At 38.2% G+C, this 72089-nt stretch overlaps 1 protein-coding gene across 1 annotated transcript; it reads right to left on the reverse strand.

Annotated features, from left to right (window-relative positions):
• Positions 1–6337: 6337 nt before the first annotated feature.
• vstm2a (V-set and transmembrane domain containing 2A) lies at positions 6338–43565 on the reverse strand. The gene is made up of 5 exons (XM_066683480.1): positions 43222–43565; positions 42136–42317; positions 17812–17862; positions 16964–17294; positions 6338–8990 (listed from the first exon to the last, which is right to left on the reverse strand). Exons 1-5 carry the CDS (start codon positions 43295–43297, stop codon positions 8914–8916), a joined length of 717 nt encoding a protein of 238 aa, XP_066539577.1. The 5' UTR covers positions 43298–43565; the 3' UTR covers positions 6338–8913.
• Between the last annotated feature and the right edge of the window lie 28524 nt (positions 43566–72089).

The raw sequence follows: 72089 nt of genomic DNA on the forward strand, positions 1-72089 counted from the left end.
TTTATGAGCAGCACTTTAAATCTTAACTCATCCCAAAAGTTAACTAAAAGGAAGGGCTCCCTCTAAATGGCTTCATAATGCCTTCGATAAGTCACACTCTGCAGAGAGCCATGAATGAGGCACAGACAATATATTACTCTTCTTCTTCATCCTTTCAACTGGAATGGCCTGCTCCCCCACCCCTCCCCCCAGCCCCTCCCTGCGGCTCTGTGGCTGACTCATGACATCTATAATAAGGCTGCGGACTGAAGTCGGAGGAATAAAAGGGAAAGTTCTTAACGTCAGCACTGATTGCTTTTGAATGACTGGCTGAAAAGTAAAGGGTGACGGGCAGCAGTCGGTGCGGTGCACTGTATATGTTCATGATAGCCCTGAGCGCTGCAGTCTGGGAAAGGCACCGTGGCAGTCAAGCATTTTTGCAGAGAAATGAGTTCAGATCCCACCTGCATCTCCATCTCCAGGGATCTGCACATCGCTGGAGTTCTAGATCTTTGAAGAGTTGGCAAGAAGTGCTTACTTCTGGGTTATTTTATTGATTGCATTATTTTTTAATATTAGTTTACCATCCTCATGCTTATTCCATCTGTTAACTCATGTGATATTTCTGATGGCCCTGTAGGCTTTATGCCAAATATGTGAACTGGTTTCAGAAAGTTAAGCTCCAGTCTTGCTTCAGGTCTGATCACTCCACTCATTTTGGCTCATGCTTTATTTGTGAGAAGATACCTCCACACTTAAATGTTGTATAGCTTTAATAGCTAGACCATCACTGATTAAAGGCAGTGTGCAGAAACTAGAAAATGTAGAAATCAAACAAACCTCAAATTTTCTCACAACAATGAGCTCTGGTTGTGAATGTGGTAGCTTTGCTTGTGCGAAGAATAGAGTGCAACCAACCTTTAAAACTGAACATTGGGTGTGTGGGGAAACCTCAGCTGTCATAATGTATATGAAAAATAAATAAATGAATACACTATTTAATTTTTGAACAGCTTTTGTGTTTATGAGAGTGTGTGGAAGTGTATGACACTCAACAGGTATTCATAGAAATAATTTTCCCTTAAATGTACTCAGTAATACTTGTCTATATGTGTAAGTTGTCTTTATCAGTCTGGTATTTTGGAGCAGATGTGTATAAATGTATGTAATCTAACACTGGAATTACAGTGTAGAATCTTGACTTACTGGCCTTCAAGTGTTGAAAACAAGCTTTTTCTTTCACTTCAGAAACTCTTTTTAACAAAGCCACACATTCATGCAGTGCACATTGCAGACTGGCGTGGAATTATGGGAGATAATGTCGTAGGAAGAGCCACGTTTGTGGTTATTGGCTGAAATTGATGTAACCGTCTTAACGAGAGTTAAAGTATTCAAAAAGTGTGACATTTACAAGGCTTAGTAATTTCAATGATAAATCCACCCTTATTGTATTTCCTGATGGATCATTGACAGTAGATGTTTCAGGGCTTGGCATGCACTTTAGAACAGTGTTTTTCAGCACGTTGTCATTTTCATTGTGGTGTCACTGCTAGTTTTAACGAGCAGAGGACCGGGCCTTTAATTCACCATCAATCATGCGTCTTATTAATCCTCTCAGCGCTCGCCCGCTCTCCCCTGCATTTCCTCTAAAGACACAGATATGTTTGGATGCTTTATCCCCACGTTGCAGAGTGCTTCTCCCATTTACCAAAGCCTCTGTATCTCTCTCTATTCAACTCTCTCGCTTGCTCTCCAACTGTGCGCTCCTTCACTCTCCCTCTATTCTCTCTATTCTCTTTCCTCTTCTCTCTCTTGCCTATTCACTCTCATGCTCGCTCTCTCTCTCTCTCCCCCTCTCTCGCTCGTAACTAACACCCACTCATGACTTGCAGCTGTTCCAATTCCCCGTCCTCCTCAGCACTGCGTCAGACACATAGGGACCAAAAAAAAAAAATTAATAAAACTGGGCTACTCTTGCTCTTGTGTGCGGCTCTTGCATAACATGGCAAGGCCACTTCTTTATCACTAAAAAAGACGGAAAACATTGCATAGATTCATGATGAAGATGCCTTTGGAGGAAAGACCAATGTTCTTTTGACTGCCCTTCTTCACCTCTCCTAGATTTCCCTCCAGCATGTTCTATGGTGAAGAAAACATTTCCATCACCAGCCATAGAGAGCCACAGTTCATTAATGCTAAGGATTTCTGAGGGTACCATTAGAGGACCCTACATCAGTGTCAGGTCCAATTGATTGTGCTTAACGAGAACAAATAAATAATTCAAGACTTTTCTTTATAAGCGTGTGTGTTTATGCCCATGCACAAAGGATCTGGAGAACCTTGATTTCCGTCAAAGGTATTGCATTTTGTATTACAGTTCACCTTAATGGGCCTGGATAATATCTCTGAACAGTGATTGTCATTAAAATGAATGATTAGGCATGAGTTAATTGCCTGATTTATCTCCCACGACGGTTGGTGTGCCTTTATGCCACAACATGTTCTCATCAAGGGGGATTTGAACATCCCTGTGGATACTGGGATAAAGAAAGTGATTTATCCCCGGTCCAATGCGTCAGGATTTCTAAAGTAAATAGAGATATTGTCAGAGGGGACATCATAAGTTTATGGAAGTCAGAGGGAAAATAAAGTTTAGAACCATCAAATCGGCTTCAAGCAGTTTGACGGTATAGAGGAGGATAAAATAACCAACAAAACGAAAAGGCATTTGGAATATAAAAGTATTCCCAGAATGACTGGCACCTAGGAGATTCGGGAAAGGAAAGTAAAATGTAATTTTATAGTAAGAAAAGTGCCGCTGCTCCAGAGGATCATTTTCTGTTGGTGTAGTGTTTTTATACTGAATTTATACCATACAGGAAACACACACATGAATGCTTAGGTTGACAGTGGTGCAATTGGAAGAGAATTGCATAGATTTCTAAATTGCTGTCTTATTGAATGATTGGGGATGTAAAAATGGCAATACACATGAGTGGTATTAAAACAATGTGTTCTACCGGTAATTTCACACTCTGGATTCTGTACAGTGGTGATGGGAACACACAAAAAATGTCTACAATTTGATTTACTATACCAAACCCCCAGAGAGCATTCACCTGTCTGTTGTTTATATATAATATTAAAGGTGGTAAAATGGTACATTTAGAGGACTGGGTATTGTTTGACTTGAATACTGCTTTGTTTTACAGTGATCTCCCTTAACCTCTCTGACATGAATTAAGAATGGAATGTTTTTAATGGAATTTTCTGCAAGCTTTTAAATGATTCTCATCACTGTGGTTAATGCCATTAAATGATATGAATTTGCGAAATAGTGAGGATATCTGTACCTTTGGACATAGAGTATTTTAATTGTTCCATTCCTCACTGAAATATTTGAATCATATTTTCAACATAAGGTCCCACTGACAAACAACAAACTATATTTGTAGCTAACCCTCCTTAACATTTTACCCATAATTCCCAGTGATTCTGGAGGACCCCTCTATAGCCGAGGTAATATCTCAGAGTCTAAACTGTGGAAATGTCATATATTCTACAACAGATTAATAAAGTTTTAAATCAAATCAATGAGCGCTCTCTTCTGATTTATTCATGCTGCAATATCCCGGCAGCTCATATCAGAGCTGGAGGAGGGCTGGAACCCCAGTGAAAGAGCCAGAGGAAAGGCTCTGCTCATTTCCACATAAATAAGCATGTGATGTTGACCAAATTAACAAACAGAGACCCCGGAAATCACTCTCCACTCCACCCCTGGCTCCCGTTTCACACTCCGCCAATCTTCCTTCGTCCTCATTTTCCCCCCATTGCGCTGATTACACAAACCTGATGATGTCGGCCCTCGCAAATATCAAATGTAAATTTCAGACACTCTTTCTGATCCCGATATTTATTTTTACCCCTGAACTTCCAGTGAATGCCAAGATCCCTCTCAAATGAACAGTATCCGAAGTGAAAAAAAGTCTGAGATTGAGTTTGTCTGGTGATGAATGGAGGCTGCTTCCAAAGACCTCTGAATAGTGCAGCCTTCAGTAGTTTGCCCCTCTCGCCTGTATTTGACACTCTAGATCTAGGAATATTTTGCTTCTACAGCAACTTGTGGCAAACTGTTTTCCAAACTAGAGATTTTGTCCTGTGTGTATTTTTATACAGCGTTACTGCAGTTTCTGAACTACATCGTCTAACAGTCAAAATACACTCTCTCTCTCTCTTTTTCTTTCTCTCTCTCTCTCCCTCTCTCTCACACTCACTCACACACACACTGCATGATATAACATATCTTACACAGTACTGTTATATATTCACTACCAACATCTATGTTTATGTGAAGACTATCCAGTATTCACCAGTGTTCATTTACATGGAGCAGTTGTTATATATTTGGCTCCTTAACGTCATGCAGAGGATACAGCCTTGTTCAGGAAATGAGTGTACAGCAAAAAGCATCAGGTTTGCAACACTTTTTTTTTTTACCACCAGGTATGATGGCCGCAATTTACAAAAACACCATTTAGAAAATAAGCTAAGGACCAGAGTTCATAATGTAGGCATGGTGCCAGCTCAAAATGACAGTAAAGCTTCAGATATCTGTTGTTCTTTCCACTGGAAAGTATTTTTTTAATGTCATTTAATTTCCAAAGTCTTTGGCAGACACAGGCATTAAAAATACATTATGTGGTCAGTTGGAATTGCCTTGGTATACAGATTCTTATTTATTTTGACACATGTATTAGTCTTTTTGTGCGTGTGTGTGTGTGTGAGAGAGAGAGATAAGGAGAGCGTGAGCACTCATACGTGGGGATAAGCTAAATTCATTTCAAATAATTAAGATGGAAATTAGTGCTGGGTCACAGGTTACATTGGATACCTGATGAAAGCCTGTAGATGTTTCTTTAAATTGACAAAAATTCTGGACCCAGTGTTCATTTAAATAGTCATTAACATAAGAGCATAAGCATTACACAATCTGTATTATCTAATGATATCCGGAGTCAAAATATTGTTAATTATATTAAAATATTAAGAAGGTGACTGGAAGGAAACAGTGTTTCTGTGTTAGGTTTTCTGCTAATGCTCCAAATCCTCCAGGTCTGTCTCTTCACTTGGATAATTGGAAAGAGGGGTTTGTCAACGCGACATGAGCTCTTTGGTGTTCACCAGGTGAAGTTATTAATATCCGCCGCCAGTGATCGGCAAATCATCTCCGCATGCAGAAATGTCAAGTGGAGTCCTCGTGGACAAGATCATCTCAGCAATATTTGATTATCTCTCCCTGACTTCAGAAGCTGTTTATTTAGGAATTTAGAGCCTAAAGATTCAACACTTGTAGACACATCTTGAAATGTAATACATGACTCAAATTAGTCAGCAAAGGAGCTGTAGATTGTCATCTGTTCACAATGCCCTTAGCTCACACTGACTAACACTTCTTTTTCTTTATTGTGCTTTTGTGCCTGACATCTCCTGCAAAATATGCAAATTCCTTTAGCTAGACTAAAAAGCCCTTGAGATGTCGAAGTGTAGGTGTTAGAACAACAGTGAAGATGCCAATGCAAAGCAATTTAATTACATAGCACATAGTTCTGTAATCAAAGGGAAGAATTTTTTTTTGAGCAATTTATACAGGAATGCTTTTGATTCCAAATGTCTGTTGATAAAAATCTTTCCTTTTGACATAATCATTTTAATGTTTAGAAATGGCATCCCATACATTCCAACACTGTCAGTAATATTAATAATAAAAAATATGTGTGCGTGTTGCTGAATACTTGTTGAAACTCCGCATTGTACAGAGCTGTAACTGGTCAACCAGGACATATGATTATTTATGCATTGTATTTTATTGACTCTGTAGTACAAACTGTCACATTGCACCACAAAGTGTCAATGAAAACCCTTATGAAATGTTCACAGTCAGTTATGACTCGCAGCAAAATATTCCCAACTCAGTAGAGGATCTGCAGGAGAATTAAATTCATGTTTTTCATACTTTTGTTTTTCATTTCTTTTTTTAAAGGAATAATATCCATGAGATTTCAGGATGAGATATTGTTTGTAATGTGTTAGATTCTGGAGTTAGTGGGATGCTGAGTTCATGTCTCAGGCTGATTGTGGTCCGATCTGGTGTTGCCTTAAATCCAGCAGGAGTCTCCTGTTGTGTAATCCATGGTATTCCCAATGCTCAGGTGGTAATGTGCATTTGTCTTTCTGGAAAATAGTGTGGTTGGGGTGTTGCCAAAAAGTGAAATCCCAAAGATTATGGAGATGATGTGAAGTCTCTGCAGCAAACATATCCATAAACCACTGACAACACAGGAGCAAAGAGGTTTTAGTGTTTTTCTTTTTTTTTTTTTTTTTGGAGACACAAAAAGAACATCATGCTGCTTGCTGCATTAAGGAGGACTTTTACACAAACCGTGCACAGATGTAGGCGTTCAAGTCTGAATCACATTCAAAATACCCCACTTCTATATGCATTTAAGAGACTTGGTGTGTTTACCAGTGAGCTTGTTCTTCATTACAATGGAACTCAGCTATTTCAAAAGAGAATGATGCAACACATCCAATGCTCAGTGGATCTTGATGGTTTCAGTGTGTGTACTGTGTTTATTTACAGGGTACGTAACAAACATGGCTTGGAGTGCTGCTGATGACTAACCTAGACAGATCTCAGCTTCTTCGTCAGATGAAAGACTCTGGTACTGCGTGGATAGACTCACTGCATAATAATGATGGCTGCTGGAAAGGTCACGTTCAGATGTGATTACGAAGTTTATTCAGAGGCGTCAGTTGGTCTTAATGATTTGTTTACGATGAGTTAATTTATGATTGCATACTACAAATATGACCTCCACCCGAACTCTTACTCTAGTATGCAGACTCCACTTAAACTTTCGTCATGTGGAAATAGCTTTAATATTCCAAGGAGCATCACGGTTGAGTGTGCACTCTAAAATATGTCAAACAGGGTGTCTGGAGCAAGAGAAGATGCATTGACCCTCAGAAATGCACTTAATGATCATTTTAGTGGATGTTTTTAATCATTTGAACTCAAACTTTTTGTCTTAGTCAAGATACTTTTAAATTCTGTGGTATTTGTGACTAGTCATAATAACTATTGATATCAAAGTAATGTGTGTAGAGGTGGGCTCTGTCTTGTATCTTGAAGATATGGTAGGTGTTGAGCTACTTTTAACACAAAGACTAAATTTGTCCTCATGTGTTGCATTCTGATCTGTCAGGGGGGAAAATGGCGCTTGACTTGAAACGTAGATATCTGCTGTTTTCATGTTCCACATAAAAAAAAGGTGCCCAATAGTGCTGCGTGATACATAGCAGCATGCAGTCTTTGAAATGGTGCCATGGTGACAGCATCACTGGAGAAAATGATGATTATCAAAGAAGAGCTTTTTCTTGTCCTTTTGTGTTTTTGAATAATGCTGTGCCTGGAATACAACAATGAGACATTCAGCATCCATAGCTCCTTGCAAAAAAAAAAACAAAAAAAAAAAACACACATCTGGAGTTACATTCTTGATTCCTCTTGCACGTTGGAGGTGCACATCACTGTTCTTTTCAGGGTTTCAGACCAGGTTTAATCTTTTTGGTGTCCACTTTGGGTCTTAAGTGCTTTCTCTGATGAAATGGTGGCAGGGTATACATTTTGTAAATCCAGCAGGGAAGGGGGGAAAAAAGAGTGAAAACAATCTAACTGAATTCGGCTAGAGAGTGAAAACTAAGTGAGCAAATATAATGCATTCTCAAGCAGGAGGTCGCATTTGTCCAAACTTTGTGAAAATGAATATGCTCAGAAGAGCATAAAAAAACCAAAGAAAAAAAAAACAGCACCAGACCATACCCAAGATGGTGGAAAATGACAAGATAACAAGGCTCGGTGTGCTTCAGAGTCTCTAGCCTGGTGCGATTGTAAGGGCCATGAAAGCTGACTTGAGGATTTTCAATTACATCTTCTCTCCGCACTGAACAAATCACCTCCCATGGAATAAAGGAAGAGGTCTGTATTTATTGAGTCCTTAAATGGCATTGCTGTGTGCAATTTAGTGCTCAGCAGGCTAATTAGTACATGTCCCAGCATTGTTTGGTAGACATGCTAAGTAGGCACGGTTATGGCACATGATGAGTGGAAACAGTTTTGTTTTCCTTGAATACACAACAAGACTAACAGAGTGAGAACAGAAAGCAGCTCACATTTATTATGCAAAACTAGAACTCAAATCAAAAAACCCTACAACAACAAAGAATGGCATGTGCATTTTAGCAAGAAGGACAATCTGCATCAAATAAAGTCAGGAAACCTCAAAGCAGATTAAACAGCTTAGAACATCACACAGTTAAGCAGAACTCCATTACTTATCCAGCAACAATATTTACTTTTAATGCCAGTGCTGTTATGTTCACTTTTTCTTCAGTGTCCTTGCACACATAGTATTCCAGAATGAATGCAAGCTGTACAGAGTCCAAGAAGGTTTAAAATCAAATCCTTATATATGCATCTGTATGTATATATTTATATATTACACAAATATAAATTCTTCCCGAACTTTAGAGCATGTCATATTAAATTCACAGCTGGATATAAACAGAAAAAAAAATTGAAAACAAACAATAAAATTAATAGTAGTATATGGGTGAAAGTTAGCCCATAATTCTTTGCGTCCATGTTGTTTTTCATCATCTGGAGCACAGAGCACATGTCCAAGATGACAGTCTGATCCTCCAAGGCTTCTGAAAAAACGTGATTCTGGTGAAGATAATTATAACATTTTGGGTGCAAATACTTGTTTTATGTAAGGGAAAACTGTGCCATCCACTCCATGGAAATAGCAGTGATTATTTTTTTTTCTTCTTCTCTTGGCTTTAAGAATGGTGAAACTGGAAAAAAGTCACCAACTATAGTAAAGCTCCCCTCACGCAGCCGCTAGCAAAAATCAGGAAAGCGAGTCCATGGCTCGTAGCTATCCTGGTACCTGGGGAAGAAATTACAGCCACATCAATATCTTAAAGCTGACAGAGGTAAACAGCAAACAGTGAATCAGGGGTATCAATTACATGCAAGCTAGCACTCGTCACTTATCATAGACAACATGGAGGTTTGCCAGTTTTGGGTCTTGTAACAGCTACTGCAATAAATTCAACACAATAAATAAACATCATCTGGGATCCCAGGCAGAGCTCAATAGTCATAAATATTTTACTTATGCTATACACAATGAAATACAGGTGGTCTCACTTAGGACACACTGAGCAATGTCATAGCAGAAACCTAAAAAACCATGTTTGAAAATCATGTGAAGTTTCACGTAATGTAAAGGCTGTATACCAGGTTAAACGGAACCTATAATTTTAGTTTGACTCTGAAATAAAACAATCCAATCAGCTTTTTGTGATTTACTTAAGTCTGAGTACATGGGATAAAATGTGCAATTCTGATTTTGTGTTGCATCCTACGCAGAATGCAGACATGTTAGTTGTCCCATATCCTAGTCTGAGTATCTCCAATCACAAGGCTGGACCCTTGTTTGAGAGTCAGTGAAGATGAAGTTAACATAGAGCAAAACAAACGAAGAACATTAAAATATGGTGAAATAGGAATGGAGAAGCCCCCAAAAAAGGTTAAAATCCAGAGCTCCATATATATGGGAGTGAGTGAGTACTATGCACAATTCAGAAACACTGCTGTTGTTTAATTTTAAATCAAAATAACCAAGTGCAGCTAACATAGTTCAGGAGGGTTTGCAGAAGAGGTTTAATACAAGATATTCTGCCAGCAACAGTGCTTTCTAAACTGGACAATTAATATAAGATATTTTGAAAAATAATGGAACTCCTGTGTAAGATCTGGTCCAGCACCAAAATCAAAGTCAGGTAAACACTGTTGATAAAAATAGACCTGAAAACATAAGTTTCTGTCCATTCCTATGCATTCTTCCACTGTGGGGTACAGCTGAGCAATTTGAGGAAAACAAAAATTTGGTGTTCTTAGTAAAAATTGATTATGAGGAGCAAAAAAACTTCTATCAAAGTATAAGACTGAGCTTTGAAATAAATGTCCTTACTATGGTTGGGTGATCTAAAATCTAAATCTAGATCTAAGCGAGATCCCTCGCATGCCAATGTTTTTAGTTCCCTCATTAAAAAGGAAAAGGTGATGCAGACATGTGAATACACACAGGCATATGAACACTGGACATGCTGACACACACATAGCTATAATACTGTATTTGTTTTTGTGAAATTTGCCATTTCTATAGCTTTGTTCACTTCTGACTCAAAATGCTACTCAGGTAAGGCATCTCAATTCTTGCATAAAGTATAGCGTTTGTAAATGTGATGAAAAGCTGTGAAGCTTCTGGGAGATAATGTCCACACAACATCAAAACATAGTGAGGACTTGCGTTCCTTTAATTTCATAACAAATGCATTAAAACATGACCTTGTGCGCACACGATCATAAATATGACCACAGAGGTAACACAGTGGCAAGCGTAGAATAACTATGGAACACTCCTTTACATCTAGTGTGATGTCAGTGTTATCACATTAAATCTTAACACTAGATGAGCTGCACATCTTTCATCTGCTGATACCTAGATGTGCTGACAGCCGGTCATTTTACTCGGAGCACTGTGATGGTTTCACCTACATACAGAGCTACTTGATTTTGTTTGCACATTTTAACATTAATGAAGTATGAAGTTAGAAACAAAATTAATCATTTGTTTGTTAATGCTCACTTGTGTTCATATGCATCTGTTCCCATGTACGTATAGCCATCTTTATAAGGGAACGTAAAGTATTTGGGAGGAAACAAAATATATTTGTGTGGAAAAGACTAAGGGTGAAAATGGAGATGCAGAGCTACAGAGACATGCTGTCCCTGCTCACTTCAAATAATCCTGTAGCTTGATGGTGTGAAAAGAAGGAAGTGCTGCCAATGTCAAACCTTGCATGCAAGTATATGGGAGTATAGGCATCTTCTGCAGCATCAGAGCACATTTTCTCCACAGCGGGTGACAACAGTCAGGAGAGAGCTAGCATTTTACCTTAGAGAAGGCTGACATGCTGAAATTTCTTAAAAAGAACTCTTAAAAACTGAACTGCAACTAGAAATATATTCAGGGAAGAAAAAGTAGTTTAAGGAAAAGTAATGCTGATATGTTTTTGTTCTTTATGAAGCAGAACCATTAAACCCATTTATGGGGTTTAACATGGCAGTATGAGATGGAGATTACTCATGATGGCCGATGTGTATATATGTGAATAATATACAATTTCTTGCATCTTTTGTCACAATTAGAAAAATATTGATTGAAAATATTGTTACTGTGTTGAATATTTTCAAATGATACACAGACCTAGTAATTTCAGGCCATTTTCCTTTGCTTTTTTTTTTTATTAAACAAAATGAAGAAATTAATCAATAGTGGTTTTTCTAGATGAAACCCACCCATCTGGATGAAGTGGAGTGGCCTGAGTTTTGCTTAGTATTGCATTTGTCCAAATATTTTATGTATAGGTAATCCTAGAGATAAACGACGGAAATACACCTAAGGTAAAAAAAAAAGTGTCAATCCAAATAAATGTAAAAGCCTTTCACTCGTCCCAGAAAGCCTTGCAATGCAAAAATCAAACTGCCATTTAACTGTCAAGAATAGGGATTTATGTAAATGCCTAGAAGAGACCCGACATGTCAAGTCGCTGTCTTTACCCTCAGTGCCTTCTGAATCTATTCACTGCATCCTACATGCGCAGAAAGCTGGCAGTCAGCACCAGGGTTAGGATCTCATCTGTCTGCCCATCTAACGGCGCTGATAGTGCTGCAGTGGAGGGGCTTTATCTGACCCCTGAGAAAATCATGCAGAATCTCTTTTGGTTCTTTATTTATTTATTTATATTTTTTTTATAAGGTGTTCTACAAGCTTAGTTTATGGCAACTTCAAACCCACAACCTTTCTGCATAATCTCACACTCTATTTGAATTGTTGCACCGGTTTTGTAAAGAGAACTGACACTTGTTTCATGAAGCAGGTTAGTGAATGGAACACCCTTTCATTTTCTGTCAGCTTAGCCAAGCCAATTTCCCTTACTTTCCAACAGAAAATTGCACTTATGTTTTGCATTCCTTTTTTTATTGTCTGTAATATTGCTTGGCTGTCATGATGTGCAATATAATATATAAATTTTCCAAGAGCCTCTATTTGGACCATGCATGTTTGCAAGGGTGATAACTGAATACACAATGGCTACGTTACATCCTAGCTTGCAAATACAAAGGCAGGAGGGCATTTAGATTTGTTTAGACTGAGTAATTGTTCTGGGGAAGCATACATAAGCTGTTTTGTCTTCAGCATGTTAGATAAAGATATGATTTATGAAAGATCTTGGAAATGTTACAAAGAAGACTGAAGCAATGGTGTTTTTTTAAGGATTCATAAACTGGAGCAACCAGCCATGAATTTGCATTGGCGAAATCATCACATGAAGTATAGGCAATTAAATTCCTGCATTTATTAAGCTGGAAAGCTTGTTGACTGAGAACGAGGCCGCCATCTCACTGAGCAATGGGCACTTTATTTTGATCTTTGTTTTCTTTTTCAAGTTACTTCCATGCCATTTCTGCCTATTTTTTTAAACAGTGGGATTTAAATAGGTGGCCTAAAAACATCAAAGGATATCTTGCAAATTTTATGTACCTGAATTTATAAAAATAAAAATAAAAAAAGGAAAAAAGATAGCTATAGAAGAGGGAGTGAGAGCTTGAGGAGATGGAGTGGGAGAGAGTCTCAGAGTGAGAGGGAGCGTGAGGAGGCTGTATATTTAGCCATAAAACCCCTAATAACAAGGCAACATTGAGGAAATGGAAAATGAAATTTTCAGTAAATCACTGTGACATTTACGGGATTCTTCCCTCAGACCAGGCGCAGCAGTTCTTTGAGAGGAGGGGTGCCTGGGGAGTCTCTCTCTCAGCCAAGTTCAATATCGGGAACGATAGGAGGAGAGGAGGTAGGAATAAGAGAGTGAGAGATGGAGGCTTACGAACCTCTGCTCCTCTTTGCCAGATTTCATTTAGCCCGCAGTGATCAAGCGAGCAGGGGCATCATGCAGGAGAAGCAATCACACTGGGCTCCAGCGTTGCTGCGTCTCCTCCTCCTCCTCCTTCTTTCTCTTTGTAGAGAATAATTAATCATTCCTGTGGGCTGTTTTTACTCAGGGCTCAAATGCTCTCAAAGCCCCCGATTACACATTGCATCTATACATTTATAACCAGCTCTGTCCAATTAGCTATAAGGAGAGCCTGGAGTGGTGTCAGGATGTCATGATCTGTAATTAGAGCCCACTGATCTTGCAGATGGCTTTAGCATGGAGGTGTTGTTAGGTAAGAGTGCTTAGGGCACTTCAGCTCAAGAAACTAGAGTGAGTGGTAATTATGAATGTAATCTGTTTGTGTTAGATTTATTATTGTTGTCATCTTTAATTTTAACCAAGCTTTCCCTCATGGATGGTGTTTACAGTGGACTATGCTTTGGTTTAAATACACAGATCTGTCTATACTCTGTCTAGACAAAACAATAATTTAACCATCTTTGGGATGGTTGTTTTCAGTGCCCTTATTTAGGAACATGATTTATTTTTTTTCTTTTGTTCATATTCCATTGCATTGGTATGTGTTAGATTACACTGAAGGCTAGGCTTTATCATTGTCCGTTTAGATTTTATAGAATTATTTATTTACAGAGTACATCTTGGGGTAAACATTTAGTGAACATATATGGACCTATACACTACATTTAATTTTTTAAATGTATTATTTATTTATTTATTTTTAAATTAAGACCTGCCATGAATAGGTTTTTAAATAATCTATTTAAAAATGTCTAAAAGGTCACAGACACAATACATTTTAATAGTTTCCAGTATTCTTACATTTAAATTGTGTATATGTCTCTCGCTGTCCCTCTCTCTCTTGCTCACTCTTTCTCTTTCTCTCTCTCTCCTCCCTTCTGCTCCGTGTTTGAAAGTGTGTGCATGAGTGAGACAGCATAAGGCACGTCTGCCATTCCCCCATGGGAGAGCCTGGGCTATCAGCTATTCTGTCAATGCAGAACTTCTGACCGTGTTAGAATACAGTTCCAGCTGCCCAGCCATGCTTGAGAACATACAAATCACCCCAGCTCCTTGGCTTATAGCCTCCACCTGACACACACCACTGCAACGCACAACATTTCAATCTAAAATGCTATGTCAGTTCAGATGTGGATCAAGCCGATGCTTTTGTTTGGTTTCTAGGGTTCATTTTAGGCCATCGACTCTGACAGCTTCCCTCTAATCACATCCTAATGCACCGCAAGGTTCATACAGTCATTATTATTTAAAAGACTGTCAAATGTTGCCTAATAAAAACAGGCCTGCAGCAACTTACTTTTACATTAGTTTTCTTGTGGGAATCTGAACATTGAGGCCAACAAGTTTCTAAAAGATTGTAATAAATTTACTATTTAGAGCAGCATTATCAGCCTTACGCAATGCTGACTTTATTGAATTGATGAGCAGAGTTATGGCTTTTACTGGCAGCTGAAACGGCCCTGTAAAGTCCTTTACTGGCCCTCCTATAAATTCCATTATGAGTTCTGCTGCAGTTCATATAAAGCTTATTACAAAGCCTATTAAATTTCAAAAGTTACTTTCAGAATTTGACTTCTAAATCTTGTAACTAATGCAGTATGTCATGGTGGCTCCAGTTGAAAGCTTCCATGGTGAAATCACTAGTATTGTGTTAACTGCTGTTCAGTGTTTACATATTCACTCTTGGCATGTATGAACTGCAGCTACTGGATAGGGTGGGGTGGGTGTGGAAAAAATGCTTGAAATGCTTGAAAACATCTACAAAAAGTAGTAGATATACTGGTGTCGAACTAAAGCCAAGCTATCCAAGATGGCAGTCATAAAGAACATCTTTAAGAACATGTGCAATGTTCTGTGGTCAACAACTCACTACTTTTCTACTTATATATATACTGGCTATGAACTTGTGGAGCCTGTTGTGATCTTGTAAGAGAGACCAACTGATCATGGCTAACACTGCATCGCTCCATGAGACTATATTATTGGTATTTAATTCAAATAAATTAATGTCCAATTAGAGGATTTCCTCAAGCCAAACTCTGGAATATCATAATGCATAACTTGCATTGTGATCAGTGCCATATCCTGAATATTGAAGTAGTCTGGTGTTATTTCAACATTTTGTGGTTAACAATTGAATGTCAAAACAAATTACAATGACACTAACAATTCAATACCTATTTCAACAAAATTTGTCAGCTTTTACCCAGAATTAGATGGATTATAAATAACATTCTCTAAATGTTCTTTTTCTCCTTTCAAGTTAAATTGAATTATAATTATTTAGAAAAAAAATCCTTATATCCTTTTATCCTTTGCAGTTTGCTGCTTTTCCTAATTAGTTAATATAATTGACCCTCCTCTGTCATCAACCTGATTGGCTCTTTTTTTCCCTTTTTGTTCTTTTTTGTTTCTTCCTTTATTTTTTCCTGAAGTTGGACTTTATTCATAAACAGCCTCCATATTAAACATTGAGCACTCCCATTCTCATTTTAAGGAGTGATCAGTTTCCTTATTTGGAACACTTCATTTTACCACACAACACTGTCGTCACAAGTGTCAGAAGACACTTTAAGCTCATCTTGGGGACTCCTGGTTTTATTGGCCCCAGGACAACAGTGTCTGGAGCCCTGTCCTGTGTGACATTCAACTGAGTCACTGCTCATCTTAATGCATAGGCCTGATTGGAGGAGTAGCTTGTGAGTTTCCTGGGCTGCTAAACATGTACAGTATATTCTACATAATGTACACCAATTAAACTTGTCAATCTGTTGAAATGAAAAATTTCTCAATAGTTTATCAGTTATAGATCCAGGTCCTGTTAGGACATCTGGGTTCAGATCAGGAAAGAGGCCCACCTATTAGTGATCCCTGGTTTCCATCCCCTACTTATGCAGCCACACTATTCTATAACATATATTTGGCTATAGCGGTATCTAAATTTAAAGTCTAAATCTCTCTAGATAAAAGCATCTGCCAAATGCCATAACCGTCAAATGTAACAAGAATGTGTGTCCTGGGGACAACCCATTTATCTTTTGCTGCTGGATTGTGGGAAGAAAAAAAAAATCACCCCAAATTCTGGTAGTCCAAGGGTATCAGATTTTATCTACAAAGGGCTGATGTGGTTTCAGATTTTCATTTCAAACCAGTAACAGCAGACCTGATTGCTTTTTATCAGTTAGCCCAATCTTCAACAGTTAATCATGTGTGATTCTGCCTTGTTGGAAGGAAAACTATCACACCAGCACCTTGTGGATAAGACGGGACCACCCCTGTTCCAGACCATGTTCTTTTAATGCCTGGAGTACAAATGAGAATTGATTGCAAATCTGATAGCTCACATTTTCCTCAACCTAGCTTCCAGTTCTGTGTCATATATTCTTCAGCCTTATTATTACAGTTGTGAGAATCAGGGGCCGCTTGGAGCCACTGTTAACCATCATCTAAAGCTGAACTATTGTTTTCTTTAACTGAACTGTTGTTCTCTCTCAGGTCAGTTTTAATTTTACCTCATTCAATGTGTTCTACACATACACATCATACACAGTGCGTTAATTAGTGGACCGTTCAGTTGTTACCTTATGTACAATGGGTTTGTTATATCAGGCACTGTTGACAAGTGCCGTCAAACAATACTCTCCTCCACCCTGAAGAGGCATTGTAGTGGTTTTTAAATTAATTTTTGTCTGATCTATACTCCTACCCACATTTATCCCAGTAATTCTCATGGATGTCACCAAACGGTCTGGTTACAAGATCACATCTCTCCTCATGAGACTCTTAAATGAAAAGCAGACATAGAAGCCACTCTTACCTGACCCTGCGCTATGTTTGACTGTTTTTGACTGTGAAGAGTGGGAGGTAGAGGTGGACTGGGAGCGCTGGTCTGAACTCATGCCGTTGCTGTCTTGTCCCATAGCCGAGTTGCTTTTCCGGGGCTTCTTATCCGTCAAGTGCAGGGGCGAGGTCTTCTTGAGTCCTCTGCGGACTGTGGCATTGACCTTCAGGTAGGCTTGGGCTTTGTACTCCTTCAGTTCTCCATAGTTGGCGTCTGTGACTCTGCATTCATACAGCCCTTCGTCACTCTTGCTTACTCGTGAGATTTGGAGTTTGTGGGAAATGTCGTTGCCTTGGACCTTGACTGTCTGTGGATTAAATGGAGGACAAGGCTTGAGTATCAGTTACACAAATATTTCTAGACTCTCAGTGCACATAGACATGAGAGGAAAAACAAAAAAGCAACTGGACATCTGGCAGCCTGTAAGCGGATATCACTGCAAACACCTTGGATCATGTTAAAGGAACATTTTACAGCTTCAAAGTCATGTTGATACACCACTGACCTGTAATAGAGATAAGAGCCTGTGGGTTTTTTACCCTGGGTTCAACACTGCAGAAACTGCACTATATAACTTCTGCACTATATAACACACTCCCCACTAATTTCAGTACAGTAACATTAATTACACTAGGGGGAGCTTCAGGAGCAAAAACCCCAAATCTTACATAATGTTCCTTTTAAATAGAGGAATTATGTTTTCTATAAAAAAAAAATAAAAATTCTTTTGACCTCAGACTATGTCCAAATATGTCTGTACATAAAAATGACATGAAATTTTAAATGATTATATGTTAAATATCTAAAAGTTTGAGCATACTTACACTTATTTTAGTTCCTTCATCATCTGGATCTGGCTCTGGTATCAGCTCCATCTAGAATTCAAGAGAAGCATCAAAAACATGAAAGACTGCCTTCAGGTTTTTATCATTTTAAAAGTTCAGCCCCCTTCATCTCTGGATAACCAGTGTCTGTAGTCCTCACTTGCATACCAATGGAGCCTGTAAATATTTCAAATGCTCTGACTTATTTTTTATTGTTGTTTTTCAAGGGAGAGGACAATATTGCGCATGCTTTCTAAACCATTACTGACATAGCTAAGCAGAAGCTGCTTTATTAGAAACAAATAGTACCTCTCTCACTATTTTCTATTTTTTTATTTCAGGGAATTCTATATTTAAAAAAGCTTTTAAATACTGTCAAATCTCAGAATTCAAATGAATGGTGCTCCATAGGAGGACACCGTAGATGCTGACATCACACAGGAGATTGTAGGTTTAGGTTTAGATTGCTTTGATCAGAGAGGGACATTTTAAACTATTTATTTTATTGTTTTATTCATTCCACTTCACTTGAGCCCAAAAAATCCCAAACTTGCCTGAGCTATAAACCCGACATTGATTTAAGTAGACTTTGAAATGAATGCCACATGGATTGCTGCCCAGGCAATTCTTGCTGACTCCAAGCTTGAACCAAGTTATAGTGGATTTAGTGCCGGCGAATAAAATGGACACCTTTTCAAATACAGTGCTATCAGATGCTTCAGGTTTTAAAACAAGGGAATGAAAAAGGTAGAGAAGTGAAGTGCCTGACAGAACTGTGCTTAGCTTTTGAAGGGTGGAGCAAAAAAAGGAATCAAGAATAGAACAAGTACAACTAAGGAAATGTATATATAAATTTAGAAATCTATAATGCTACATCACATACTGCAAGAAAGAGGAAAAATCCCATGTCTAACTCGCTCCCACATCCTCTTACATGGTGTACTTTATCTCCATTAGCTCTGTGGATCCTCCCATCAAGTTGCATACTATAAAATGCCGCTCATTTAAAGCAGGCCTCCAATAGCTGCCCACTCTGTACAAATACAATTAACCTAATCTGGGTCTAATGAATTTCCAATTGCAATCCTGATTCCTGGCATTCAACTGAGAGTTCAACGCTCTTATTACCATCTATTGTGCAGGGTTTGGGGCAAGAAATAATCTTTGGTCCCCACAAAGCTCATCTGACTTGTTTGATTACATTGGTATGCCTTAGCTAATTGAATGATAGAATTTTAGTTGAGACACATATATCAACTACTTAAAGGAACACCAGGTAGTAATTTTAGCTTTTTACATTTTACCACTGCTTTAGAATCGTTGTGATGCCTCATTGATCTGTAATAAGAAGGATAAAGACTCTGTTGTTGCTACTCCAGTCTTAGCACTTCAGAAGCTGAACTACATTTGGAGGGGGTTAACAATCCACCCCCACTCCTTTCACCACACATCTTGATTTCAGGCCAGCGCTTTAAAGGTGAATTACACTCTGCCAAACAAGGGTGAGCCCAGTACAAAATTTTACCAGCCGAGGGATGGTTTTAAGACTTTGCTAATAACTGAACTAAACCACAAAACCTAAATAATGACACCAACTTTTGCCCACATGTGAACCACTCGCCCTCATTTACATTTAAATGTGTCACAAATCATGAAGCCAACAAACTTGAACTGAGTATTCTTGATGGAATGCTTCTGATCATTTCCTCCTAACAATAAACCCCTTCATTCAGAACACCCTGTCATTCCCTGTGCTCTCTGAAATTGACTTCTTTTAAAAGGTGCCCCTGCGATTATTTTGCATAATGCATGAGGCGCTGGGGTCTCGGCACTAAATTAATGTCAAGAAAGGAGAATGGAATCATTTATGATAAAATATAGACATAACTCTCATGAATGGCCACGGTCATGTAGCATATGCACTTCATTACCATGAAATTAAGCTTTTCATTCTACAGTATATACTCTATTCCTGATTATTTTTCCTTATTTTGGCAAGCACACAGAGCTTTTTTTTTTTTTTTTTTGTAAGCCAAACAAAGGCCACAACCAGGTGTAGTGATTGTACGTTGAGATATAGGCTGTGTATTGCACTCCCAGTATCTGGTGAATGTAACATTTCGAGCGTTCAAAGCTGGCTGGAGTTCAACGCATTCTTCTATTGCTGCTCTTTGGCCTGTGTATGAGGAGTAGAAGGCAGATGCATTATAATGGCAGTGCCAGGGGCTCAACCAAGCCAAGACCAGATGAAACGCAGCAGAAGCAGCACACAGCCGCTGCTGGAGTAGACATATGCTAAACATACACTTCTTCTCTCTTAACGACCTCAGGGCTCTGTGTAATAAAACAAATGTGTGTGCATCTGCAAAAATTCACAACACCACCTTAAAGTAATGCGAGGCAAGCGAGCTCCGGACTTGCACTTTGGAGACCAGGGAGATAATAGCTAATTAAGTTCTTTCACGCACTTAAGCAGTTTTCCAAGTAATCACACATCAAGACGTACGGTTAATGACAATTATCCAGGCTGATTGCACCATAATTATCACTTGTGATCAGCATTGTACTGCTGTGCCAGTTTGTCAATGCAGTGCTTACTTTAATATGTTTAGATTTGTTTTTGTTTAGATTCTTGTACCTTATTGGAGAATATTAACCCAGAAAAGCTACTAATTATATTCCAAAGGCGCTACATTGATCGCCTTTTTAAAACCATGGCCCATCTCACATTCAGTGTGTGCAAGCAACAAAGCCTCTGCACTTCGTCTTCACTTGTAAACGTGTTCGGGTTCATCCCGAATGATTCATGATTCAGAGATTTCATTCAAAGAGTAGGTACAACACCAAAGTATTCCACCTTTGTCAATATTTTATGCTTCCTTTCACCATCTGAGATCTCCCCAGTTGCACGCTTTCCAGTTTTTAGTAGGTCTTCAAACCCTCCTTTTTATCGCTGGTCCTTCATAATGCTGCCAAGACATCCATGGCAAAATGGAAGAATTATAACTCAGAGTATACCTCATCCTCTGAATGCAATGATTTTATTTATTTATTTATTTTTTTTAAAGAAGGCAGACATAGCCACATTATGGTCAGGAGGTACATTGTGTTCTACACGCAGCATTTCAGCGATATGCTAATGTATTTTTAAATGGTGTAAGGCTGTATACAAACTAACTCATTACATCCAGAAAGCTCAATGAGCCTTTCACGGATAGTTTTGGCTGGACATAAAAAAATATATACTGTGTGCATTATGAATTTGAAGTCTAGACCATGCTAAAGGAGGATGAGGTGCTGCACACACGAGCATATTGAAACAAAATGACTTGTTACTGCAGTGAGCTTGATATGAGACAGATGTGTTGCGGATTGATTTCATCTCAAGTACAGAACAAAGAAATACTTGTCACATATATACAATTTTATACTCCTCAATCAATTACGTCTACAAAATCAAGGCTTGCATTAGCCAGTTTTTGGCAGTTTGCAGCCGTATTACCCTGGAGCATTGCGGTAAAAAATGTAATTGCATTCAGCTACAAGAGCACTGAGGTTAGATACTACTGCTGTTGGATGAATATTTCTTGATCACAAGAGTTGAACTTAATGCTGAGACGTTAGACGGCAAAACGAATATCATGATTGATTTAACATTTTACCACACTAAAGATTGAAGTTACTGGATTGGGCAGAATCGTGTGACTACAATACGATTTTAAGGGAACTGTACATGAGCACACAGTGTGAGACAGAATTATACGAAAACTTGATTTAATCAATATATGTAACATTACGTTGATTAGAAGTTCTGAATGTCGGTTTTCAGTTAAATTTTTGATTAATTGCCCAGCCCTACCTCGAAGGCAATGAAATGTGCCCCATCATTCCAAAGAGCAGTTTCCCTTTCTCTAGCCAACACTTGACTTGACTAAATACAATTGGTGCATAAAATTGTCTTGACATACCTAACAATGTTGACATTAAAGTTTACTATTGCTTGCAAATCTGGATTTATGGTTCAGTTTTGCAGCTTTGATATCATGCAGACTAGAAGGCTTTGCTTTTAAGCACTTTTAGGCTGTTGTTAAAACTGTGTAATGTCATAATCCTAAAGTAGTCTAACAGTATTCTGCCTTAAAAATGAGTTATCTTTATTTATTTATTTTATTTTTACACGGGCTGTTCTGTGAAAGTGGGTTCTGCATTATTGAAAAGGTAGCCCTCACTTTTGGTTTGGTTTTAATGTAATCGACTCCCTCATAAACAATGGAGAGCTCACAGAGAAAGCAACAGGGAGAAGTGTGGATGTCTCTCCTCTGATTTCTAGGAAGACTAATAAGCTGCAGGAGAGATGCTGTAGAATCTTAATGAAGGAAAACTCACTGTTACGAGTAAAAGATTTTACTTGGATGCCCATGTACTATATCGAATCAGTGGGAAAATATGGCAGTGAATGCCGTTGAAAGGCAGCACTTATAATTATGTTTAAAGTCAGTCAGTCATTTTCATCTAATGTGTCTTCATGTCATGAAACAGCCATTATACTGACACCTAGTGGCCTGGATGTTTCAGATTCTGTACTAAACCCATTTTAACCATTGAGGAGCATAACCTTTTTTTCAGAGGCTGTTGTGAGTTGGTTTATTTTTAAAAATCACTTAATTTGCTACTTTCGGTGTTTAAAAATGACTTATCGCTCTTTCATACTACTTTGTTTTCAAAGATAATAATAATACATTGAGCACAACACAAGCTTGAATCTGTGAATAAAGGCATGTGTAGTGGGAGGGTGTGGGCTCTCCGAGGAGGCAGGAATGAATAAAATCAAGCACAAGTTGTGTGCCATGTGCTGCATGTAGATTAGTGGAAAATAAAGAAAAAGTGTAGGCAGCAGGGTGACACAGTGGACCTCTGCCAAAATTAAATTCACATTAAAGATGCTAAATTAACTTTCTAGCATATGAGACAGGATTATATTTTCAGTTCTATAAATCTTACAAAACCATCTGGCAAATACTTGTTTAGTTCTGTTAACTATCAGTTAATATGTTCAGTATTCTGATGACTTCGCTTTGCTGGTTAACCAGCAGGTGTTGGCACAAACAGCGTTGGGTACACTGTTAGTCGTACATGAGGTCATTTAGGATCAGCAGATGAGGCTTCGTATGGTGAGGGAGACACCCTCAAATGATTGATGGCTTCAGCCTTGAACTAGACGTCCTGTCTGCCCATGACTGACAGCCTGAAATGAATTATTTCACTCAGATTCTGAGTGGTTTCGGTCTACATCCTTCCCTCCAGCACATGGTCACTTTTTTCGTTCTCCTCTTCTTCTTCTTTTCCTTTTTTATTTTTGTGGGCAGTATATGTCTTCACTGATCCCTGACCTCACTGTCTGGTCTGAAAAACAAGTCAATATAATACAGAGTAGGGTTTCTCCTGGCCTATGTTAAATAAGCTCAATCCATTTTTCTCTTTTATTCTTAGTCCAAGTCTTGTAAAATGCAAAGTGTGATTTGCTGTTTCATCATTGTACGTTCACTTAAAAATAAACAAACACACACACACAAAAAAACTCGACATCAATCTTTTTGATATAATCTTTGTTTGATCAAACATTTTGATAAAATGTTACCTGTGTGGAAATGTTAAAGGCAATGCCAATAGTTGTGGAGAAATGCTGCTCTCTGGTGTGTTTACGTTCAGAAGCTCCACATTTTTTTGAGGTGGAACAGTATGTGTAATTTGTCTGAAGTTTTGAAGTTGTCTGAACTGTTTGAATTACCTCAGAAACTCATTTGTAACTTGAGTTGTTTAGTTTTGTAATTTTCGTGCATATTACATTCATGCAGCTAGTGCTCGCCCAAATTAATTCTGTTCCTTCTACAGCAAAAATAAGTCAATTTTGCCCACTTGGGAGCAGTAATATAGCAATATCCTTATGTTGCTTCATACTTTTGAATCTTTGGCGATATCTTTGTTGTCTAAACACTTTTGAAATGCTGTTTCCGAAAGACTAGCATACATTTTTTTAAACCCATTTATAGATACTGGGGTTTCGTAACCACATTAGACAGGTTTCAAGCATGCAAATGGTAAGGAAACATCCATCCATTCATCCATTATCTGTAACCGCTTATCCAATTTAGGGTCGCGGGGGGTCCAGAGCCTACCTGGAATCATCGGGCGCAAGGCGGGAATACACCCTGGAGGGGACGCCAGTCCTTCACAGGGCAACACAGACACACACACATTCACTCATACACTCACACCTACGGACACTTTTGAGTCGCCAATCCACCTGCAACGTGTGTTTTTGGACTGTGGGAGGAAACCGGAGCACCCGGAGGAAACCCACGCGGACACGGGGAGAACACGGTAAGGAAACATTCTCCCCGAATTTTACAGTAAGTATTTTTAATTAAAAATAACGAACATCACCTTTAATCTTGGTAATGTATAGCAATACAATATGCCAGCGCAATCAGTATCGCATTAGCTTATGATGATGGGAAATATGCACTTGTTACTAAGTGTAATACAAATAAATCAAAATGCAGTCTTTAACTAATTAGTGACAATATTGACGTTAGCTTTTTTATATATTTTTTATTTTTTTCTCTTATTCATATATCCAATTCCACAGTTGCAGAGTTAACAGAAAGGCTAGGAAACCAAAACAGCAAACAACATGTGCTGTGATTGGACAAATTAAACTCTCTCTCTGATTAGACTGGTCCTAGATTTACTAATGCCCTGTCATCAAATCAGGGTAAGAAATTTTGAGAAAGAAAATTCTCTACACTTTCTTTACTCTTTTTATTATTATTATTTTTATTATGGTAGGTTTTTGTATGTGTATAAACACAATAAAAAATGCCCTATCACCTGTAATGTACATGAAGTATTAGTTGGATATATGGAAATAATAAACCAAATGTGGCCTAATGTTTGCACAGGCTATCTTTTTCTATTTCCATATATTTAATTCAGTAAATAACCAGCAATTATGAATTGAAACTTTCAGATGTGGGCACGCATTCTTTCAAATAGAAATTCTAAAGAACAGGATCAGGTCCACCCAAACATTTCTAAATCTGGTTAAGTTAGAATAGCTACAAATTAAAAGCTGAGCTAGGTGTGACACAGCGGTAATGATGTGGCCCTGTGTGGGGTTGGTGTGTATGTGTTTTTAGTGTGTTTTGCTCTTCTGGAACCCTTTAAAAGAAAGACATGAGACTAATGAGACTAATTCATCAACTTTTTGGCATAACTAATATAGCCAATATTACATGAATTAATGTGTAATATTTGAGAACAAAGGTGAATAAGAACTTAGAAACATAGAAACACATTTGCCAAATATTAAAACACTTAGAGTAGGCATATGCATGAAGGAATGTGCAATTTAAAACGTACGATCACAGTATGTGGTCACAACACACTGGAAAGTGGATGCTTCATTTACTTAGGCTGCATCAAATCACAGAATTCTTGTAGGACCACTTAAACACTGCATGTGGTACAGCCCACAAACTGCATATTCAGGAACTACTGGTCTCTGAACAAAACATTATTTTTTCTTACCAAAACATGTTTTTCTTCTGTGGCTACAGACAAGTGACAATTGATAAGGAATTACATGGAGAGAGCCACAATCCACATTTAGCACCGGGTTGTCTCTCTCATTCACATCTGATTCTGAAAATTAAAATGTTATTCTAATAGCTTCTTTTTTTCCCCCAGCAAGGCTTGTCTCAGTCACACCATAATGTATTCTGACATTTGTTAAACAAAGCCTTCTAATAACAGACCTCTTAGTAACCCCTGAGATGCTAATTTCCTCCTGATTTTTTAAAAAGCAACTGGCAATATTTACCCAAGCCTCATCCTCCCACTTTCTGCACCTCCCTCAAATGCATATGCATGAGAGAGAAAAATGCATTTTGCATATTCCCATGCACATGACTCATGTTTAGGGTTGTGTGCTAGTGCCTTGCAGCAGCCTGCAAAAATAAGAGACCACCATTCATTTGCATTGCATTCATGTCATTTCCGCTCAAAACTTTAGGTACAAGTTATTCATGTTTCAGGAGACATTTGAGGATATGTCTGAGGATATGAGATACTCACGTGCACTCAGAGGAAAGTAAAAAAAAATAGTAGTTTAGAGTCATAAGATAATAGAATATATTAGAAGAAATAAAATAATTAAGATATAAATGCGAGGCCTGGTTAGACCCCCCCCCCCAGATCTGTAATCATCAAGCTCTATTCTTGCTTTAGAGTCCTTGAATATTTCTATCCATTCATCTACAGTGAGTAGATTATGGGTCTGAAAGGATGTGTAGCTCTCAAGTAATGGTTATGATCAAAGTAATGTGTCTGGAATTCCTTTGATCATAAAAAGCAGAAAATGCAATGAGCTTCCAAGAACATTGAAAAAATCCATGCAGATTTCATTTTAAGATTCTGACAATTCTGATGAAAAGAATGAAAACTGTTGGACACATTTGTGGACTTGGTTTGTTTTCAGATTTATTTGTTGAGAATTCTATTACATTCATTTTCCAATTCTTTAAGGATGAAGTCTGAGTTTGCAGAGTACGGAAGATATTCAGGCAGAATGGCTGCAACTTGTGCAAAAGCTTTCTACCCTGGCCCTCACTGTCCGTAAACAAACCTTTCATGGCCTTGTGATGCCATGAAGGGTTTGCGTCATGAAATGTCTGTTGTGTCCAGTGCCAATGATAAAGACATAAAGATCCTCTTTGTCAATAGAGAGAAACATGAACTGGCGGAACACTAGCTGCAGTTTCTCGGCGAATCTGTCAAGTGCTACATAATCGGAGGAGGAAAATGCATTGCGTTTTCAGTAGTGCCTCCAGAGTGTTTGTACGAGGGTCATCCTGACTGACAGCTGAGCCGTCAACATGAGTAAATGAATGCTGTTGGTAGGACAGCCTTCATATTTATTTTATTGAGCAGACATTGGTGTTATTTGTCATAAACAGAAGTGGAATGAGAGGATGTCTATTTAGCTGCTGGTATATTCCAATAGCTTGGCAAATATATATATATATTTTTTTTTTTCGTACATAATTTTCATCAGTGACATTTGTTCAGATCCAGATTGCGTGTCATGTATAGTGGTTATTTATGCATACACATCTGTATATAGCAATTTTACTCCTCCATATGGCGGATCAATCCATTTTCTTTTGTTCATGGCATTGAGGAATACTATATAAACATAGCACACAGAGCGTATCAATGATCAACACAGCTGTTTCAGAGCTGCAGAATACACAATGCATTTAATCAGCTCAACGGCTGCCACTCACTACAATAAGCTTTTCCTATCCTCGGTAAATGACTTTCACACAATGAGGCACAGTGGCACTTAGAGCTCCAGATCGACGTCCTTAATCAAAACAGTGTGGCAGTTCCATCCGAGCAGGATGTGTCAGCCCGAGCCCTCTTGAGTGACTGCATTTCATTTGGTGGCAGGAATAAAGGAGGTAGGTCTGTTGGCAGAGCAGAGGGCAGAAGGCTAAACCCAGAAGGGGGTCAAAGTCATCCCACACATCAAGCAGACCCGTCTGTATTTAATCTAATCTGCCACTTTTATGTGTGGGCACTCATCTCCTTTACGGCCCCCGGCAGCCGTCCACAGGCCTCTGTTCCAAAGAGTCACAACTGGCTCCTAATTCATCCCATTTATAGAAAAGGGCTGAGGGCTACTCCCCATCCAAAGCATGGGTTATGATGGAGAATAGATGTTCCCATTGTTCTGAAATATAGTCTTAACGTGCGAGGATGCTACAGTTTTTAATTGACTAACCCTGAAGCATTTCATATTTTGTAAAATGACTTTCAAAACCATTTATCAACTTCTGATAACTCTTTTTAAAAAAAATGCCTTTGGGATCATAGATGTTTAAAAGCTCTTTTTTTCTATTAAGCATGTCATAATTTATGAACGGAGGTCCTTCCTATCTCTCAAATGCATTTCCTCCTGTTTTCTTAAAATATTAATTTGAGTTAAGTAAACAGGGGAAAATCGCTAGCTAAGCTAATATGAGTTTTCCCAGATTCACTGAGAGTGCAGTTTGTCAGTCATGGCCTTGCTGGCCTCACTTCTGCACCTGCCTCCAGTGAGTGAATTAAGTAGGATGACAGGGAGGAAATGTATGCTGAAGTGGTTAATATTTATTGAACACACGCTGAGAACCCTAACATGCACAGAGATGAACCTAGAAACCCTAAAACCAAACCTGGACACTAGAACAACTGTGACAGTGAACAACAAAGCAATACGGCAAACATAATAACATAATAACATGACACAATAAGATGCACCTGTGAGCTCAGTCACATTATTGCTTAAAAACTATCAGGTACAGGATGTGACTTAGGGAAACGAGCCAATCCTGACACTAGCTCCTTGCTTTAATCCTATTCAGGAGCTACCATTCTGACTTTGAAACACTAGATATGATATTGTATAGCCGTTACAAAAACGAATGGTATTTTGTGCTTTTTCAATTTCCCAGTAAAATTAAAGCAAAGTTCCTTAGAGTACAATAGAGTGCTGAGGTTAGACTGGAGTTCTCTCCTTATAACATTAACATGAAATAAATAATTGTATTTTATTTATTAAATTGATTTATTTTTAAATCTTTAAGCTTAAAGTTTGCACAATAGGCAAAAAAGATTTTACTTCTCATTAGCTCTGCTGTACCGGATCAATAACACACAAGGAAAAAAACATATATTTTCCATAGCTTTATTATAGTTTGTTTTTCTTGGTTATAAAAATATATAAATGTCTAATTTCTGAATGTCTCTTCAAAGAGGCATTGCACCATGTAGCATTTCTTGTTATGATGCATTTCCCTGACCCTTCTTTTATAAAAAATGATATTTTCGTTCTGTGGAATTAAAAAGTAAGTTTTTAGTTTAAATAAAAGAGGTGGGATAATTATTTAATTATTTAATAGGAAAATAAAGGAGCTTGACCCAGGTGCACAATCACTGACCCATTTACAGTTCACACTGTCCAAGAAAATGTTCATCCCAGGTACATTTTCTTTTCACAGGAGGTACAAACTGGAAAAGCAGTGGTCTGAAAGTGGTCAGAATGGAAAGAAGCCCTTTTTTACCTGACATACCCCAATTATTTTTAAGTATATAATAACAAATAAATACACTTATAATAACAAACAAATGCACTTAAAACGGAAAATAGTATAATTATTTTCTTTCTTACAATCATTTTCTTTAGTGTACCACTCCAATTTCCCAGAGAGAGGACGTACCTTCCAAACAAGCTCCTTGTAATTCTTCAGTTGATTGATCCTAATTATTGCAAATTTAGAAACAGCATCATTTTGGATTTGAGTGATTTTATCTGGTCCTAATTTCAGAATCAGAGTCTGACAAACCAACAAATTATCCCACTGCTTCAATACATTCAACATTTGTACACGGTGGATTGGAACCTTGATTGGACATTTGCTGCAGTACAATCAACACAGTGGGGTCCTGAACTGTAGATTCACCATCTTGTCATGTTTCCATTGCTTAAAAATAAATAAATAAATAAATAATAATAATAATAATAATAATAATAAAAAATAAATAATACCTATCTGTACTATTGCGGTTGAAGTAGTTGAGTTTATTCAAGACGGTGCTTCAAACACCTCTTCATGGCCAGGCATGGGCAAACACATTTGCACCTGTGGCAAGAGTAGTTCCAGACGTGTTCTTGCAGGGTCTGGGCTGGATCAAATGAGTCATTCACTAATTGGATGCCCTCATGCCAAGTGTCTTCAAAGAGAACAACTTTTGTTTTGATCTAGTAAATTGAATTGGACTACGCTGCTGGCATCTTCACTGCATACTGTATGCTCTCTGAATCCCCCTCCCCCTCATTCCTTCTGCCCACTCATTTTCTCCTCGTCTCTTTCTCTCCAGCTTGTCACAAGGCCACGGGTGTTGCGCAAAGATCTGCAGCGGAGTGTTACCAAATTCTCTTTCTGTCCAAAGTCAACGTTTCTTGGCCGCTTGCCTGTAAACACTATGGACAATAAAACTGAGATGGACAAAGCCTTCCCTGAGAAGGCTGTTCTTGAGAACCTTGGTAATTCCAGACTGCACACACAGTCGGTTAACACACCGCAGTTTTATTGATCCCTAATGACCCTTCTTTGGAGAAAAATTGACTCATCAGCCATGAAATATGAGCATCTCCCCAGTGATTGCTTCTAAGACAAATTTTAGCCCTTTAGCAAACAACTGCATATCACATTATAAAGGTATCTGTGAAGATAACATTCCACACAGCTCAGCATAATCTCTGGCAGCTTCAGGTTCTCTCGGTACAATTCATTTAGGCTTTGTGACCTAGGGCAGGTACTAGCTTAGAGTTAAATGGACCTCTGTAACCACTGCAGTGGTTCTTATTTCTTCAACCCCATTAGAGTTTTGTGGATTCAGATCTGTATCAATAGACAGTTACTTACATAATGTGCATCACAGATTATGAGCGATAAATTTGACCAATGTTTCAAACAATTATATTCCAGAAGAACTGTTTATGCAGTGCTAAATTGCCACACTAAAATATATGAATTTTCAGAAATGTTTCTATGAAATGCTAATCCAGGTGGCTCTAGTACCAACCTCACTGTTTAAATGGGTTTTTTTAACAGTGTTTGCTGATGTCCTTTTAAAACCTCTTTCAGCTTCTATCCTTGATCTCTCTCTATTAATTTGCTCTGGAGTACTGTAGAGAATGATCCGGCCTTTTACGAGATTATTATTATTACATGTATTTTTCCTCAAGTTTTATGTTGCAGCATTTTTAGTGATTGTAAATAGTAATAGTTTTTTTTTTTTTTTTTTTTTTTTTTTTTTTCTTTCACACGTGATGTCAGGTTTTCCACAGAACCAATCATAGTTAGCAATGTTTACATCACTCACGTCACAGACTCTGCCTTCCAGCACGTTCAGCAAGTTCTGGTACTGGAGGAGTTTATCAGGGAGACTGTTGTGATGAAATATTTTGTAACATATCCACAATGATAAACTTCTGCACTGCGTTAAAATTACTAAAGGTGATTCCCAAACACTGCCACCCCCTGACCTTACCAGTAGCACCCAGCGGAATTGAAGATTCCAGAAACAGCATGTGGGCTCTCTCGCTGCCTGACACTGATGGGTTTTCAGTGTTTGGTGTACTGGGTCAGCACAGAACACAGGTCCTCAGTACAGTATCACAAGGGGTGTGTATTCTCAATATCACAGAATGCAGTTTCATCGTTGGGCTCCTCTCAACTTGTGTCTTCTGTACGGTGTCTGAACCAAGGTTAGCCTCAGGGTTTACATCCCCGAGGGTCTGGCTAGTGTTTTGTTATTGACACTGCAGTGTTTACATTGCCATGGTGATGGTTTTGCCATTTATTCTGATTTTAGAGTTTTTTTTAACTACTTATAAAGGTTAATTAAATAAAATAATGTATAAAAGTCATTTCCTCACCGTTTGCTAAATTGCTGGTGTGTTTGCACGCATTCCATTAAAGTAAATACATATTGAAAGCACAAAACTAAATTGCTCAAGCTACAAATGAGATGCTTTGTTAATTGAAACGGTGAATAAAAACTTAAAGACAAGTTATATTTCAGCTACGAACAAGCTACTGTTAGTGTCTTACACAAACATAACATTCCTCCGTAAAAGATGCAGAGCTCCTGAATAAACGGTTTTGCAGTGAGAGGAGTAGTTCCCAAGAACATATTCTGTTGCATTTTTTCATTATTTAAATTATTTAGTGACCAGTGGCTTAACATTGATCAGATATCTGCATTGGCCCACAATTGCTATTTTTGTGCATCCCAAGATATAACACTCTAATGACAGTTCAGTGTCGGTTCTGCTTTTGATGAGAATCTAAGGCTGTTAGTAGTGGGTTTATGCCATTTTGTAGATCAAAAGGCCTGTCTTATTTCCTGATAAGGGTTTTATTTTTAGTGGGCGCCATGTTGTGGGTTTAATGTCAGTGCTCTTGTTGACGCGCAGACATGCACCAGCATGTGTTTGACAAGTAGGACAAACATTTGCACTGTCATGCTGGCATAGTCCCTGATTACGAAGGCCAAACGTCATGACATTTATGAGGTGGCTGAAATGCCTCATCATTTATTTTTATTTTGCGCGGTAAAAGCCAATTTGTCACGCAGAATGTTTCAGCAACACAGAGCGAGACATCATAAAAAGGGTTAAAACAGAAGCATATAAAATAATGGGAACTGTTTGTGCAAATGCAGAAGCTCTGGCAACCCTACTATATGTCCAAAAATATCAGCCCTTGTTTATCTTCTGAAATCAATTGTGATTATGAGGAGATTCCCTTGCTTTGGTGTGGCAACAGCCTCTAATCTTTTGTGAAGGCTTTGAAGTAGATGGTGGATGGTAGTTTTGTGGTGATTTGATTGCATTCAGCCTCAAGCATTACAGAGGTCAGGACCTGATTTTCGATGATTTGTTATTGATCACACCAACTCATTCCAAATGTTCTGGATTGTTGCTCCATCACCCTAGAGAACACAGTTCCACTGTTGCACAGCCATACGCCAGGGGGCTTTTTCCTCTCTTGCTCACACTAGGTGATCCTAGACTCGTGTATGTCTGCTCCAGTGGGTCTCATTCTATTTACAGTGTGTTTCTATAGAGATAATACAAGCTGAGCACCTGTCAGTAATGGATGCATGGTGAAGTACATGAATACACTTATTCAGAGAGGTGGATGAATGTTTGTATTTGAAGAGTACCCAATAATACACAGTATTTACAGAGGATTCCATTTTGTTAGCAGTGCTTTTATGGAAATGATACAAGATTCATGTGCAAGTGTCTGATCTAGTTAGAAGCAGTGTCTGGATGCATATGGACATACCTTGATAAGCAATAACTCTTAAATAACCCTTTTGTTTAGTTCTACACCATATAGGTACACTTGGCAGTTACAATGCCACTGTAGTCTGTGTTGCTCTGCATACTTTAACTCCCTTACACCCTGTTGTTCAGTGGCCACCACCACCATAGAGCAGTTAATATTTGGGGGTGGATCATTCTTAGTGCTGCAGTGACACTGGTGTGGTGTTTCAGATGCTACAAATCTGCTGGAGTCGGGGTTGTGATCATTGAAGAACTGAGGGCAAAGGTCTATGGAAACATGCAAAGCAGCAGCTGTGCTACAGTCTGTACTCATAGAAACGGAAAGTGCAACAGTATTAAATGTAAAGCTGGACAATGAGTGTAGAAACAAAGGTGATTTTAATGCTATGGCTAATCAGTGTATAAAGAACAAACTGTGATCCTAATTTGTAAACAATAACTATGGCATACAATGAGTAGTCATCCATTTTTCAGTTTTGTTCTTTAGCATTAGATGTAACATTCAAGTGCTGTTATAGTTTCACATATTACTAGACATTGTATATCTAACAGGTGAGCTGTGCTGTGTTGCTTTATTACTGTTTACCACAGACACATACTCCATTTTATATTTCAGAAAACCTATAATAAGGAAATGGGGAAAAAAAAATCAACATATCACCATATACATAAAAAGAAAACAGTCCAAATAAGCGTGAATAGCTTTTCTATATCATATATTATTGTTGTTGTTATTTTTTTAATTATTTATATATTTTTGTGCTGTTCTGAACTGTGTGTGCGCGCACAAATCACATCACGCTCTAAGAGCAGTCCTTAGTTCAAATTCTATTAACAGCCATTTTCAAAGACCATGACATCCATTCCATTACCGACGTCCACTGGGAACAAAGAACACTCCAAGTATTTATATCTAATGGGAAACTGAACTTGAGCCAATACCAACGCCTTCCTTTCCTGTAGTCATAAAGTCTCTGGTGGGCTGCGCATATTATATATACGAATATCACAGAGTTCAAATAATATTGGGCTAGTTGTGTGTAGAATATAAAGATGAAGGATGAATGCAGGCGAATGCCAAATGGCTGCCCTGTCTATTCTCATTTAGTTGATATGTTTGCGAGTTGGACTTGTTGCATGCCTCTGTAATTAAATACATCATCTTCTGTTCTAAGCAGTCTGCGGGGATATTTCATTTTTCACACCTCTAACTGTTGGTTTAGAAGGTGCTCATGATCCAAGTAATCCTGATTACAAATTTAGACTGCAGTCTACATATATGAGACATATATCTCCTACATTTCTAGAGTTTTTAACATACTTATGGGTGCATTTTTATACATTAGAATAACATCAAAAAGATAATTAGTTTCAATAATTCAATTATTATTCAAATGTGAAACACATATTATATAGATTCATTACAGAGTGATCTATTTCAAGCGTTTTTCTCTTTTAATGGTGATGATTATGGCTTACATCCAATAAAAACCTGAAAGTCATAATTTCAGAAAATTAGAATAATCAACATAAAATACCTGCAAATGTTTCCTAAGCCTTTAAAATGGTCACTTATTCTGGTTCAGTACATGCATTCAAATGTCCATACATTCATTCACATATCCATTCTAGGGGTGGGACTTTAACACGTTAATTTCGATTAATTAATTATGGGGAAAATAACAAAATAAAAAATGTAACGCATTTTAATCGCACTTTGCACCATGGAAAGATTCTCAGTGCATGAGTTCCAGGCATACAAATTATAACGACACACAATGTGATGAACATGATGGAGATGACGGAAGAGACTACGCTGGTGGATGGGAAATTTAAATACAAGAAACTTCCAGATGGAAGTCCAAACAAAAATGTTGTTATTTGCACTTAATGCAGGAAGGAGTTTGCTTATCACAGGAGCACTTCCACCATTCGTTACCACCTCCACGCAAAACATGTTGGGACTAGTGCGCAGGACAGTAATGTTAACAGTACTGACAAATTGACCAATTCACTGGTAGTAGACTGGTGGGAAAATAAACAAGATTTTGAATTTAATCTTATGTTCGTTGATTAACAACCAACTTAAAACAATATTTTACATGATAAATATTGAAATGTGATAAAAATTTGATTAATTTCAATTAATTAATTACAAAGTTTCTAATTAGTTTGATTAATTTAACCCCTAATCCATTCATTAATCTTCTGTAACCACTTCATCCTGTTCAGGGTTGCAGTGGGTCCATACCTGGAATCACTGAGCACAAGGCATTACAGTGCACCACACACACACACAGAGGAACACTTTTGCACGGCTAATCCTCCTATTAAGTGTTCTTGGGCTGTCGGAGGAAACCCACACAGACACTGAGAGAACACTCCAAACTCCTCAGACACTGACCTGGTTTTGAACCCACAACCACAGATCCCTTGAGCTGTACAACAGTGACACCATTTTCTTGCCTCACCATGATGCTCATGTAAATACATAACATAAAACAACGTTAGCTCTACATTGAAATCCAATGACGTTGGGGCACGATATATTGTACATCGTGCCTGTAGCTTGTTCACCTGGGGGATTTTTACATTCTTTACATTTTTTACATGTCATGTCAAAACATTGTCTTACAGAAATTCTGTGAAGCTGCTTTGATACATGTGTGTGTATTTCTTCTCACATTTACTTAACCTACAACCTTACTTTCACAGTACAAACCAAGTAACTGGTTGTAGTTACTCCATAATAAGCCTTAAGTGGAATGTAAGCCTACATTTTATCAAAAGTTACCATTTTGTTGTGATTATTAATGTAAAATGAGTCATTCGTATCCTCGGTTGGCTGATAAATTGGTGCGTTTCTCGTTTATGGGAGATTTAAATGTAGAAAATGGCTTTTCTTGCTAAAGGAATAAATTAATTGTTGTACAAAAACATTTCTGTGGCATAAATATCCTTAATGAAACCACAGAAGCCCAGAGACTGGACGGACTTCTATTGCATGGTTTCTATTACAGTGCTGTGGATTGCAATTATAGAAGAGGGAAACTGGCCCTAGATCAGCATTAAAGGACAATTTCTGTCCAGGCCCAATACCCATCCGCAGGTAACAGAATGATCAGGGTAACGTCTCGCTGATTGTCAATGTGTCTTCTTAATGAGGAGCTGGTCGATTGGAGCAGTTATCAGAGCCAAGCGTTTTCATTGAGCTTCCCATCCTTATTGTCTTCAGCTGTCTGGAGGAGGGAGGTGGCTAGAAAATTGGGCAGTGTCTAGGCTGAGCGAGAAAGCCACAGAGATGGATTTTGTATTTACTTGTGATCGGGAAGGTCTTGTGGGTTAAATCAAGGGGCCACTACCTTGGTAAATAGAGAATATTAAAATGTCATTTTGAATCATTTTCCATTATGTAAGTCACATCCTCGATAGCTGGAGGAAGCACCCTGCTCTTTTCAAAGGCAAAAGGGAAAAGCCGACAGCAAAATATAGCATTATGTGGCAAACAGAAGCTATCACATTTTTACAATACATACACAGTACTGCAGATCATTTTAACAACATATTGTGGTTGTACGACCAACCCTTGTGTTTCCAAGAATGCAGGTTTATGGAGAATCCAAATGCCGTCTTAAATTTTAATGTATGTTAATATTATTGGGGTTTATTTCTAAATAATTATGGAACAGTTATATGGCCTTTTGACCCAATGAAAAGCTCAAATTCTCTCTCTACTTTTTGTTTTACCTTTTCTGATTTTCCTTGCTCAAGCATAAATACAAATGACACTGACTTTTCACATGCATAAAACTATTAAATAGGGCATATTCTTTACACCCAGCTGCTTTTACAATATAATTTGGCCATATTCCACACACTGTAGTCCCTGGGTTGAAGGCCTAATCCCCCTCTCATAACTGCACCACAGAACAGAATCTCATAAACCCACTAGTGCAACTCTTTAATGACTGACCACATGGCACCAAGTGTTAGAACATGCCCACAGGGCACCTGCACAACTCTGTAGATGCCAAGCGGAATGGTGTCATTTGTCTTGAAGCTTTCAGAGAAGGAACCTGCTTTCTTGCGCGTTCGGCACCGAGGGGGTTTGAACTTGGATCTCATTGGCTTGACACAGCTGAGACCTTAAGCCTTAGGCTTATCCTTGTACTGCTATGCAGAGGTTTTTTCAGGTACACTACTCAACAACACTGCACCAGAACTGTTTCCATCTTTCTGAAACGGATCCAATAGGCCCGCATGATCTAATCAGACAGTAACTGGCCTGGTTTTCTCTAGTATTGTTCACTCTAAAGAAATGTATTTGCGACAGTTTCAAGAAAAGCTTTAAGCTTTAGAATTGCTAAACGTTTGAGTAAGCAAGCTCCACACTAAGATGCATTAGCACTAATATCTCTACCAGCAGGAGGTCTGGTAAAAGAAATGCAGTCTATTGATAACAAATAATCTTAAGGCAGGTTTGACGATGCACTTGGCGCTACAATGCTTTTGGGAAAATGGCTTCTTATCTATATGTGAGGTTACTGCAGTATAATCCAGCCGTCTGAACAGTGCCCAAACAGCATGTTCAAATTAATGTGTCATTCACCATTGGCCTGGTTCACTGCACTTTTTTTTTTCTTCCCTGTTCTGTGGTCTGACCTTTGGCGTAATGCATGTTAATGCAGATCATGGATACACTGATGGGACTTTCCTGTGCAAGTAACTCAGGGATCTTTATATTTTTTATTTTTATTGCTGAAGATTTGAAATGGATATGGAGCCTATTTTTTCTGCAAAGGAATTATTTTTCTCCATGTCCCTGGCTGTGGCATGATGAATGATGATTTTTCTCTGGATGTTTTTGGCTCCGTATCTCAAAATAATGACATGCTCTGTGGGTCTTATTATTTTTTTATGTATCATTTTAAAAATAATGGCTGACTTGGATCAGAACAATGATTAATTTTCTTAATTTTGACGTGATGCTTTTTGTGAATTTGAATCACGAGATATAAGATATATATCGTACTTAAATGTAATGTCATTATTTAAACATTTGGCCATTCTTTGAATAAAATTGTACAAAATGTCAATAGAAAAAATATTTTCGTTGTCCAGAGAAAAAAGTATATATATTGGATAGTAACCTTAATAAGAGAAGGGAGGAAAAAGGCTTTCAATGGAAGTCCAAATAGATTTTATTCCAAGTAATTTTGGAGCATTTCTATTGATTCAGTCATCATGACATTTTTACACAATATGAAGGACAGCTGTTTTGTTCAAATGAGGTCAACTTAAAATCAACAAAAATGCAGATACATGCTTTTGCTTTGGACAGCCACAATATAAACTATATGTTCAGATATAGACAAACAATTTTAATGTACTTCTACAAGGTCTCCTCTATAATGGTCTTCCATTAATAAGAATAAAGAGGAAAGGAAGCCCAAAAAAATCTTTAAATTAAAGCTCATATGAGCATGTCCCTGATGGTGTATTATTCAGGAGTCTGCAAACTAAATTTAGCCTCTTGGGATAAGTGTCCTCAGTGGACATCTTCAAGTGAGTCCCAGAAGCTTTACAGCAGAAAGATTATCAAAAGATTCCCGGACTAGATTTCTTTTTGAACATAGATAAATAGTCTTAGGGGCGGGGCTTACCATGCTTATATGCACTGCAGCAGTTAAGATGAACTTATCACCAATAGACTTTAGGGAATCCGAGCCCAGTCGGGTGAAGTTTATTGTTTTTTGCCTGTTGCTACATACATTGTTTACATTCTATTATGTGTGTTTGCTCCCTAATGGTAGCACCACTGTGATCCTCACTCTGTGGAACTCAAGAGACTTGGGGGGAACTGAATGTGCAGCTGACCAAAGATGGTGCTGGAAAAGATCAAAGACGAAGCAAATGGAATCTCACTCTGAAGAGGGATGGATACTCCATGGTAAGAAAGACTAATGTGAATATGTATAGTTATTAACAGCACTAAGAGGTCAGAGGTGTCTCCGCTCCTATTTTTCACATAGAATGTGTATTTGAGCAGATGTGATGAATCGATTCTTGGAGATCGGGAAGGCACGTGAACGAGATCCATTATACATTATACTATGACACAATGACGCTGGTGCTGCAGTCCTCCTCGCCTTTTCCCCACCATGCAGGGCAGAAATTCATATTCGCCTTTTCTTAATGGGTACCCTTCAGAGGTGAGTGCTTTCGGTGTAACATATCAGAGCCCATTTGCAATAGTCACCCATCTTATTACGCCGACTTGTCGAGGATGTGTCTTTTTATAGGATATCTCTTCAATCCTTGTTTTTGTCAGACCCCCCCCCCCCCCCACAGTTCACTAGGGACCCAGCTGCCTGTCATCTGAAGCGTGCTAGTCTGGAAAAGAATGAGTTTCAATGAGAGACGCCACATGCCGCACAGCAGCCATTGTCATTCCACATCCGAAATTGATAGAAGCTGTGGATCAAAGGCTTGGCAATATGTGCATGATGAGTGACAACAATAGTGCAGTAATAGTGGTATTAAACCCAAGCAGATTTTTCTAGAGGGCCGGGGAAGAAGGAGGGGAGGGTGGGCCGCCTCCTCATTGTGCCGGCTGGATGAAGGAAAACACATCAAAGGGAAGATGTCTGCGTTTAATGTCAGCGATGACAAACTGCCAAATGCCCCCCAAAATGCACAGCCATTGACGGAGCGATTATCAGAAGTGAGTGGTAGTATAACTGTAGTGGCACTGACTGCATTTTTCCACCCTAATAAAAAGAGCGGCCTTTGATGACTTAAAAGAATGTCATAACAAGCCACGGCGTTCACTCAAAGTGATTATGCAGCATTGTGACAAGGTTAAGTACCTCCGTGCCTCGTGAGGGAAGGATGCAAGCCATGACTCAGTCTCAGACATGATGTGGCACAACTCTGACGACAGATTCAAAGTCCCTTTATTAATAAACATGTAACATGTCACACGCTACATCACTCGGGTTTGCTTTCCCCGCGCTGCTGTCACAAATGTGTCAGAAGCAGCTTACTTTAAAATAATAATAATAATAATAATTAAATAAATAAAAACAAAAATACATATAAAAAATAAAAAACGCCCTTAAAGATGCAGACGGTCAGACAGAAACTTGTTGTCATTCAGTCAACGCCACCACTAATAAGCGTGCTTGGAGCCCAAGATGCCATCTCCAGATATGCCTCAGACCAGCGTCCTGTCCTTCAAAATGAGTCCAGTTGCCGCAGAGCGTGTCACAGCAGTTCTCAAGCCCAGACAAGTCTACAATCTTCTGAGAACCTGGGAACCTGAATCATGCTGACATTTGTCAGAGCATCGGTAGACCTTCATAGACACCCAAATATACACCACCTCCTTATTGCCACAGTCATTGTCCGTTCTCTCAGCACCATTGACTACACACAAGCACCATATAGATCTACAGTTAGAACCATGAGCCCATCTGTTGCTCGGCATACTTTGCTTGCCCAAATTCTCCCTGTACTTCAATGTTCAGGACCTGCACAGAACCACCAGACAGCAGGTGACATGGTGAGGTGTGGTGTGGTGGTGTCAGTGTATACTGTGTTGGTACAAGTGGATCAGGATCAGATAAAGCACTGTGCCCACTCACTGTCCGACTACATTACACACCCCTTTCTCGTTGGTCGACATCTTCTGCTGCACGCTTTTTCGTTTGCCATCCTCTAGTCCTTGATGGAGGACTAGCAGCACTGCTGTGTCTGATCCACTCATACCAGCACAACATACACTAACACATCACCACCACATCAGTGTCACTGCAGTGCTGGGAATGATCCACCACCCAAATAATACCTGTTTGTAGTGGTCCTGTGGGGGGCGTGAAAATTGAAGAGCAGGCTGAAAGGGATAAACGAAAAAAAAGAGGTATGCAGAACAACAGATGGCTAATGTCAAATTTTTTAACTAATTGAATGGATAGAAACAAGTTGGTCATAATGTTATTGTTGATTGGTGTATATTGACTGCTCCTTATTTAATTCCCAGTCAAAATGGCCATTACTCACAAGTTATTCACGGAAGATTTTAGAAAACCGGGAAATATTTAAACATTTTATTTTTTTTAATCATCAGCAAACTAATGCAATAAAATGTAGAGTAAATTTTTGATTCACTTTGTCTAACTTTTGACTTCTCATCTTTCTCTAAATAAATAAATAAAATCTCCAGGGTCATCTTTCCATGTCCCAAAAGTTCAGTCTTAGAAGTTGGTTGCATGTTCTGCTGGTTGTGATCCAAGTAATCCCAAACACATTCATTAGCCAGTGTATTGTTCGGAGGACCCCAGCTGCTGCTTTGTTGAATGAGCAAATCTCCTTTTCTCAATAACTGCTTTTTGACAGCTCCACATCCTTCCAGGCCCACAGTGTTGTCTTCTCCCAGTGGAAGATGAACACAAACTCCTTTTCTTTTCTTTTTTTTTTTCCTTTTTTTCAACCAGATTTGAAGCAAGTATGGAGCTCAGTTTTCTCCCATCTCCAAAACATGAAAGCTTCTGATGGGTGAGGGTGCTTGTGGCCTTGTACATCTTGCATGTTTGTTAGTAGTCCTATTTTTCCTCTACCCCCTACGTACTTTTTTCCCTGCAATTATATTCCTTCTAGTTTTCGTATGCATATGAACTTCTACCTAATGTACAAGAAAATGTCTCATGAAACGGGTCTCTTTTGACTGAGGATTAAATAAATCATCTGAGCCTTGATAATGTGCGACTGTGTGTGCGCGCTCACATGTGCCTCCTCCAGATGTAACTGCATGTAATATCAATGTAGAATGCAGCAGGCTAGCGAGCTCTGCCACTCAGAAAGAAAAGCAAGCAATGAGACACGGCGGAGCAGTAAAGAGGCAAACCTTGTTCATACAGTGGAGGAGCTTTTTGCACCACAGCTGTGAAAGAAGCGCTCTCGCATTTTAGAAACGTGGGCACCAACCTCACCACTCAATCAAGTCAGACAATCAGTCCATTACCGCAACTCTATATGTGAACAAGCACCTAATTCAGCTGCTTTATTGATTCATCAGGGGACTAATATTCTGTGGAAAAGCAACAGTAACAAGCACTTCATTAGAACTGTTGAGGTGGAAGTAAGGAAAATGGAGCTTGGCTTAAACAATTGGGTGATTTTATATATATATATATATATATATGTATATATGTATATAATGTCCATAGACAAACCGATGCTTTAGCACTGCTCTGTAAATCTGAACTCCGCGTGCTAGGAGGCAGTGGTGATCAGAACCAGACTTTGAGCCCAGCCTTGTACATTTTCACAGCTCTTCAAAGAAATGCATGATTTACCTCCGTGTCCTCCTCCTCTTCCTCCTCCTCCTCCTCGCTCGCGCTCGGCTCCTCGGGAGCGCGTATGAACCACCACTGAATCTCCAAGTAAACAGAAGACGTCCCGCTCTGAAAGGCACACGCCATTTCAATGTTCTGTCCCTCCCGCGCGGTGATGTTGGAAGGCAGATCCGTAAACTTTCCTGCGGAGGAGAAGGTGGGCGTTAAATGCTCGGCCATGGGGAACGAGGAGCGCGCGCTAGAGTTGAACAGGCTGTTGATTTAGCCTATAGTTACTGTCGTTATTAGCAGACGCTCGGACAGCTGCTACATCTACGGTAAACAAACAGCATATGAAACTATAAAATGACGAACAAAGCAACTGTGCGGCGTTTATTAAGTGGAAACACGCTCACTGGACTTATATATTAGATTTATCTAGGCTGTTTGTGTCCATTTGCTCGACGACCTAATAATAAAATTACAAATAAATAATAACAATAAAACTTGAGCTGGTTAACGGTTAGGATAAACAGTACATTTCAACACAACACACATCTAAAAATGGCTTGGAATGTCAACTCAGACTTGGGGGCGAGTGGGCTACTTTTGGTGGAGAGGACGAGGAGGAATCACGGTGGCCCTTTCTCGTCTCGTCTGTTTGCTTATTTGAGTGTTCAGGGCTGAAATAGTCGCCCGGAACAGTAGCGGTTTTATTTTGTCGAGTGCGGGTTTGATTGACTATCGCTGTCGGTTGAAGCCCCGTTTCTGCAGCCCGCCACTTGAAATTCAGGTCGCGCATCTCGTCCCCTTCAAAGTTACGCTATTCCCTTACGTTTTGAGCACGGAACGAGGGAACAGCGTTACGAACCAACACGGGTCTGATCTAACCGAACATTCGGGCTCTCCAATCAACAGTTGTAGCTTCTCGTTATCGTAAATGCACCGCCGGAGGAAAGTAGCCAATTCCGTCCACCACTAGCGCGCACCCCAGTCACAGCACTGTCACAGCGTCAGGCTACAGCTTCCCGGACAGCGACGTGGAAAAACACCGCGGAAGCGCCGCTAAGCTCGGACACAAGTCTCCGTGTGGAACGCAGCGCTTACCTTGCAGAGAAAATCCGATTTGGATGGACAAAAAGGAAAAGAAAACCAATCCAACACTGTCGTGTAAGGTCCACATCCTTCCAAAGACGGCCAGGGTCTCGCATTAGCCGAGAAACGAGGTCTTTCCAAGAAGGGAATAAAACAAAAACAAAAATGAACAAGAAACAAAGAGAGCACCTGCTCAGCGCGTTTACATCAAAGCCGAGAGCACGAGGTCGGAGTGGAAGCGCCAGACGCGGAGCACTTGCATGCTGTAAGTGCGAGGCGCGCTCACGCACACAGACTCCGGTGAAAGTTTACGCGCAGGTGCTACAGGCGCGCGCGGAGCGGTGACTCGGACTCGACGCTGGGCTGCGACTGCGAGCTGCTGTGATGGATGTAATAACAAGCTCGGTTCTCTCTCTCTCTCTCTCTCTCTCTCTCCCCCAACTACGTCAGTGGCTTCCTATTCAGTGCCTCAAGCTCTCTCCACCAACACTCATTTCGACCACCACTGCATTTCCACACCTGCTTTAGTTTAGACTAAATAAAGAAAAATGAAAAGCCCTTGTAGTGTTCATTAGTTTATGCATGGGCACCAGTTGCAGCGGTGACTTATCTGTGCACTGCAAGATGGAGGATGAAGGCAGTGCTGTGATTATACAGAACTAGTGGAACTTTGTTTTTGATCAAACTAATGCAGTTGTAACAAATTAGGTAACGTTTTATAGCACTTCCTCAGAGCAGCTGCCTCCTTGGTGTTGGCAATGTGGATCAGACTGCTGAAGTTATATTTTTATTTTATTTTATTTTATTTATTTAACCCCCCCCCCCCCCCAGTACTGTGCAAGTTCACTGTTCATTTGATAAGATACAAAGACAGTAGTTCATCTGTTGTTCAGTTTGATTTACTCTTTAGCCTTTAATGTGTGTTCACTGGATGCTACCAGCAGGACTGTGTTGGCTGAATATTTTTGGCTGGTGGACTGTTCCAAGTCCAGCAGTTAGGGGATAACAAACTCCAGGAGCACTGCTGTGTCTGATCCACTTTCACCTGCACAGCACATACTAATGCACCATCAAAATGTCTGCGTTACAGCAGTGCTGCAAATGATCCACCACCCAAATCACTCCAGGTTTCTAATGGAAGTGGGGATGAAGAATCCAGAGCCACAGATGGATCAGTCTTCAAATGTAGAATTACAAATTGCACCTATATGGTGAATAGAGCTGATAAAATGGACAGTGAGTGCAGGAACAAGCAGTTGGTTTACTGTTATGGCTGATTGGTGTGTGCATGTGTGGAAATGTACGCTCTACATACATTTCAAGGCCACAAGCGTGGCATGTGTATGTGCACACTCCAGCCGTACAACAGAGGAGGAGGGGAAATGAAACTGAAGTCCTTTCCTTTCTTAATTTTTATAAATGTAAGACATCAATTAATTTCCCTCTCCACCGACTACAGGGGTGTAGGGCATTTTAGTGGGTCAGTGCCCCACCAACATCACCATGCCCCACTAAACACAATTTTGCATGTGCTTTATAGTCGTAAGATGGCTGTTTTTTTCTCAAGTACACATGTAATTTCTGTTTTTATTGTTGCATAGATTCAGCTGTGAATTGAGACATTCATAAAAAAAACAATTCCTTTTGTGTGATTGAGACAATATTTCTTCTGAAATCAAAGGTATTAATTGTCAGTTTGTTCTCTTTCAGTGAAGTCACTGCTTCTGTTCCTCTGGGAAGACTTAACAGTAGGTGATGGAACATTGTGGTGAGGATTTGTTTGCATTCAGGCACAGTAGCATCTCTTAGGTCTCACACTGATTTGAATGATTAGTTCCAGATCACAACTGCATCTCCAGGTCATTTCAAATGTATTGAATGGAGCTCCATCACTAGCAATTATTACCTTCTTTTGTCCAATTTAATGAATAATGCTTTTCTACTGATATTATATAAACTGCGTGGGTGTGCTGTGGAATGTCTATCAAAAATAGGTGCATCTTAAAGAGGATGTTTTAGCTCATTTGAAGTGGCAACAGGATTAGTTTTTATGAAAGTAGTGTACACTTGTATTATCTTTATTCAAACTGTTTTAGCATTTAGAGCCCTATTATTTTTCTTTATTTTTCCAAACTAGGACCTATACTATTTCTGACTACAACTTTACACACAGTTTTGCTCCAGTATATATTTAATTTATATTGACATAAATATAGCATGGCTTTGATGGTGATGATGATGATGATGATGATATACTTTATGCTCAGCCTCTCTATTTCTACCACTATGGACAGAGTAAGATGCATCATCTGTGTTTGCATGATTTTTACTGCTGTATCCCCTCATACTGTGACCCATTGTGTTGGCATGCTGAGCTTTAGATTGCTTTTCAACAACATTTCGCTGTGACTAGATCTTGGGGCGATCAGAGGGCAGCAGATGATTGCAGTAGTATTATGTGAATGATTTTATAATGAGTGATAGTTACAACTGCATTTTTATTTATTTATTTTTTTAAACCTATTTGTAGAGTGACTTTTTCCTACTGAACTCAATGTCTAAATAATACACAACTAATGTGGTATTGTGCTGTGGTCTGACTTTAGAAGATAACAGAAAGAAATGAGACAAAGTTGATTAAATAGGGGATGTCAGTTTTTGATGCAAAAGACAGTTCATTTTTATCAGCATGCTGCAATGGTGTCAGAGACAATGCTGGTGGAGCAGTGCCCCACCAACCAATCATCATGCCCCACTAAGCATCATATGCTGTATATGCTTCTCTAGTGGCAAGTGAGGGGAATAGACAATAGCATTGTCCAGATCGATTGGGAATAACTGGTTATTAAGTACATATATCATTTTGGAAACAAGTTGTATTTATGCATACATTAAATGTAATTCATTTAGATATTGCTAAATAATAATTATGTTAGTATATAAAAATAATATTGCAGTGAAATGAAACCATGCTAGTTCTGTAAAATGCAAACTCATTCTTCAGCTTGCTACACGTCCTCACACTAGGTATTAACATCAGAGCTCTTCTGAATAATGAGCTGATTGCTGCATTGTGTGAGTCCTGGTGACGTCGGGTTAAGTCACTGCCTTCTACGCAGAAAACAAAGGTCCAAATCCCAGTTCAAATAGGAAGATGCTATAAGAATTAATCCATAATGTTTTTTTTCCTACTCTGATACAGCACAGATCAGTAAGACTTGATGTTATCAGCTGATGTGAGATGCTGTAACTACCTGTATGTCAAGTTGGAAACAAGTGAAGTAGTGTTCTACAGCACTAATGCCACAATTTCCATAGAAATACACTGTATTTGTGGTGATAAGCCTAAAATGACAAAATGTTTGTTTAGTAAATGTAGAAAGTTTATATTACATTTTTAAATGCACTATATTATCATATTATGACTCTCATATTACAGATCTGTAAAATGCTACCAAACCAAACAGAAGCATAACATAGCTATAATGTACCTTCATTGCAGACACTGTTTGTTGGGTTCAGATTAATCGAAGTCATAATTTAGTTCTGGGTCCTTTAGTGGCACATGTTAATGATTGATAGTTGCAATTACTTTTCTTTACATGTGTAAAGAATCTCTTTCCTGTTGAATTTGAATGTACAGAAGATTTATTACATTGGGATCTTACCTTTATTATTATTATTATTATTATACCCACTTCCTAATAAAACATTATAACCTAATTGCAAATGTTTTACTATATTGCCTAGAACCTTCCTCCTTTTCCCAGCTGAAAGGCATTAGGATCAAGCTCTCATTTCCATGCAGGCCTGAGGGCAAGGGAATGAGTTGACAGAGTACACTCCTTGGGGTTAAGTGCGTAGCTAAAGGGCATCACAGCTGGGTCATAGGACAGAGACCTTACAGCCTCTAGTCTTGTAGCATTATGGCATTTGGTCTTGATGTCTTGCTTTTTACACAGATAAAATCAAACATTCAGCTTTACACTGTAAATATGCTTTTCTGTGAGTGTGTACTGCTTTGTAGTTCAAAAGATACACAGGCTAGTATATGCTAAATAAAAATGATACAGTAAAGGGATATTGCCATTAGTAAGGACAGTGGAAGTATAACCTCGTAGAACTACAGAAATGGTGTATAGACACAATGCTGCTTAAAATAGAATCAATGGAATGTGGTACATTTATGAGGCATGTACATGTTGTGGATGAGGATATATTGCAAGAAGCTTGGAGCAACTGAATGCGTTAATTAAAAAATATGTTGAACGTCCCTTGTGAAATAATTTCCAATATCTTCTTTTGAGATGTATTACAGCTCTGAGAAGCTGCAAATTGTAATGTAACATTGATAGTTCTTGTATTCTTGAAATGAATACATGTGTTTTTGAATGAAATATTTCAGTTGTCCGGAAATGAAATGGGAGCAGTGTTGAAATAACCAATTTCAGAGTTGAGGTTTAGAAAAGGCTGAAATGAAACACTGCAGAGGCTGTGTTATGGTTTTATCACAGGTAATGGATGTTACCTAAGTAGGAAGGAAGAGCAGTAAACACATGTCCATGATAAAAACACTGTAATCCACAATAAAAACTTTGATTTTCCCCTGTTTTAAATCAATGCACATGTCAATAAATCTAGTATAACTAGATTCCACTATGAACTTTTAGAGCATGATAATTGTTGCTACCACAACTGTTTCCTTAAAGGGGACAGAACTTTGGTTGCCCATTTTTAGGGCAGCTATGGAGCCCCTAAGGTGACATGGTGGGTTTATTTAGCAAGTCGTGGCCACTATAAAGCATTTTGAAGCCACAAAATAGTATATAGTGGCCACAAAATAGTATTTTGAGGCCACAAAATAATATATTGAGGCCAGAAAATAATATACTGAGGCCACAAGATAGTATTTTGAGGCCCTGAAATAATATATTGAGGCCACAAAATAGTATTTTGAGGCCACAAAATAATATATTGAGGCCACAAAATTGAGGCCATGAAATGACTGCCTGACAAAACTTATACAAACCTACATTGTCTTCCACCAATTTTGCTATTTGATTCTCCTACATATATCTCTCCTGGAAGAAGTTCTCTAATTCGCACTGCTTTTCCATGTCGTCCATGAACCTCAAGGCAATGTGTATTAACGTTAACCAACTGCAATTCGGTGTTAGACTTAATCTGAAAGGTTAGATGTGTGGTTGTACCAATTAAACTTGTGTGCGTTGCAAATGCAGGTCCCTTGGTCCAAGCTTTAAAATACTGTTTTGTGGCCTCAAAATACTATGTTGTGGCCTCAAAATATTGTTTCGTGGTGTCACAATACTATTTTGTGGCCTCAGTATATTATTTTGTGGCCTCAAAATACTATCTTGTGCCCTCAGTATATTATTTTGTGGCCTTAATATATTATTCAGTGGCCTTAAAATACTATATAGTGGCCACAACTTGCTAAATAAGCCCACCATGTCACCTTAGGGGCTCCATAGGCAGCAGTTAAGATTGTATTCGCTTGATCTGTTTTACTGTTTTCTGTCACAATATAAAATGAGGATATCTAGATTATGTTGAGAGGATAGTGGCAAAATGCAACAGACAGAACCACACTAAAAACTGAGGAACCAGAAGTAGCGTAGCCTGACACATTTCAGAGAGAGATGTGTGCTCACTACTGGCCATTTCAATTAACTATTACTTTTGAATACTGACCCTGTTTGATGGAGTGACACCATCTTACTGGGCAGAATCTCTAGATCACCAAAAACTGGGCTCCCAGACAACTACAATACCCAGTGCACTTTTATGAACCACCTGGAATCTAATTTTTTAGATATTTTATTTGCCTGAGACCAAATATAGTTATCACATTTTCAGTGCCATTTCATATAGCCTCTTTCTTGTTGGCCAATGAATATAGATTTTTCAAATATGCGAACGCTGCTAATAACATATGCATTAGGCAAATGAGGGAAATGAGCCTGGGGAGACTTATTTAATACATCATACCTTATAAACCTAATATAAATTTAATTACAACCCACTGGGTTCTATTTAATGTCCAGCGTCCACTGACCAAGAGGAACAAAAGAGATGTACATTTAATCATTCTTCACTGTAGAAGGGAAAAAAATGTTCATCACAATGGCCTTTAAATGCCCTGTGAGCTGATGTTTTAGGGGTAAACAAAATATAAGCAATTATTCTTCTTTTTAAATGTTTAATGTTTAATTAGATTTATTTGGCAAGATGCTAAAGTGCAATGGTGAACATGATCAGAAAATTTTTTTTTTGGAAAACGGGCTGGGTAAAATGCAATTAAAACATAATTTCAATAGTAAAAAAGTACAAATAAAATATGTCCAACATTTTTGCTGACTGATTTGTTTGGATATTGTAAAAGTAAACACATTCAGAGTGCCTTGCCTTGAACAACTATTGGGACAGGGGCTAAATAAAGTAAATAATTCTGAAATGAGGTAAACACAAAATATTTTCTAGTAAACATGTTTTGAAACATTCAACAGCGATGGTTTGTGCCAAACATCATGATAGAATTTCCACAGTTCAGAAAACATTTCTCAGATTGTGAAGGACGTAAGCCTTGTACCAGCTACAGTGTTGTGAAAAGATTGAGGAAATTTGGAAAAATCCTATCCTGGGGGATAGGACCAGAAACTACCAGTGAATGAGCATTATCTTATTGGAGCACTCAATAATAATTGCATAAATAACCTATAAGCGGGTGTTTCTACTTATCAGAGCCTACCGCTGCATCAGGAAATGCAACCAGAAAAACTTGTTATGCAAGGAGAAAGCCATACGACGACTTATATGCATAAGTGTTATTGAGGCTGAAGTTGATCTCTGTTGCCCTAAGAGAAAATGGAAACGTGCTGAGGTCTGCTTGTGTTTGGGAAAGTCAACATCTCATAGCATGTTCCCACATCATAAGTGATGCACATTTGTGAGATATCCATTTGATATGGAGGTGTAATTTGGGTTTTCTGAAAGCTATCAATGCAATGACTTTTCCTGAGAAGCTCATGGTTATTTCAGCAAGGAAAATGCCATCATTCTGTAAATAATACAAACATGCTGCTTTAGAGATATAGTGACTTGCATGTCTGCAGTCTAGCTTTGTTTCTTAAGGGGGCATGATGAGCATAAACAGACAACAGTGACCAGGATGAGTGGCTGAAGTCTTGTATCAAGCAGGGAGAATTACAAATCATTTCTTGTTATATATATTGCATGTTATAAAACTTCAAAGTTTTTCTTTTTCCCAGAAATGTGTCCTTTCTTCCTCTAAATAACCATGATTAGAAATGCACTAAAAATACAAGCGCAGAAACAATGCCCAGTTTACCATGTACACCTCGCATCCCATTTAAAATCTCTTAACACATCTCTTAACACATCACCCTTGCCGTTGTTCCAGCTTCTTATTCCTTCTTATCTGTATTCAACCAAAGCCAACATGGTGGTTAAAGAGCTTCCAAATTTGCTGAGTATTTGGACTGTATTTGCGGAGCAGGCAATTCTCATTATGCTTGGCAAGTGAATCATGAAGCACCTCCATTTGTTGCACAGCCCAAAATGACAGACAGAGGATTTGCATGGCTTCTGAATATTGTCTCTACTCATTACTAAATATTTGGCAAAACGCTGCCACATATGAAAGTGCTATGGATTTCACAATCTTCCTGTGGTGTGTTGGAGTCATAAAAAGTGGGCTTGTGGCAAGAAGTGGGCGTCTGCAAGTCAATGATTAGTTATTTAATTGTTACAACACACTGGCCATCACCCACCAAAACCAGAAATATGAACAGTAGTGGCCTGGAGCCCCGTTGTTCATGTCTCAAGCTGGTCCCTGTAACAGAAGACACTGCCTAACTGAAGCAAACCCTTTTTCAAATTTATCAAGAGGAATACATACATTCATAGATCTAAATATTTGAACTTTTTATCTCTAAAAACCAGTAGTTTGTTTATTTCACTACAAGCCCAAGTAAAATCTAATCAAAAACAAATTTTAAAAAGCTGTTCATAGATGATATTATGAAAGAAGATTTAATCTCAGAGTTCATACTTTTAGGAGCCACTCCAAATCTTGCAAGTAAACTTCAAATAAATTTGATTAAAGCAGTTTTGGTCTTTATAGATTTGAATTTTATATAAATACGAGGACACAGAACTTTTGGAAAGTTTTTCTTCCCTGTATTAGTCTTCTCAGCTTTGCTCCCTTAATATATCAAATCAGTTCAAAATTTAAGTTAGAATATTATGTGCACTTCCTTAGCCTGGGTTATTGCATTACACTTAGATATGGCATGAGAAAGGCTTTGTGTGCTGAACATTTCTGAGTGGGCTGGAAATATTCAAGTGTGGGTGAATTTCAGATTGCGTCAGTGGATCCAGTGTCCAGGAGCTTCTGGGTGGAGCCTCTGAGTGCCAGGAGCCAGAGTGACTCAAATACTGTCTCTGCAGATATAAACATTAGATTAAGGAATATTGTATTTGTACAAAGGCCTAAATAAATTAAGCATATGAAAAACAAACAAACAAACATTATCTGTTCTCAGAACAATCCCAGCTGTTTATTATCACTGACTCAGTGGGGTGTGTCACTGTGTCAGCTTTTGTCCCAAGCTTCAAGAAAGGCAACATTGGGGGATAGGTGGAGGGATTATTTATTTATTTATTTATTTAAAATTAGGAAAATATTTTTTGTGACAATTTCAGGTTGCTATTTTAAACTATTAAATATTTTATGAAATATAATTAAATATAAATATTTCATAAAGTAAACTTGATGACAATTCACTGAAAATCCCACCAAATTTTGCCTCCCCCAGTCACTTGATGCTGCCAAAACAGGAGGGTGAAGGATACAACATGCCTCCTCTGAGACCAATGAATGAGAAATGTTATGTTATATGAATAATTTAGGGAGAAGGAAGGACATTATTCCACAACTGTTCCACTTATTAATGCCGAGGGACTGAGAGAGACTCTAAAAACCTGATGCTTGGCACTGGCCATGGTGATCATAGGCTCATGTGCTTCATTGCAAGCCATTTAACTAAATAATAATAATGCATTTTTCTGTGGAGATTGAGAGCTGTGGGTGTTTAGTTACACACCTGTGTCACTAAGGTGTGCATCTCAATACTTTAGAATTCTCTAATTGTAAGGAATGTCGGCAAACATGTGGACATATATTGTAGCTTATCAAGAGTGCTATGAGTATTTATTTTTTAATTTATTTGTACATTTATAGTTCTGCAAATACAGATTATTGTCCATGTATTGCTGTACATAGTTTAATTCACCCTCTTATTTGACCCTCTCACAGAGTAGGTATGACTTGGGTGGTGGATATCTCTCAGCACCACATTGACACTGTCATGACGGTTGTGTGATGTGATGTTGTGAGTGGATCAGACACAGCAGTACTGCTGGATTTTTTAAAGCCTTCAGTATTACTGCTGGACTGAGTAGTCCATCACCAAAATAAAAAACTCCAGTGTTTAAAACTGATCCACTCGTACCAGTGTGGTACCATTTTAGAATACAACCACACTTATAGAAGTCTTTACATGGTTTTACAAATTGTTCTTTTATGGTTAATAATTAGGTTTTAAACACATTAGAAATATTTAATAATCTTTTATAGCACACAGATTGATGATACTTGTCACGCCCTCGCCCTCGTCATGTCTGTTTTCCCCGGTCATGTGCTCTTTTAGCACATGGCTATGTTTGTTATTATTCTAGTCCCGCCTTTGTCCCGCCTCCTCGTCTGTTATTTGTTAACCTGTCCCCTCGTTTTCTGTCCAGGTGTGTCTCGTTTGTGTCAAGCATTTAAGCCCTCTTGTCTGATGTCCTGTTGGTCGAACATTTCACCTTTGTTTTGTCTTGGTCTCAGTCGTGTTGGTTCACCTTTTTTCTGTGTCAAGTCGGTTGTATTATCTGTCTGTCTCAGAAGTTTCCCCCGTCGCCGTTTCATTTCCTAGGTCGTTGTTTCACTTTGTTGTCTATCTGTCCCGTTTGCCTTGTGTATTTCGTAGTGTCCAGTTTAGCCTGTTTTCCTTATGTTAAAAGTCTCTGTTTTGTTATTTTCCTTTAATAAACCATTATTGTGTTTTAGCGTATGCGTCCACCCTCAGTCAGTCCGCTCTGCGTTCCTGACAATACTACTAACTTTCTCTTTGGCTGATGGAGAAGAATAATCCCTGTTAATGTGTCAGCTTCAGTACACATTTGTTAGTATGTTAGTTAGTAGGTTAGTGTTTAACCATTTCACCACCAAGTTTAATCAGTCACCGATAGAATGTCTTTTTAGACATTGATAATAATGAGGTGCACTTTAACATTAGCACCTTACTAAATTCACATTCTCAGGTCTGAGCTTATTCTTATGCCACTTTCAGTATTAGACAAGAGAAGTCACTGTTTCCTTTCCTTTTCTGTGTTACAATAATTATTAATGGCCTAATAACCATTTAATAAACAGATTTTAAATCGTTTATAAACCTTTATAAATGTGCCATGATTATATGGCTGATGGATTATACAAAAGTAAAAAAAATAATTTAAAAGTCCAAACATATTATCATACATATGCATACACTATTTCTATATGTGTAGGAGATGTATAACACATGTTGCTGTTTTTAAAGAGCCTTAGAGCTCTATTGTAAAGCCAGAGCTTTTATTTTGAATCTGATAATAACCTTCAGATTCAGAGCCTGAGAGTGCCTGTGTTCTACAGTAGCAGCCCCAGTTCCTGCTTGTTGTCATGCATTATGCACCACTCTTTACAATATATTTATTTATTATTTGTCTTTCAAGATCAAAATGAATGGCAAACAAATTCCCTGTCTAAATATTGTAGCACAGACACCAGGATGAAAGAGTGTGATCCTTTACAAAAAAAGTATGCCTTAATGTTCCCTTTAAATAGGGAACAGATATGGTATTATTAAAGATTCCATAAAAGCAACGGCTATTGTAAAAAGACATTGTGAGTGAGCATGAGTGTTCTCCCTCGAGAAAGAGCTAAGTTCTTAGCAGGTGGTGAAGCCTGTTTGTAAGCACAGCGTTGGCCACCATTTCCTTGTTTTATCAGTTTTCAAAGAATATATTTATAGTTCTTCCTTCTCTTACTGTTTCTGTTTTAAGATTGACGTGCTATAGGTGGTTTCATCATGGAATCTTCACTGTAAAGTCTCTTACAATGGAAGGTTTTCAAGAATTGTCAAAGAATCATTTAGCACTTGAAGGAAAAAAAAACATATATATATATATATATTTTTTTTTTCCCTTTTCAAATACAATGTGCTCTTCAGTAAGCTCTTCATAAAGCCTCTCAGCCTTCCATGTCAGTGGGTGAGTCACTTTCTTTCTTGTTTGTGAAGCAAATTCACATTGTGTATGTGTTTGTTCAGGGAGTATTTTGGGGCATCATTAATTTTTCAGAAATCCTGTCAATGTATATTAACTTTGGATGTAATCCAGCAGCACACATTGAGATTAGCCCTGACACATAGTATTCAGAGTTCTACGAAGCGTTGTACTCAGTTTCAAGAAGTCTTAGACGTTCAAGAGCAGAGAAGCAGTAATTAAAGGCTGGGTCATGCCGGATGTTTGGCCCACTTCCATACTTCTTTAGTGGTCAGGACCCCACAGAAACATCACAGAGCAGTGATATTGATGTGTTAGTGTGTAACAGTACACCTGTAATGTGCTACAGGTGGATCAGATACAGCAGTGCTGCTGGAGTTTTTAATAGCTATTTTATTTGTTTTTTCATTTTAAATAGACATTTGCTAGCCTGCCCTATAGTACGAAACAGCATAGCTGATTAGTTGCTGCACAGTTTGTGTTGGTTGTCCACTAGCCCTTCATCAATGGTCACATGATACTGTTCCTGGTCCAGCAGGGACATCGAAGGTGTTTAAATATTCCAGGAGCAGATCTGTCTCTGATCCATTCCATCAGCATCACTGCATCAGTGCTGACAATGTTTCACAGCTCAAATAATACCTGTGATGGTCCTGTATTTGGGTTTTGACGGTTGAAGAACAGGTTGGAAATGGGGGCTTAGAAAGTATGCAGAAAGTAAGAAAGTAACAACTTCCTAACTCTACTCAATCATAACTCTTGTTTAGAGCTTACAGAAGGCTGTTTATAAACACAAGTTTTGTTTGCTGGTTGAAAGACTGACTCACTCTGAATATTTCACAGCATTGTTTCTGAATCATTAGGGGACCTTTTGAGGAGTAGAGACTTAAATGAATAAAAGCTAACACACCTCTGAAAGTGGTATTAAATGTGATATTAAGGTATAATTATTAGTCTGAGTCTGAGTTGTTGGTTTGTTAGTCTGAGGACTGCTTAATGGAACTGGCTGATCTCAGAATATTGATTGAATCCTTTTCTGTAAACCTCGAAATCTTTAAATTTCACATCATGGAAAGGTTGAGCTCATGTTCAGACACTGTTCAGAAAAGTGATGTAAAACTGACCTTGTGTGCTTGTGCATTTAACATAAGGGGTCATCCCATGCCACCTCGCCTGTGCAGTCACTGTGTGGATATTTATGAATATATTCAAGGCAACATTTCCAAGGCTGTGTCCTAATCAGATACATACTTATGCATTTAAAGTATGCTCGGTTAGGTTCCAAACAGCGCTTTAAACATGGACGTAAACTACTTACACACACTGACTCAGCTGAGCTACACTATTAATTAGGTATAACTCATTGAATAAAATTTTACTTTAAAACCACTGGTTTGTTTTTATTCATCCCAATCAAGGTTCATTTTATTCCATTTTTTATAATACATTTAATTCTGTGAATTATTATTATTAATTCCTTAAGAGTGTATATTTTACACTGAGCAGCCATAACATAAAATGTCTAGCATTGATTACCTTATTAACATAGAGGTACAATTTATAGTTCTACAATAAAAAAAAAATAAAAATGCAGTCCACTTGTTGCTGTCCATTCTGTGTAAGCTCCCTCGCAATATTAGCATAGATTTCTCAATAACCTGGTGTGTGTGTGTGTGTGTTTATTTATATATTTATTTTTATGTAATCTATAAATATGAATGTCCAATAAAAATGTCCATTTTTATTAAATGTTCAAATTTATGAAATAAATTAACACTGGTATTAATACCAGTGTTAAATATTCCATTGCAGTTTGGAAGCAAAATACATGTAAATGTATGTCTTGCTTCATACGTCACATGATAATATTGAATATTTACTCTCCTTGTGCTAGTAGTTAATGACAATTATTGATGTAGTCGTCACTAATGATATGTTGAACTAAAAATCTGGTGCTTCATAAGTCAGTAAAGTAGAAAAATAATAAGGTTTCTCTGAGTAAATGAAGAGAGGTAAGTAAAGGAGGCAAGGTTTAGCGGAATAATGCTAGTGCTCCGAACCCACTGTAGTCAAGTACTTGAGTCAATACCTGAATCTTCTCTCTCAAATCAGCTGCTTGTAGCTCAAGGTGTTGCAGTGACTAAAAGAAAAAAAAAATCAATGGCTTTCTATGGGAGGGTAAAGAGCTGGAAGAAAGGAAGGCATGTTTAGATTAATAAGAAACACAATCAAGTGTGTTGCTGTAAACTTTGTAACCTGGTGGTTCTTGCTCAAATAAACAGTGAGCAGTGCATTAAATGGGTTTCTGTAGGATGATGGAGGGATGAAAGGTTGCAGGATTGATAGATAAATGCTATCATTATGAATTGCAGCTATGTGCTCTGGGGTCCCCAGATAAATCTTTATAGCAGGTTGGATGGCTCCAGCTTGGAAATTCAAGGATTATGAAAATCAATGGGTTTCTTTGGGCGGATGAAGGGATTGAAGAAAGGACCTGGGCATGACAGGATAACAAGCCCCGTCCATGCTATATATGGGTGAATCTCTCTATTTCAGTTTGTGTCCATCACAGATTCAAGGACACTCAAAAATCAATGTTTCTTTAAGTGAAGACGGATCGTTCCAAGAACACACAGTGAAGCTGAAATGTTCCATATTCTTTCAGACATATATGGAGTAGGGAAATCAGAGGAATGATGGAGGGATGAATGGTAAGATAGAAGTGTTATCTAAATTAGTGCCGTCAGCGTGAATTGCCGTCTCATGCTCTGGATCAGCAATTACATCTTTGTTAGAGTTTGATGACTTTAAGTTTTCATCTGATTTCAAGGAATTGTAGGCTTTTAAGTGTGGAATGAAGAATGCGAGAAAGTTAGCAAGGTTAGGAAAAAAGAGAATGTGATGAGTGAAGTTGTGTGCTACATCAGATCAAGTTGGATGGTTCTGGCTTGAAAATTCAAGGACTATGAAAGTCATTGGGATTGTATGAGAGAATGGAGAGACGAAATATAGGTTATCAGAGTTGAATAGATGAATGCTTTCAGAGTGAAATGTGGTTATGGCTTGGTCAAGAGCAACCTTTAGATTGTGGGTGGTGTGGGGGGGGGGGGGGGGGGGCATTAGGTACAGAACTGCAGCCACACTAAGCATGTGCAGACTGTACAGCACATAGTGTTACTGGAAGGTCTTCAGTTATTTCTCTCTTACGGCTCTCTATTTATATGAAATTCCATAATTATACAGTTAACTATATCACAAGTTATGTATCGACATTAATTTACAATATTTTTACATTCTGTACCAACATATTCAAATTAGAAAGTACACACACAGATTACATTCACATCAGGAAGTGTCACTGCCACATATTTCTAAGTCCTCAGTTTGATTCTTGCTGTATTTAAGAATGAGTATTTGTTTGTTTTATTTCTGCTCAGATTTGTTTATTAAAGTTTTATTTTTATTATTATTTCTTAACTGTTATAAATGATGCATATAACTAATGCTTTAGCATTTATAACTGTGACTTCTATCTGTAAGGTGGAAACAGGATGAAGGATGAAGAAAAATAAATCCCATCTGAAAATTTACGTTATTGTACATCCTTAGGTCATTGTAGATGAACAAATAGTCCTCTAAAGTTCCTCAAAGTCATTAGGGATAGTAACCGCACCCAGCACAACCTCTTCACACTTTCCTCATCTGTTTTATGAGTGTGAAATGAAAGACCACCCTGTTATGGAACAGTTTTTTTTTTTTTTTTTTTACCATCAAACCATTAGGATGTAGGTGCCTCACACACAGTGGCCCTTTCTCCAACATCTCAAACTCCACAAAGGGGCAGGGGAAGAGTAAATAGAATTGGATGTCATAGAAGCTCCTGTAGGTGTAATGTGTACATGTCCCAATATTTTGCTCCATGTAGTGTATATAAATATAACGTGGGGAAAAAAGTTATCTACATCATACGGTAGCATATATAGTTGTATGAACCCTGTATACAACCGGTTATATACACAGTTTTAGCTTTGTAGGTTGTGTAAAGTAAGAATTATGCAGATGACAAACTCCTGAACCTTGATTTGAAATGTTTTTTGGAAATATTGATCACTAAATGAGAACATAACAAACAAAGTCAAATTAGTCACACTGTCCAAATAGAATTTTTTTTTAAAAAAGCAGACCATAGACAGATTGGTTTTGGTGGCAATAGATTCAGATTACATCTAGTGTTATCATGAAGGTGAATAAGAAAGGGTCACAATAGAAATCTGATGATATTCCAGAGGGCAAGAACGTGCAATACATACAAACATTTCTTCCACTCTTCAAACTATGTTCTTGTGACTGCTGATGCTTTTACGAGTTGTACATTTCATACTTGTCTGTAGAGTATAATGTCAATATGAAATCACAAATAGAGAAAAAAACAAGAGCTCAGTAAAAAGAGGAAAATGGAAGAATGGGTAACCTTCTAATTGATTTACTGGGTAGATTTTATCACATTACTTATGTTTTCACAAATGTAGAATTCACATTTTGGTATAATTTACACATTTTAGCTAAAATATTTCATTTCAATACAACACTGCGTAAATGTGTGATCTTGACTCACAAATTCCTTAAACAATTCTACAATTTGCTTCCTCCTTATTAGGTGGATAGGACAGCTTTCCCTCTCCCTCCATCTGTCAGCATCATTTATTCAATTCAATTCCATTCGTCCATTCATTCATTTGTTCATTCATTCTTGTCCATTATTGTGTTCTCTGAGTGATGAGACATTGAATGATGTGTTAGCAGCAGGTTGAAAAGTAGTAAACATCTCTGAAAATGTGGGTCCTGGACCTTTCCAGCGTTTTTGCCTTGTGTTGTAGAGGGGGTAGTTGGCAGGGTCCTAAATTCAGTTTAGAAAAATTAGCATGCAAAATAAATAAATGAATGACTAAGTGTTGCCCCTGCGTAAATTACACTTTATTCTAAAAGCACTACACTGACACTAAAGCCAAGAATGACCACTGTAGTAATATCAGTCTTTTCTCTGATTCTTGAAAAATATGTTTTGGGAATTTGCATCTGACTTGCAAAAGTAAGCAATGAAGTGTTAACTTGGCCCAGGCAGTGTGTCATATTTCAGTGCTAATGGAACCTTCACATACATGTGGCGTATATTCTCCAATCTTTAGTTCTGAAAACACCACCACACACACACCTTTTTTTCTTTTGTCTTGGACAGTTGCATTCTTGAAATGATACATGTTCATTTCTAGCCATATTCTGAAGGATACTATTGAAGTATTTATGAATATTCTGACAATAACCCAATTTATGGTGGCTTATTTATTACACAGTTGGCTGGACAATGTTAGCATTGCATAATAATAAAACACTGAGACTCTGGCAGTGTGTTCTGTAGGGTTCTTTCACTGGATGTTGCCTTTACAATTAAATCAATTTTAACACTATCAATCAAAGGGTAGGGTTTTCTTTAATTTATTCATTTATTTATTATTTATCTATTCATCCAATATTCAACCCAACACACATTTAAAAATAACTTGTCATATGTATTACTTTATTGACCTTTAATCACTTGCAGTAACATGGCTGGGGTCCAGGTATCATGTAAGGAAGAGGTGTTGAGCTTGATTTTCAGTAGTGTTTTTTTTTTTTGCACATCCTTTTGGACAGAACCCATTTGCTAAATGCATTCCAGGATACTGAAAGGATGGGCAGAGTTGTCCACAATCATTTTTTTCCCTGACATTTGATCCAGCGAGTGCTGTGATGGAGCTAGCCCTGGTGGTCAACTTGTTAGTGTTTGACATGTCTTGAAGTGGCATTGCTCCCCCAGCAGACCACAATATAAGAGGGTGCTGCACTTCTGAGATGATGGAAAAAGAGGCAGTATAGCAGGGTTAGGTAGAAAAGTGTTATCAATAAACAATGCATTTTTTTCCTCCACACCCCCCTCCCCCCTTGTTCTCCTCTCAATAAACTATAGGAGTGAGAAGACATTGAAATATGAAATCTATGCCAGGAATAAGGAATAAATGGTAAAGCAGAAGGTGGCTGTGTGAAATGATGAGTTCTGACATTCACAGCAAGTTTGATGAGTTTAGCTTGAAATGTGTCAAAAAAAAACAAAAAACAGCAACTTGAAAAACACCTCAAACACCGTAAGCCTGTGGGGGAAAATGGACTAGAGAAATGTGAAGAAGTGTATGTGTTATGTTGCTTTTTGAAAGGCTTGTTGTTGAAACTTTTTGCACAGTTTTAAAACATTTTATATAAAACATTTTTATTTTTTCCGTATTCAGTTTGTTTTTTAATTTATTTTATCTTTCAGTTTTTCTTTTAATTATTTATTAAATTGATTACAACTAAATTGTTCTCCCAGTGTCCACATGGGCTTCCTCCAGGTGCTTCAGTTTTCCTCCCATGGTCCCAAAACTCATGTTGGTAAGGTGGATTGGCTACTCAGAATTGTCCATGTGTGAGTGTGTGTCACCCTACTAATGACTGGCGCCCCCTTTAGGGTGTGTTCCGCCCTTGTGTCCAGTGATTCCGGGTAGGCTACGGACCCACCGTGACCCTAAATTGGATAAGTGGTTACAGACAATGAATGAATGGATTAATGAACAAAATGGCACATTAGTATTTATCAAAGTTGCTGCTGTGATTTAGCAAGAGCAAATGCATTTGTATTTAACAAACTATTTTAGCAGTGCCACAAATTGCATAAAACAGGTGTTCTAACGTTTTATCTTTGAAGAGTTCTACCAGATGTTACTGTAGATTCACACGTCAACATTGATTCTGATTAAATGTTGATTTGGCCATTAGTCAAGTATACAGCAGACCTTAATCAATTTAATGTTATTGTTTGTGTTCTGAAAGTGCGTGGTGAATCAAAAGCACCATACTTTATTCTGATAAAGGGTCTCTGCCTCTCAGAATTCCTTATGTGCAGATTCTGGGAGCATGTGTGTAGTTTTTATACGGGTATGTTTTCCAGTATTGATTCCTGATATGGCTCTGTCTGTTGTAATACTAAGAGTATTTTCTGATCGATTGATATTAACCATAGTAGGATAAATCGATAGAAACAGTGAACATCACTAGACACATGGTGAAAGATGACCAACCCAACTGCAGCATCACCCTTTATTAATGTTGCTTGTGTGTGGATTTCCATCGTTGTATCTGAATTCCAAGTTTATTCCATGTTCTCTGCATCGCAGAATTCATAGTGCCCTGTTAAATGTTTGCAAAGAAATCAGTGCCCCCTTGTGGAGCATTTTGATTGAGTGGAGAATTCCTAGCTGCCAAATGTGAGTGGGTGGAGTGAGTGAGTTAAATGGTCATACGAATGATCTATGAGGGGTTTAGCATCTAAAAATAAGAAGAGCAGCATTTTGTATTTTTATACTGGTTTGAATAATAACTATAATTGGTTTGAGAAATCTTTTGATGATATCTCTCTGGCAATACGAACCTGACAGCAAATCCATGAAGATTAGAAATGTGTAGAAAGGAGACTAGCATTTAGCATTTCATACAAAACTGTCAGAGTGTGAAAGGATCGGTTTTGGTCCAGAATGATTCCAAATATATCCAATGTTATCGTCATGGGAAATAATGTTCACCAACATAGAAATCTGATCGTCTTAAAAATTGCCTGGGTGTTCCAAAGGGCATGAATGTATAATATATATGCAATTTCATGCTTTCTACTTTTTATTCCAAATCTGTCATGCCATTGTGCATACAGCTGCATTTACAGCCATTGCATTTTACAATGTATCCCAGTGTGCCATTGTGAATATTAAACCTGGAGGAAGAAGCAAGAGCTCTGTAAACAGAACAAAGACTGAAAGAACACTTATCTCTCTGTATTGGATTTAGTGCAAGCAGTTTCTATTTGCAGACAAATTACTTGTACTTTCAAGTCATGGCTGTTGAGTAGACTAATCCCAGCTTGTCTGTGGAGAATCTGATTCTTATCAAGCCCCCAGAGCAGATGTTGCCAATACAAGAGGAACTTTAAGACACATTAAACGCTCTAGCACTGTGGGATGATAAAATCTGCCACCACTTATTACTTTCCCATGGTAATTAGCTTTTCACAAATGAGTTTGTGTCTAGGTAGTGCTTGTTCTTCAGTAATCAAAATCTCCAATTACACCTGGATCTGGTTGAATTTCTTGAATAGGGCATAGCATAGCTGCTGAGCTGTGTGTAATATCGGGGGGCTAAACAATAGCTATTCTTAACCTGCCTCCGTCACTGACACACTGATTTAAAGTGAGGTTCCTGGAACAAGTCTCGACATGTATTTTTTTTTTCCTGCTACTCATCCCAGTGGGGGATTGGGAATTCATCCCGCTGCAGTGATCACTGTAAGACTGTAGAGCAAGTAACCACTCATCAGTTTGAAAAATGGGATCCTTTTCATCCTTGAAAATGCCATTGCTGGGTGTACATTAAACACTGGTAAGGTTACACGGTTTCATTCCCCCCAATGTTAGCTCAGAAGTGATGGAATACATCCTGGAGGGTTGACTTAGTGCCAAATCTTATTCTTCTTGTGAGCCTGTTGGCCATAGATTCCAATGCCACACTGGCTTATGTGGGAGATTTCCAGCGTGAAGTTATTACCAGAGCAGTGCTCCCTTCCCTCCCGCCTCCCACTGCTGTCAGTGCGGCACAGCATGCAAATACACTGAGCTCTCCCATATTGAAGCATGCGTTTCTCCTCCCCAGTCTGCTGGCCACTCAGTGGGCTTTCCAACAGAGTAAATACCAGCCCTGTCAACGTCCACCTCTGTTTGCAGGAGTTGCTCATTTTTGACCTTTCCTTTATTAGATTCTTGTCTCGCGTGGGAACGCTTCTGTTCCGGCGGTGCTTTTTATTGTGTTAAGTGACGGGAATAGATTCTTGCTTGTGTGTGAAGCCAGATGTCAGTGGTGTGTGGGGGGGACAGGACTGAGTGATGACCGTCAGTGTAAATCCATTTAATTTATTTCACACTGAGTTTGTATGGTCAGGGAACCTTTGCTCATACCTCGATTAGTTGGTAGTTTAATTTCTACAAAGGTGTTGTTGCTCTAAGGCAGTGGTTCTCAAACTGTGGTACGCCAAATGTCAGTGAAAAATTTACTACTTAATTAAGGAATTTATTCATAACAGAAAATCTAAAGTTTTGTGTAAATTACATAATGTTTCACAGCGTTCCACCGCATTCATTCCAGGGAGGGAACGTGATACCCCAGTTTTTTAAGAAATGCAAGTAAAGAAAGCCCACTTTCAGTTGCTTACTGGACATAAGCAAAGTCTAGAGACAGATTTGAGTAATTTGCAGTTTATTATAAAAAGAACAAAGCAAACAAAGAGAAAAAAAAGCCGAGACCAAGCCCAAGAAATACTCCGAAGCCCAGAAGGACTAAATCCAGAGGTGCAAAAAGAGAAAAACTAAGCCGTCCATTACAGTCCATTACAAAAACTTGGCCGTCCATTACACCGCCCATCCTTCACCAACTGCTACAAGCCACTGTGGGCACCTGCCCCAAGCCCCTGCCGTGCTGTTTTCACCTGTAGCTTATTAAAGCACATTACTGGTATTAAATTGACCTCTTGTTGTTTTTTATTTCCTTTCAAAACGCTTATTGCACATAAAGAAAATATATGTTCTCATAAATGTATAATTGTCTTTAAAACATTCAGTTTATAGTTATTTATATACTTTATAATTTTTAGTAATTAGTTTAGGTAATTTATTTGTTAAGTATGCAAATTCCAAGTAAATAAAAAGTAACAAAACCATGCAAAAAAATTCAAGCAAGATTTTGCCTTATGCCCCGGGAACAGAGGACGAACCAGGGGCCACATGGTGGTAACATTCATAGGTAGTACTTGGAGGTATGGGTTTGATAATAGGCGACACTCTGTCTAAAAATTTGAGAAGCACTGCTCTAAGGCATAGTGCAGTACTGTGTAATCTGCTTCACATGAAATAAACTTCAAGTATTACTAAGTTATTACTGCTTTCCTATTTCTACAGTGCTGCCTCTACACACATGAAATGAACATCAGTGTGTTTTTATTTGTTATTATATGATTTGCATCTCTCATGGCTGCTTTATTCTGGGTTTAATAATAAGCCATAAACATCAAAATGCAGAGAAACTTTTCTTAGCCTAAGGACTTAAAACTGCAACTCACAGAATTCCACACTTGACGCTGTTTGACAAAGTTTAATCTCACCATGTGTCCTCTCAGATAGCAAAGACTATGAAGACTATAGGTTTTATATAACTTCGCTATAAAAAAGCAAACAAGATGTCGTCTAAAATATCAACTAAGAATGCATACGCTATTTTGAATGCATGTGTCACAGCTGTCATGTCAGAGTCCTGGTGCCAGAATTGTTTTCCATTTGTGACTTGACTAACTGTTAGCTTTGCTATTCATGAACGTACCCTTGAAAAATTCATTCTAACGAAAGGATGGCCTGTTCCATAATGGCACTGATGAATTGATGAGTGTTTTTTGGTTCTACTCAAGGCACACCCTGTTCTATAGGGCAGAGGGCTCCTTTTTTGTCCCCACTCCTGTCCCCCTCCCCCTGTTGAAAGTGTGATTTGCCTGGAGATCATCTAATGCATGATGTAAAATCTCAGAAAAGAGCAACAGTTCTTTCTGTAAAGAGCACTGGTTTTCAGCATCTGCTCAAGACCGATGGTACTGCAGATGATTCTCAGTACATTAATGTTTATTCTATACGTAGATGGGTCTCAATCGTTTTCAATTAAGACGAATAATAAAAGGATATACATTTACAACTGTTCCCAAATGATTCCAAATGACTTTTTTACTCATCAGATAAACAGTGCTTGTAGAGTACAGTAGCGAAAAGATGCATAGTGAGATTTACCCTCCCTACTATCCTATGATAAATAACTTCTCTCCCTGTGTTTCAGTATGTCAGATTATTTCAAAATTATGTTGTAATATTTGTTTGTCCGTTTGTTTCCAGGACTCCCTAATGGGTCCGCCTAGAAGACATTAACTACAGTTATTATTTCATGTGTATCTTTGCAGATACTCCCTGGATGGTCCCTGGTCCATTTGTGAACTTTTCAGTTTCTAACGCCGACGTATTTTCTTCAGATCTTTCTTTTATTTCCTTTAAATCCAACCACAACATAGTGACCTCTAAAACATACATGTGTTTTTGCTGATGTAAGTTTAGTCAATGTTTACAGGCCATGTGATGAGAGCTGAAGAGCAGTGTGAAACACACAAGCAACCAATCACCTTTTCACTTCACCTCAAATGGTTCTGTGCACCCAATGAACTGCACTACGTAGTGCTTAAAACACTGGCCTCTGCACGTGAGCCACATGTGTACAACTCTTAGTGCAGTCAACAGGAATACGTAGCAGTTAATTTAACCTCTGATTTCTAGAAGCGCAAGCAAAATATATTCTTGTGACATATTTCTGTGCATTTGCATGAAAAAATAACATCAAATGTACTGTAGTAGTATACTACAAAACCGTTCTTGTTGATTGAAGTTTGGTTCTATTTGGTTTTATACTTGAGGTTTTTGGCAGATTTTTCTACTTTCACTCACTCTGCCCCACACCACGCTGCTCCACAATTTCATATAATTGTGGTCTTCAAAAACCCTATGTCATTTATTACGCAGGGTCACAGTAAATGTGACACATAAAAATATAAAAGGTCACATTTTATTCCATTGTTCAAAACACAGGATATTAAAGGGACGCTAGGAGTCCCCTACTCACTTAAAAAAGATGGTTCTACAAGGTTTTTTTTTTTAAATAAAGGAAATGCTTCTATATAGAACCCTGAACACTTGTATGATTAAAGGGTTCTTTGCATCATGAAGGGCTTCTTCAGACTGGACAATGTGCTATAGGTAGTTCTATAGAGTACTCTTCTATAGAGAAGCTTTCTGTATAGCCCAAAAGGGTTTCTCTGTTGTTATAAGCTTGTGTGTAGGTGTGTCATATATATACTACATAGTGCCATTTCTGTAGTGCTGAACCCAGAGTAACAACAACAGAAGGTGTATTCTCCGTATCACAGGTCAGTGAAGCATCACAATGATTTTGAAGCTGTAATTATAAGATAATGAACTACCTAGTGTTGCCTTAACCATTTAATTAAATGACCCTCTAGAACATAAGATGCACATATGTTTTAAACAACTGCCTTCCCTTTACCAAAATATCTGTAACACTTTTGTGACAATTAGTTTCCAGCTGACAGTTGTCTTGCAGAAGGCTTGTCTGATCTTGTTTACTTCAGTTTTTTTTTAACTAAATCACTTTTTTATTTATTTATTAATTTAAAAAATATTTGTTTATTATTATCTTTTTAATAATAGTTAAACGTTATTGATGAATAATTTCAGCTATAGTTCTGACATAGCTGGATATCTGTTATCTGGTTACAAAAAGTGATGTTTCCAAGGAATAAGAATATTTTCAAAATTCATATTGATTCATTATGAGGAAGCACTAGGTTATTGATGTGATAATTCAAGTAAAGGTTGTTTTTGAGCGGAAGTTAAAAGCAGCTTCTCATACTCTGAAACAAACTGGAAAAAAAATGTTCTTTTTGTAGTATTGTTGGTCTCATCCTGAGTTTTTTTTTTAATATTTTTTTTTATTAGATGTAATAAAATGCTCACAACAAAAGCAAGTACACAGAGTCTTGTGCTGGTTAATCCTACAGGTTCTACAGTTCTTTGCTTTCCGCAAAGGACTTCTTTACAGAAAGGTCAGAACTTTCAAAAGCGTGCAGTCTGCACCTAGGCTGCATGACAAAAATAACTAAAGACCCAAATAAGAGCTGTCAGTTGGGGCAAAGGTTTTGTTATGAACGTTCTCTTGCTGCAAGCTCTATTTGAAATCAAAACAACAGTGATCACAGCTCCATGCTGTTATATATTTATTTGTTTTGTGTTGAGTTGTAAAGTGGATTCTTTCTCATTGCTGTAAATGGAACTAAATCTTTTCAGTAAAATACAGCGGTTCCATTGGGTAGGTATTAGAAGTGTAAGGTTGCTTTATTATACGTCACATCACAATGCAAAAATGACAGTTTTCATTATGACTGGGACCTGTGGTGCTTAACAGCATTAAAGGTCAATAAACAATGCACATGTTGAGACAGCGTTATGATAGGGTCCTATAGTGCAAAGTGCCGACCTCTGCCAGCAAAGAAAGTGCACCAAACGCTTTTATTGAGTGCTTCTACATCTGTCTTCTCAGTCCACAAAAGCCCAAGAAAATTACCAGGTGTATTGGTGATTTTATTGCAAAGGACACAAGATATGAGTCCATCACATGAGGCTTTTACTCATGGTGTCTTCAATATTGAACCTTTTCACAATATTCAAATTTTCTGAGATACTGAATTTGTGGTTTTCATTAGTTGTCAGTTATAATCATCAAATGAAAAGAGATAAACACTTGAAATATATCAGTCTGTGACCCTGAATTGGATAAGCGGTTACAGATGATGAATGAATGAATGAATGAATGAATGAATGTGTGTAAAGAATGAGTATAATATACAAGTTTCACTTGAATTGAATTACTAAAGTAAATCAACTTTTTCATGATATTCTAGTTTTATGACCAGCACCTGTATATAATTTTTTCTTGATTTTTATTTTGATTAAAATATTGAAAAGATTAAAATGCAAGTTCAGAATTGCTAATGAGCAGTGTGAGTGTGTGTGTATAAAAAGTCTAAAATAAAAATGCTGACCAAATTAACATTCGAATGATGCATGTAGAGTGAAAAAACAGTCCTTTTTCATTTTTAGGAACCTGTGAACAAACTATCAGTTACAGCTAGAAGATCAGTTCAAAACAATATTCACCTTTTCATTGATGAAGGATACAGTGAAGGATGAATTGTTGCCCCTCCGTGCACTTCCTCCAGCCTTTTGAGGCCCAGGTGGCTTCTTCAGAACATTACTCTGCTGGCTCTATTATCCCATGGCATTTAGCTCACTTTGACTCACTGGCTCATCTCACCCCACTCTACCCTACAGGGTCTTTCCTGATCCTGGTCAATATTTTTGTCTGAACAAGTATGTAAATATTCAGACCATATAATATATTGATCAGTCATTATTTTGACATAGCATGTCTATTTGGAATCGGTAAGTTGATATTCCAAACTTAGTTAATATTTAGAAAAAGTAGGTGAATATCTGGATTTTTTTTTCTTTAAAATGCATTTATAAATTCCTTTTTAAATGTTACTCAGAATGTCAATATGACAGTGTTTTAGGTCACTTGTTAAAGAAAAAAAGTCAGAATATTTAAATAAATCAGAATATTTAAGTAGTTCAGTGGACTAACAGGCATCATGCCAATTTTGAGTACTGTGGTCACATCATCTGTACTTCATAAATGCAGTAATGCCAACTACACTATTGTTTTCTTGTATGCGTCTACACTGAAGTTTATGGTATGTAGAAGCATGCCCTTTTTCGTGAGAATCACAGATATTGAATATCAGATGGATTATTTACACAATTTACTGAGGTTTAATCACAAAAACAAACCTGACTGGTTGAAGGAATGTGTTCTAAAACAACAACAAAAAATTGATGTTATAAGAAATTGAAATATTTTTTTTTTTAGAATTTCAAGCTTTATTTTTTATTTTTTTCACTTGAAATAATGTGATTTATCCTTGAAATCATGGATTATTTTTATATAATAATTGGACCTTAAACACATTCATATAAAAACCCTGGAGATGAATTTCATATTTATATAATGCTATATACACTATAGAGTCCAATTTCCAGCTTGGGAACAAGCACAGTGTTATACCAGCGAGTGTCCCCAGGCAAGACTCTTAACACTGTATCCACCTACGTCTGTAACATGGTGCTCTGTATAAAAGCGTCTGCCGAATGTGGTGAATCTAACTGTAGAAATGCAAATGTAGGCCGTGCTCGGGTGGCGCTAGCTGGAGTGTGGGTCTGTAGAGGGAGAATGGAGGCTGAGCTGTGTGTTTACAGTAGTGTACAGTGTGAGCTGGGTCTGTAGGTGATTCACACTGGCTTTGTGTGAGCCCCTGTCCCCTGATACATATTCCAGTACATACACACACACAAACACACACCAGTGGGTGGGAAGAGGAGAGACAGAATTAGGACATGTAGTGACTGGAGCCCTGGAGTAGGACTTCCTGAACTGGTGAAAAATCACACACATTGAGGCTTGTTCACTCACACACACACACTCTCACTCAGAGGAAAATGAGGATATTTGCGCATGACTGTAGCCCTTCAGGCAGAGATGCCATGTCTAATTGGAGAAAAAGCGTGGCAGCGTGCCGAGCACAATCAGAGACAAAAACCTGAATGTTATGGTGGCTCTGGTGTTTGTTTTTCCATGTTGTCTCACAAGCCGATATGAAACACAGCATGGATTCTGCTCTGTCCTTATAGGAAACATGCATTTTATAGAATACAGATCCTAACGGAAGCAGCAGGGGTGCATCAGAAGTATTGAACTGTTTCTAATCACAAAGCTTGACTGGCTTTTCATGAGCGCATGTCTCTGTATTCTGCACTCTGTCATGTAAAGTCCTTGCTAAGATAATCATATGACAGAGTATAGACACTTACATAAAGACAAGTAGGCTTTTCTTTTCTTTTTTTTTAAATTCTCGGATCAATTTTTTAAATGTACTTGACCATATCCAACCTCTATTTATTCTTTTTGTTACCGTCTCTTTAAGACTGATATGTAAATGAGCTGTACTGATTTTGTTGCTTCAAATCCAAACACTCTGAATGACATACCCTTCTAGGGTCGAAGAAAGCATCAAATACGAACATTCACAGAAATACAGTTCAAACACTCTGTGAATGTGCAGAAACTGCTCTTTCGATTAGATGTTACCGTGACTGTACGCGATACTGTACATCCCAAGTTACGAGCCTATGAATAAGCTTGAGACACGCCTCCTCTGCCTCACGCCGTGTCTAACTGGATTTGCTTGTTTTTAAGACTCTGATAAAACTATTTCAATCACCAAAAAAATTCATCCACACGAGTAAAAGGATGTTTTCATAAGAACTTTAAAGATTTTCTAAAATCGGATTTAAGTTTTTCAGGGTTAGAGACAGATTATCTCTTCATAAAATGCTCTGGGTCACATGGACCTCTCTTAACAAGAGAGCTGAGATTGTTCTGAACATTTTGATATAAAACGTGGGCAATATATTATAATACAAGTACTTTAAAGATGAATTTCTGAAAATTGAGAAAATGTCCTTAGACCCCAATGGACAGAACTAAACAGTTTGTTGAACAGTCCTATGTATTGTATGTAAATGTATTTGTGACATCACAAAAACAAGAAGTTATTGTTTTTATATGTAGACAGCAGGTCGAATGGTATCTTTTGAAACATTACCTACTTTGAAATGTTTAATACATAAATAGATAGATCAGTCAATCTTATCCCGGGGTTCCAGAGTTCAATCCCCTCCTTGAGTCACTGTGAGGAGTTTAGTGGGCTCTCACTGTGCCTGCAAACACATGTTGGTAGGTGGATTGGTTTAAAAATTTGAGTTTTTTTGAATGTGTGTGGGGAAAATGGCTGGTGCCACTTCCAGGATTTGTTCCTTCCTTGCGCCAATGATATCAAAGTAGGTTCTGGACAAGCCACAACTCTGAACAAAATGAAGCGGTTAGAGTATGAATAAATGAGTGTATGACTGACACGGGCCCTTAGAAACTTAGTCTTTGCAGCTCTCTCACTTGAGCTCAACAAGACAGAAGTGGAGAGAGTTGAATGTGGTGAAAACTGTGATTCCAAGTAAATGTTAATGGTACTTCTCTATTCACTCTTCTCATCGTCCCCTGAATCTGCAGTTGAATTCAATGAACCTGAACCGGATCAAGTCAGATAATGCCTGACTGGGCATCACATTTATATTAATGTATGAATGTGGTCGTATATATTTTATTCATGTTGTTTCCAAAACAGAAATGAGAAAACAATCCGGCAAAGACCAAACAGGCCCAGCCTAGCGCCTGCTGCATTTGATACCCAAAGAACGCTGCAATTTTCATCAATTATGCAGCATCAACAGGCAATATGCTGAGTTGTCTGCTCTAGCATTTCTGTCTTCTGAGCGCCATATTTGTTCCTGTCACTTTTTTCCGTGCTTGGTTTCACATGACCATACAACTAATCTAACATTACAAATAACTGAACACCCAATTTAATTTGCCTTCCTTCCCTGCCATTTAATGCACTTTCTATCAAATGAAAATGGCTGCCATCCAAAATCAATCTTTGGTTTCTAAATGTTAAAGACTGATGGGAAAGTTACCCAAAGCTCAACTTAATTGCTCTGGAATGTCCTTGAGAAATGTGCTCTGTCCATGCC

Source organism: Hoplias malabaricus, chromosome 10 (genome assembly GCF_029633855.1).
Source record: "Hoplias malabaricus isolate fHopMal1 chromosome 10, fHopMal1.hap1, whole genome shotgun sequence".
NCBI classification, from domain to species: domain Eukaryota; kingdom Metazoa; phylum Chordata; class Actinopteri; order Characiformes; family Erythrinidae; genus Hoplias; species Hoplias malabaricus.

Bases quoted from the DNA above. Each gene is read 5' to 3' on its own strand.
- vstm2a (XM_066683480.1), bottom strand. From the start codon at position 43,297: ATGTGGACCTTACACGACAGTGTTGGATTGGTTTTCTTTTCCTTTTTG. The intron at 17,295-17,811 runs GTAAGTATGCTC...TTTAATCCACAG, and splicing joins ATGAAGGAACTAAAATAAGT to ACAGTCAAGGTCCAAGGCAA. The intron at 8,991-16,963 runs GTAAGAGTGGCT...TTTCTTCCCCAG, and splicing joins CAAACATAGCGCAGGGTCAG to GTACCAGGATAGCTACGAGC.